At 36.6% G+C, this 72,089-nt stretch overlaps 4 protein-coding genes and 1 pseudogene across 4 annotated transcripts; all 5 read right to left on the reverse strand.

The window, feature by feature from the left end:
- Nucleotides 1–20,820: 20,820 nt before the first annotated feature.
- On the reverse strand, nt 20,821–28,186 carry LOC106374163 (geranylgeranyl pyrophosphate synthase 10, mitochondrial-like). The gene is made up of 2 exons (XM_022702993.2): nt 27,736–28,186; nt 20,821–21,555 (listed from the first exon to the last, which is right to left on the reverse strand). The coding sequence occupies exons 1-2, from the start codon at nt 28,028–28,030 to the stop codon at nt 20,879–20,881; spliced, it is 972 nt and encodes a 323-aa protein (XP_022558714.1). The 5' UTR covers nt 28,031–28,186; the 3' UTR covers nt 20,821–20,878.
- Nucleotides 28,187–28,510: 324 nt separating this feature from the next.
- On the reverse strand, nt 28,511–33,379 carry LOC106375210 (uncharacterized protein At4g04775-like). The gene has a single exon (XM_048744501.1). The coding sequence runs from the start codon at nt 30,740–30,742 to the stop codon at nt 30,179–30,181; it is 564 nt and encodes a 187-aa protein (XP_048600458.1). The 5' UTR covers nt 30,743–33,379; the 3' UTR covers nt 28,511–30,178.
- LOC106374162 (glutathione S-transferase T3-like) lies at nt 30,948–31,851 on the reverse strand. The gene is made up of 2 exons (XM_013814250.1): nt 31,525–31,851; nt 30,948–31,442 (listed from the first exon to the last, which is right to left on the reverse strand). The coding sequence occupies exons 1-2, from the start codon at nt 31,849–31,851 to the stop codon at nt 30,948–30,950; spliced, it is 822 nt and encodes a 273-aa protein (XP_013669704.1).
- A 10,730-nt stretch (nt 33,380–44,109) lies between the features above and the next one.
- Nucleotides 44,110–47,476, reverse strand: LOC106375118 (annotated as a pseudogene).
- A 6,580-nt stretch (nt 47,477–54,056) lies between these two features.
- LOC106374161 lies at nt 54,057–54,392 on the reverse strand. The gene has a single exon (XM_013814249.1). It carries the CDS (start codon nt 54,390–54,392, stop codon nt 54,057–54,059), a length of 336 nt encoding a protein of 111 aa, XP_013669703.1.
- Nucleotides 54,393–72,089: the final 17,697 nt, after the last annotated feature.

The following is a 72,089-nucleotide window of genomic DNA, read 5'->3' on the forward strand; positions in this document are numbered from 1 at the left end:
AAAAATGTATTTTAGTAATTTTGAATGATCTGAACCCTAAACTCTTCTACATATATATTGAGGGTGCGACCAAGAGGAGAGGGAGAGACAATTTTTACGGCGAAGCTCTGTCAAAATAACCGACAACGCAGCCTGCAGTTACTATGAGATATCAGTGCCAAGTTGGGATTTTGGAGAGAAGTTTGCGACCAGATACGAAAGTGTTAGGCAAAGAACTAAAGTTGGATTGATAGATCTCGTTGCAAGGAAGACACAATAACTTTCGGATCTCAATTACGAGGTAATCTCAATTAGTTACTCAATCTACAAGTTGAGAGAAAACCATTACGTTTCTGAAATCGGTTCATATCTGGTTTTTCTGTTTCGCAGAGCCATATTGGGAAGAGATTTCTGGTTGATACAAAAGGAGTTAGGTGACGTTCGTGATATTGTTAGAAAGCTGACGTTACCAGCTTTCTATATTCACTAAGAACGCTTCATTACGAGGTAAACTCTGGAAGTCATTCCATCTTCAATTTGGAGAAAAAACACTGTTTTCTGAATCCAGAAATTTCAAGTCCGAAACCTGTTTTTCCAGTTTCACATAGGGGTTTTGTGAGAAGGTTTTCCGGTGAACCAGAGAGAGTTAGGACGCGAGTAAGGTGTCTCTAGAAAGAATCTAGCTGCAAAGAATATATATCTGTTGACGTTATCTTGTTTAGAGGTAAGAACAAATACTTATTCGCGTTTTTTCCTGGACAAGAATCATCTTGTTCTGTCACAACCAGAAACCCTAATTCGCTTCAAACGCAAATGCAGTTTCAGATCACTAGAACAGAGTGTCAACCCGCTAGTTTCAGAACCCACTTTCAACCTTAAGGCAAAGGTGAGGGTGCGATCTGTGGACTTTTATTATATTAGTCAAGTTGTATTCTTAAATGCTAGGTCTAGGAATTTGGTATGTTTGATTGTATGATGATTAATTGTGATGATAATGTTGATGACGATCTGTTAGTTGATAAATGTTAAAGTTATAAGTGATGAGGTTGTTAAGTAAATATTAAATGTGTAAAGTCGGACTGAGGACGAGGACATGGCGATCCCGTCAAAGCCCGTAAACCGGCTGATGAGCCCAAGGTGGCGTACGACCTTTCGAGGTGACGGCCAGCCTAAGTTTTCATGTTATTATTAATATTGGAAATGGTTATGAGATGACAAATGTTAATGCGATTAATGAATGTGTATTGAAATAAATGATGTGTTATGTTTGTTAATTGCTTAATATGTTGGGTGATGAATGTTCTAGGACTAGTATTTTTGCATGCAAGTTGGTTAATAATGTTAGAAGTCATGTGGACAGAAATGACCATCCTCATTGAATGACTTTTTGTTATTCACCCATTTCCCTATTTCCTTTTCAGTGTATGCAGGTGTTTCTTGTTGTTCAAGTTAGGGCACAAGAGTAGGATTTGAGGGATGGGCATTACAATTTGGTATCAGAGCCTAGGTTAAAGGCCACTCCGGTTCTGACCCGGAGGGTCATAATAGAAAGGGAAAGGGGTAGAGTATTCTTGAAATGTTCTAAATAAGTTAAAAAAAAAAAAAATCTTTTTTGGAGATTTCATCAAATTTAATTAGTAATAAGTATCAAATCTTTAAGACACTTATGCATGCAAGAAAAAAAAAATTAGGTTACCATTAGATTAAATGTCATAGTAGATTCATTATGATCTCGATGACCCAAAAAAGAAAAGCTGTTAGCAAAGAGAAATGAAGCTTACCTAGCCATAGCGCCATGAAATGTGGTGAAGTAGATGCACATTATTCCAGTTGCACTAAAATACCAGGACGTTTCCGAACTATTCAAAGACCACCACAATCAAGGAGAGATGCTTTCACCATTGAGATAGAGTCAAGGGTTACTCCAGTGTCTAAAGCGGCCAATCGCTTAGCTCGCGTAAAGCTGACGAAGTTGAAAAAGAAGTTAGAGGATTTAATAGGCAAAGGGTTCATCTGACCAAGTAGTTCGCCATGGGAGCACCAGTTCTACTTGTGAAGAAAAATGCTGGAAATTTTAAAACTTTGATTCTCGGAGACTGAATAAGGTCATATTTAAAACCAAGTACCCGTACCATATGTTGAAGAACTGTTGGACCAACTACAAGGAGAATTTTTGTTTTCAAATATTGATTTAGTTTCTGGCTATCATCAAATATCTGTAGCATAGGAGGATGTGAGGAAGACAACTTTTCGAACACGTTATGGACATTATGAGTTCGTAGTGATGCCTTTTGGGCTAACTAATGCGCCAGCAGCCTTTATGAAATTGATGAACAACGTGTTTCGGGAGTATTTGGATAATTGTGTAATTGTGTTCATTGATGATATCTTGGTTTACTCGAGGAGTGAAGAAAAGCACGAGTGGCATCTGCGCGTGGTGATGAATAAGTTGCGAGAACAGTAGTTATTTTCTAAGTTGAGCAATTGTAATTTTTGTAGAAGGAAGATAGGATTTTTGGGGCATATAGTTTCAGAAGGAGTGGTTGTGGATCCTGTAAAGGTAACATCAGTCAGTAATTGACATACGCCAAAAAGTGCCATAGAGGAAAGGAAATAAAATTTGAATGGTTTGGGCAGTGTGTGGAGAGCTTAAAGAAGCTCATGAGCGCCATAAACGTTATGCAGACAAAAGAAGAAAAGATTTGGAGTTTCAAGTTGGAGATGCAGTATACCTGAAAATGAGAACGTTTAGAGGGACTAATGATCTGAGGAAGTTGAAGAAAATCAGACCGCGGTACATGGGACCATAAGTAATAACTGAAAGGATCGGGGCTGTAGCATATCGGTTGGACTTACCCCAGGAGTTGGCAGATTTTCACAATGTCTTTCACATTTCAGTATTGTGCAAGGTGGTAAAGAACCTTAACTGATTATTCCAACAGTACCTAGAGATATCTTGTACTGTAAGGGAACTAAAGTAAAAGAAAGAGTATTTCGAAAATTCATCTTGTTGGCAAAGAGATGGAGTTCAAAAGATGACTTAGTATTTGAGAAACCGGTTAAAGGTCGATTAACCGGATCTCTTTACGAACAAGAGCGAATACCTGCCCCAGCAGTGAAATTCGAGGACGAATTATTTTTAAGTGTGGGAGAATTGTCACAACCCAAACCCAGCAAATTTTAAAACCTTAAATGTAAAGCCCACGTTTAACCCAAAACCCTAAAAAAGGGTATTTTATTAATTTTGAATGATCTGAACCCTAAACTCTTCTACATATATATTGAGGGCACGACCTAGAGGAGAGGGAGAGACAATTTTTACGGCGAAGCTCTGCCAAAATAACCGACAACGCAGCCTTCAGTTACTCTGAGATATCAGTGCCAAGTTGGGATTTTGGAGAGAAGTTTGCGACCAGATACGAAAGTGTTAAGCAAAGAACTAAAGTTGGATTGATAGATCTCATTGCAAGGGAGACATAACAACTTTCGGATCTCAATTACGAGGTAATCTCAGTTAGTTACTCAATCTACAAGTTGAGAGAAAACCATTACGTTTCTGAAATCGGTTCAGATCTGGTTTTTCTGTTTCGCAGAGCCATATTGGGAAGAGATTTCTGGTTGATACAAAAGGAGTTAGGTGACGTTCGTGATATTGTTAGAAAGCTGACGTTACCAGCTTTCTATATTCACTAAGAACGCTTCATTACGAGGTAAACTCTGGAAGTCATTCCATCTTCAATTTGGAGAAAAAACACTGTTTTCTGAATCCAGAAATTTCAAGTCCGAAACCTGTTTTTCCAGTTTCACATAGGGGTTTTGTGAGAAAGTTTTCCGGTGAACCAGAGAGAGTTAGGACGCGAGTAAGGTGTCTCTGGAAAGAATCTAGCTGCAAAGAATATATATCTGTTGACGTTATCTTGTTTAGAGGTAAGAACAAATACTTATTCGCGTTTTTTCCTGGACAAGAATCATCTTGTTCTGTCACAACCAGAAACCCTAATTCGCTTCAAACGCAAATGCAGTTTCAGATCACTAGAACAGAGTGTCAACCCGCTAGTTTCAGAACCCACTTTCAACCTTAAGGCAAAGGTGAGGGTGCGATCTGTGGACTTTTATTATATTAGTCAAGTTGTATTCTTAAATGCTAGGTCTAGGAATTTGGTATGTTTGATTGTATGATGATTAATTGTGATGATAATGTTGATGACGATCTGTTAGTTGATAAATGTTAAAGTTATAAGTGATGAGGTTGTTAAGTAAATATTAAATGTGTAAAGTCGGACTGAGGACGAGGACATGGCGATCCCGTCAAAGCCCGTAAACCGGCTGATGAGCCCAAGGTGGCGTACGACCTTTCGAGGTGACGGCCAGCCTAAGTTTTCATGTTATTATTAATATTGGAAATGGTTATGAGATGACAAATGTTAATGTGATTAATGAATGTGTATTGAAATAAATGATGTGTTATGTTTGTTAATTGCTTAATATGTTGGGTGATGAATGTTCTAGGACTAGTATTTTTGCATGCAAGTTGGTTAATAATGTTAGAAGTCATGTGGACAGAAATGACCATCCTCATTGAATGACTTTTTGTTATTCACCCATTTCCCTATTTCCTTTTCAGTGTATGCAGGTGTTTCTTGTTGTTCAAGTTAGGGCACAAGAGTAGGATTTGAGGGATGGGCATTACAATTTGGTATCAGAGCCTAGGTTAAAGGCCACTCCGGTTCTGATCCGGAGGGTCATAATAGAAAGGGAAAGGGGTAGAGTATTCTTGAAATGTTCTAAATAAGTTAAAAAAAAAAAAAAATCTTTTTTGGAGATTTCATCAAATTTAATTAGTAATAAGTATCAAATCTTTAAGACACTTATGCATGCAAGAAAAAAAAAATTAGGTTACCATTAGATTAAATGTCATAGTAGATTCATTATGATCTCGATGACCCAAGAAGAAAAGCTGTTAGCAAAGAGAAATGAAGCTTACCTAGCCATAGCGCCATGAAATGTGGTGAAGTAGATGCACATTATTCCAGTTGCACTAAAATACCAGGACGTTTCCGAACTATTCAAAGACCACCACAATCAAGGAGAGATGCTTTCACCATTGAGATAGAGTCAAGGGTTACTCCAGTGTCTAAAGCGGCCAATCGCTTAGCTCGCGTAAAGCTGACGAAGTTGAAAAAGAAGTTAGAGGATTTAATAGGCAAAGGGTTCATCTGACCAAGTAGTTCGCCATGGGAGCACCAGTTCTACTTGTGAAGAAAAATGCTGGAAATTTTAAAACTTTGATTCTCGGAGACTGAATAAGGTCATATTTAAAACCAAGTACCCGTACCATATGTTGAAGAACTGTTGGACCAACTACAAGGAGAATTTTTGTTTTCAAATATTGATTTAGTTTCTGGCTATCATCAAATATCTGTAGCAGAGGAGGATGTGAGGAAGACAACTTTTCGAACACGTTATGGACATTATGAGTTCGTAGTGATGCCTTTTGGGCTAACTAATGCGCCAGCAGCCTTTATGAAATTGATGAAAAACGTGTTTCGGGAGTATTTGGATAATTGTGTAATTGTGTTCATTGATGATATCTTGGTTTACTCGAGGAGTGAAGAAAAGCACGAGTGGCATCTGCGCGTGGTGATGAATAAGTTGCGAGAACAGTAGTTATTTGCTAAGTTGAGCAATTGTAATTTTTGTAGAAGGAAGATAGGATTTTTGGGGCATATAGTTTCAGAAGGAGTGGTTGTGGATCCTGTAAAGGTAACATCAGTCAGTAATTGACATACGCCAAAAAGTGCCATAGAGGAAAGGAAATAAAATTTGAATGGTTTGGGCAGTGTGTGGAGAGCTTAAAGAAGCTCATGAGCGCCATAAACGTTATGCAGACAAAAGAAGAAAAGATTTGGAGTTTCAAGTTGGAGATTGATATCTCATGATTTTTATAAGTTTTAGATTCATATTTTAGCTTATTATGATCATTTTAGGTTGCATTTAGGTCTTTGTGTTGTATTTGCATACTCATTTGCATATCATAGGGGTTGGAATGCTTATTTGGAAGTTTGGGGCGAAATTCAAGGGTTATACTGCAAAGTTTGGAAGTTTTGGGTCCACTGTGATGTTAACAAGAACCCAGGGACCAAGGTTGCAAATTCGTAATATTCGCTTGGGCTAAATCGCACATTGGAAACTTTGGGTTTGATTCGCGAGGGCATTTTTGCACATTCCAAAGGCTGGGTCCGTTTTGTAAAGAATCAAAAGGCCAGGGACCTGTCTTGAAAATAATGAAGAAGTCCCCATTGGAGGAGATCGAGAGTTTGGTTTCAACGCGAACGACGGTGAAGCTGATTCCAACCACGGCAAAGCTCAACGACGATGAGACTCGAGCACCTGAGAGCACGGCTTGGACGGAGGAAGCTTGGTCGCGGCTTGGAGGAGACGGTGGCGCAGTCACGGCTTGATCAAGGCGAGGAAGAAGGAGTTCGTGGTGGTTCGCGGTGAAGTGAGACGAGCCGCGACGGAGAGAGATTGGGACACAGCTCGGGAACTCAGCGGGCTCGGACGCGAGTTCAAGGGAGCGAGGTGTTGTGGTCGCTGTATCTCGAACGCAGCTTGGAACGAAGCGTTGGCTGGAGCGAGTGATTGAAGCGACGTGATGAACTCGCTCGGGAAATCCATCATCAAAGACAGCATCACAGCGACTTGCCACAGCGAGGTGCAAAGGTCGCTCGCAGAAGACAAAAACGCGATCTCAAAAATGATTGACCGGTTTATTCCGGTTTGACCCGGTTTAATTCACTAAACCAGCTCGAGTTTGGCATCTCTTATATATAGTTTTAAACCTAAAAACCTAAAAGAATCTCATTTTTCTCTCAAGAACTTGCCTCCCTTTGTAAAAAAAGCTTGAATCTTTATATCATAATCTAAGGAAGTTCTTCATATTATATCTTGTTTCTCCTTCTCATAAACATGGTGAGCCTTGAATCCATCATGGGTTTGAGGTTTCTCATGGAGATTAGAGAGTAGACACTCCTTGGATTCATGGTTAAGGTAGATTAGGGTGATTAAGTGTAGATTTAGGGTGTTTTATTGTAGATCCTTGTATGAACTTGCTTGTTGAGTATTTTTAATGCTTGTTTAGTCTTGATCACTCTAAACCTGATTTCTAAACACTTCTCATCAGACATGATTAGATGAAGTGTTTGAATCAACTCAACTAAGCTCTAGTGAGATTAGCCAAGGACACTTGATGTTAAAATTGCTAGATAGTTATTGAACTTGAACTTAAAGATTGCTTGATTGAATTAAGCCAAAGACATTTGATGTTTAATGATTTCTAAGCAAATGGGCATTTACCTAGACATAGGACTTGTCTAGAATTGTGTTTAGACTTAAGAGATTACTTTGATTGAAAGTTGCCACCTTTAGATTGAACCTTGATCACCTTATATCAATTATCCTTACCATGGATCCATCCTTAGTATTTGATTGAATTCTTGCACTTATTTCTTGACTGGATTTGAGATCACCTTGTTTATATTTCTAGGATATTAGTTTGTTACAAATCATCTATCTTCTTGTTTGCTTAGATTAGGAAGGTTTGTGTATTCTTGGTGTTATAAGTCTCTAGTTCTCTGTGGATTCGATCCTAAAATGCTACAATGACATACCATTCGATTGTGGTATTGTTGGCACATTAGGTTAATTGGTGTGTGCTTAAACGCGTAATCAATTTGGCGCCGTTGCCGGGGAACTAAGTAGATTTGTCATTAAGATTTCAAACTTTCTTGAGATTAAGCTTTATTTTCTTATGCTTTGTTTTGCTTTTGTATAGCTACTAACCTCTTCTTCTAGCTTTTGTTATTTGTAGAGATGGCTTCAAGCTACTCTGAGAAACCACAAGAAGAGGATGAGACATTTGAAGATCGCATTGAAGATCAGCCATATGTGAAGCCACCACCCTTTGATATACGCATACTCACACCAGATCAAAGAGTGGAGTTACACCGGCTTCAGAGAACGAAAGAGTGTTGGGGCAAGCCAATAAGACAACTAGCACAAATGGTCCGGATACACCTTATTAGGGATAGAGCAGAGTTTGAAGGAAGAGATGTTAACCAGTATGAGTTTGATGCTGCTTGTGCCCTTGATGAGGTAATGTATTGGGCTCCACCACTCCAGCTGGAAGGTATAGAAATTTCCACTTTAAAACTTCAACTTGAGGAAATATGCTTGCCTTGTGGTGAGAATAATGTCTCTGGTCTTAATTCTCTTGTGCTCATAAATGAATGTCTTGATCTGATATGTGAAACTAGGAAACTAGATGAATTGAGAGTAGAAAAGCTTGCTAAAGATCACATTGAAATTTGCTTTGTCAAGAACTATATTTGTGCTTCATTTGATCTTGAGTCCAACTTTTTGCTGCTTGAGAATTCTAGACCTCTTCTTGAACTTGCTGATTTAGGGGATGAACTTGATGTGGATAAGCTCTTGCTTGAGATAGAAAACCCCCATGCTGAAAACTATCATGAGAATGTGAACATTGTGAATTATTTGATTGATGGAGATAGAGTTGACTACTTTGTTAAAACCTCGTTTGAACCTGTAGTTGATTTTGTGTTTCCACCTATTGCTTTTGATTCTCATGATCATCTGAACCTCAAGAAGCATTTCATAACTCATATCATATCTTTAGTGAAGCTCTTTGAGGAAAAATCTGTCTATTTTCTATGGACAGTAGTGTGTTTCTTTGCACACTTGGTTTCTTGTTCTTGTAGGAGAAAGACCAAAGGTGCATTGGCTCAGCCTTTTGATACTTATGATTAGCAAGCACACAAAGTCAAGCTAGAGACTTAAAACAAGCTCACTTGGGAGGAAGTCCCATGTCTATCCCTATATATATTATTGTTTTACTTGTGTGGTTTTTCTTTTGTGTGTTTAATAAATGTGTTTAAAATTTTTAGGTGATTCTCCTCTTAATCAAAGAGAAAGATGGCCATCCTGCAAAGCTACAAGTGATAAAATTATTCAACTCCTTCTAGCAACTCCAAGCTAAGTGTCTCTACAACCATTGTAAATATATAGTCTTCTTGTTTGTTTCTTCTAGACCTCTTCTTTCACCTTGCTCTCACACAAGAGACTGTGTGAAGTAAGTGTGGGGGGGAGAGTCTACTTATCTCACATGTTTTCTGTTTTGTTTGCTTGTCATAAGCATTGCATATCCATTTGCATAGAAAATCCATAAAAAAAAAAAATACATTTGCATCTTTAGGTTTGAGTCTAGATCATATATAATGCATAGGTAAAATCCCTATGCAGGACTCATGCAATGAACTCATTGTTGATACCCTTTTGAATCATAATAAGTAGCTTGAGCTTCTTCTGAATTTCTTGTAGACTTCGAGCCTTGAAAACTCCTCTTAAGACTCATTGAATCTTACTCTTTGAAACCAACTCCGATCTTAATTGACTAAAATGAACTTAATGCTTCTTGCTTATGGTCTCTTGAGTACTAAATCATGGCTTTACACACACTTGAGCTTGTATAAACCATTTTACCAATCTTTTTGACAACTCAAGTGGTAGTCCATACCCTAAACCCTTCCCTTCTTTCAAACCATCATTAATTGTTGAGTGAGGTCTTTTTGTGAAAGCTTGTCATGTGCAAAATCTTGAGAGTATTAGGAGCGACATTGATTTGTTCTCATCTCTTGCTAGCATAAGGACCTCTTTTGGGCTAGAATCTAGGATGGTGGTTGGAATGATGTGCTTTAATTATTTTGATCTTGAGGATTGAATTGGGAAAGATTATGTAAAGGAAATAAATCAAAAAAAAAAAAAAAAAAAAAGTGTCTAAAATAAATAAATATATATATATATAGCTCAGATTGTGTCAATAAAAACCCCAAAAAGAAAAGAAAAAAAAAAGAGAAAAGAGTGTTCATTGGGTAAGAGATAAAAATGGGTGTACATTTGGGATTTGAGATGAAGAAAAGAAAGGGTAGAACTTAAAAATTGTCTAGGAAAAGGGTACAATGATGAGAACCGATTTATGTATGCATTAATTGCTCCTTTTCTTAGATAAATTTTGCATAATGATCAAACTCCTATTCTTGAGTGTAAGTCACCATAGCAAAATGTATTTGGACCCTTCTCATTCTTCACATTAAGCCATTTTTTTTCTCACCAAACCAAATGATTTGGACCAATTGTCAATTTGCGAGAATTCAGTTATGATATTTCTTATTGAATGTGAGAGTTGGTTGATTTGAGGATTCATGATACTGAGTTAAAATATCAAAGGAATTGATAGGCCGAGAGAAGTTAGAGCTAATAAAAAAAAAATTGCTCTTGCTATTTGGTATGATTTTGTAAGGATATCACAACGATGGCATTGAAGAGTTTCTTAAGGTCATGAATTTCCATTTGTGTATTGAAACATCACTTCCCATGTTTTTGAAAAGTTTACTTGAGGACAAGTAAAGGACTAGTGTGGGGGAGTTGATATCTCATGATTTTTATAAGTTTTAGATTCATATTTTAGCTTATTATGATCATTTTAGGTTGCATTTAGGTCTTTGTGTTGTATTTGCATACTCATTTGCATATCATAGGGGTTGGAATGCTTATTTGGAAGTTTGGGGCGAAATTCAAGGGTTATACTGCAAAGTTTGGAAGTTTTGGGTCCACTGTGATGTTAACAAGAACCCAGGGACCAAGGTTGCAAATTCGTAATATTCGCTTGGGCTAAATCGCACATTGGAAACTTTGGGTTTGATTCGCGAGGGCATTTTTGCACATTCCAAAGGCTGGGTCCGTTTTGTAAAGAATCAAAAGGCCAGGGACCTGTCTTGAAAATAATGAAGAAGTCCCCATTGGAGGAGATCGAGAGTTTGGTTTCAACGCGAACGACGGTGAAGCTGATTCCAACCACGGCAAAGCTCGACGACGATGAGACTCGAGCACCTGAGAGCACGGCTTGGACGGAGGAAGCTTGGTCGCGGCTTGGAGGAGACGGTGGCGCAGTCACGGCTTGATCAAGGCGAGGAAGAAGGAGTTCGTGGTGGTTCGCGGTGAAGTGAGACGAGCCGCGACGGAGAGAGATTGGGACACAGCTCGGGAACTCAGCGGGCTCGGACGCGAGTTCAAGGGAGCGAGGTGTTGTGGTCGCTGTATCTCGAACGCAGCTTGGAACGAAGCGTTGGCTGGAGCGAGTGATTGAAGCGACGTGATGAACTCGCTCGGGAAATCCATCATCAAAGACAGCATCACAGCGACTTGCCACAGCGAGGTGCAAAGGTCGCTCGCAGAAGACAAAAACGCGATCTCAAAAATGATTGACCGGTTTATTCCGGTTTGACCCGGTTTAATTCACTAAACCAGCTCGAGTTTGGCATCTCTTATATATAGTTTTAAACCTAAAAACCTAAAAGAATCTCATTTTTCTCTCAAGAACTTGCCTCCCTTTGTAAAAAAAAGCTTGAATCTTTATATCATAATCTAAGGAAGTTCTTCATATTATATCTTGTTTCTCCTTCTCATAAACATGGTGAGCCTTGAATCCATCATGGGTTTGAGGTTTCTCATGGAGATTAGAGAGTAGACACTCCTTGGATTCATGGTTAAGGTAGATTAGGGTGATTAAGTGTAGATTTAGGGTGTTTTATTGTAGATCCTTGTATGAACTTGCTTGTTGAGTATTTTTAATGCTTGTTTAGTCTTGATCACTCTAAACCTGATTTCTAAACACTTCTCATCAGACATGATTAGATGAAGTGTTTGAATCAACTCAACTAAGCTCTAGTGAGATTAGCCAAGGACACTTGATGTTAAAATTGCTAGATAGTTATTGAACTTGAACTTAAAGATTGCTTGATTGAATTAAGCCAAAGACATTTGATGTTTAATGATTTCTAAGCAAATGGGCATTTACCTAGACATAGGACTTGTCTAGAATTGTGTTTAGACTTAAGAGATTACTTTGATTGAAAGTTGCCACCTTTAGATTGAACCTTGATCACCTTATATCAATTATCCTTACCATGGATCCATCCTTAGTATTTGATTGAATTCTTGCACTTATTTCTTGACTGGATTTGAGATCACCTTGTTTATATTTCTAGGATATTAGTTTGTTACAAATCATCTATCTTCTTGTTTGCTTAGATTAGGAAGGTTTGTGTATTCTTGGTGTTATAAGTCTCTAGTTCTCTGTGGATTCGATCCTAAAATGCTACAATGACATACCATTCGATTGTGGTATTGTTGGCACATTAGGTTAATTGGTGTGTGCTTAAACGCGTAATCAATTTGGCGCCGTTGCCGGGGAGGCAAGTTTCAATTGAGTCATGCATTGCACACCTATTTGCATTAAAAAAAAAAAAAAAAAAAATTCATTTAGTTTGCATCATTTGCACCACGAGGAGAGTCTAGAGCATATAGGTTGCATTCACTTGCATTGGGAGCAATGATTTTAAATGCCTTGTAAAGAACACTACGTTGCACCTGAGTAGCCATGCACCTCTCGAAAAGACTTGTATGTTTCGAGCCTTGAAAACTCTTCTTGAAACTTGTTGATTGTAGATACTCAGTCTTTGAAGCCAACTACAACCTTATTTGAACTGAATGAACTTAATGCTTCTTGCTTAGGGTCTCTTGTGTACTGAGTCATGGCTATACACACTTGAGTTGTCACATCTTTTACGCCATTCTTTTTGACAAACTCTAGTGGTAGACCACTCCCAAAACCTTTCCTTCCTTTTAAGCTTTCATTGTTTGATGAGTGAGGCCTTCTTCGGAAAGTTTTACATGTGCATAATGTTGAGAGTATCGGGAACGACAATGCTTGATCTTCATTTTTGCTGGATTGGACACTCTATTGTCTAGCTATAGGTGAGAGGGTGAGCGTTGTAATCATGATTTGGGAGAAATAAAAAGGATAGATTCTTGTGCTCAAGTGAATTGATTTATTGGGATAAGTAGAGAACCTCCAGCTCTAGTTTTGAAAAGTCTTGGCCCCCAACCTAAAAAAAAAATAATAAAAAAAAAAAAAAAAAAAAAAAAAGAGAAGAAAAAGGGGGCTAGCAAAGTTGTTAGGAGCTGAGAGACATTTTGAGGTTGTGAAAAATCCCTTATAAATTTCAAGTAAAAAGAGCTGATGTTTTTAGAATCTTTTGGTGAGAGGTGTGAGTTGGGTTTGACATTTGAGAGTGAATGTGTAACTTATATGTTTGGGAAAAGGGTAGAACAATGGAGATTGAGCATTGTATGCATGAGTTGGTCCCTTTCTTAGATATATTATGTGCAATGTCAAGGCTACTTGTTTTGAGAGTAAACCACCTTAAAGATCATATGTTTTGAACCTCTTGAATCACTAGAATAAAAGCCTTCCCTTACCCAACCAAATGACTTGGACCAACTGACCATTTGCAAGAATTCACTTGATATCTTATGCTTAATGAATGTGAGAGTTGGCAGATCTGAATGTGTGGATGCTTGATGATGAGTGTAGGGACAAAAGGAGTTGAGATAGGCCTAGAGAAGCTAGAGTGTAATAAGAGAGTGTGCTAATTGTGTTTGCTAGTGGTGTTTCTTTTGGTTATGAGCTCCCACCTTCAACCTCTCTCCCTATGAGTTCTAGAAAGTTCACTTGTGGACAAGTAAAGAACAAGTTTGGGGGAGTTGATATCTTGCATATTTCTATTGTTTTATCCATTCATCCATGTGCATTTTGATCATATAGATTAGGATTTAGCCATGTTTAGGTTGCATTTTGCATACATGAGTCCTTATCAGGTATTGGAGTACCACATGGAGTTCTTGGAGACACTTGGAGGCATTTGGAGCTCAAAAAGGAGTGTTTAGAGTGGTCATTCGGCGAGCAAGGCATGGGAGCGACCAGTACGGAGCGACACCTCGACGTCGCTCTGATCTCCCTATCAGAGCGACCTTACTAGAGCGACAGGGAAGAGTCGCTCGCGTATTGATCGCCCGGAGCGACCAGTCTGGAGCGACACCTTGACGTCGCTCTGATCTCCCTATCAGAGCGACCTTACTAGAGCGACAGGGAAGAGTCGCTCGCGTATTGATCACCCGGAGACAACGAATCCGGAGCGACCTCTCGCAGCGACACAGCGAGGTCGCTCCCGAATCCGGAGAGTGAAAGATGAACACGGATGAAAGCCTTAAAGATCTCTTCTGAAGCTAAAAATTTGTGGAGACACTGGAAATTGAGTTAGCTTTCCAATGGAAGTGGTTTCAAGTCATTTGAAGCTGTATTGGACAAGTTATGATCGATTTACTATAGGTGTATCAATCCTTGCCGGGGACCACTTGAAAGTTGATGGGATCAACCAACTTCCCACTATCTTCCACCCACCTTTCCTTTGCACGATTTTTCTTACTTTTCTGTATAATATTTGCTTTCTTATTATCAAAAGAGTGGGCAAGAAACATCAGAATCCAACTTTGTAATAATTTAACTTGTCAAAACTCTCTCTCTTTGAAATACCATTGTTCTTAGTGTTCTTGAGCTGTTCTTCAGTTGTTCATCATCTGTTCTTGAGTTTTAATTTCGTTTTGCTTGTTTAAATCCTTGTTTATCTTTATTATCTGTTGTATTGCTTTGAACTTGAACTTAAAGATTGCTTGATTGAATTAAGCCAAAGACATTTGATGTTTAATGATTTCTAAGCAAATGGGCATTTACCTAGACATAGGACTTGTCTAGAATTGTGTTTAGACTTAAGAGATTACTTTGATTGAAAGTTGCCACCTTTAGATTGAACCTTGATCACCTTATATCAATTATCCTTACCATGGATCCATCCTTAGTATTTGATTGAATTCTTGCACTTATTTCTTGACTGGATTTGAGATCACCTTGTTTATATTTCTAGGATATTAGTTTGTTACAAATCATCTATCTTCTTGTTTGCTTAGATTAGGAAGGTTTGTGTATTCTTGGTGTTATAAGTCTCTAGTTCTCTGTGGATTCGATCCTAAAATGCTACAATGACATACCATTCGATTGTGGTATTGTTGGCACATTAGGTTAATTGGTGTGTGCTTAAACGCGTAATCAGAGATGCAGTATACCTGAAAATGAGAACGTTTAGAGGGACTAATGATCTGAGGAAGTTGAAGAAAATCAGACCGCGGTACATGGGACCATAAGTAATAACTGAAAGGATCGGGGCTGTAGCATATCGGTTGGACTTACCCCAGGAGTTGGCAGATTTTCACAATGTCTTTCACATTTCAGTATTGTGCAAGGTGGTAAAGAACCTTAACTGATTATTCCAACAGTACCTAGAGATATCTTGTACTGTAAGGGAACTAAAGTAAAAGAAAGAGTATTTCGAAAATTCATCTTGTTGGCAAAGAGATGGAGTTCAAAAGATGACTTAGTATTTGAGAAACCGGTTAAAGGTCGATTAACCGGATCTCTTTACGAACAAGAGCGAATACCTGCCCCAGCAGTGAAATTCGAGGACGAATTATTTTTAAGTGTGGGAGAATTGTCACAACCCAAACCCAGCAAATTTTAAAACCTTAAATGTAAAGCCCACGTTTAACCCAAAACCCTAAAAAAGGGTATTTTATTAATTTTGAATGATCTGAACCCTAAACTCTTCTACATATATATTGAGGGCACGACCTAGAGGAGAGGGAGAGACAATTTTTACGGCGAAGCTCTGCCAAAATAACCGACAACGCAGCCTTCAGTTACTCTGAGATATCAGTGCCAAGTTGGGATTTTGGAGAGAAGTTTGCGACCAGATACGAAAGTGTTAAGCAAAGAACTAAAGTTGGATTGATAGATCTCATTGCAAGGGAGACATAACAACTTTCGGATCTCAATTACGAGGTAATCTCAGTTAGTTACTCAATCTACAAGTTGAGAGAAAACCATTACGTTTCTGAAATCGGTTCAGATCTGGTTTTTCTGTTTCGCAGAGCCATATTGGGAAGAGATTTCTGGTTGATACAAAAGGAGTTAGGTGACGTTCGTGATATCGTTAGAAAGCTGACGTTACCAGCTTTCTATATTCACTAAGAACGCTTCATTACGAGGTAAACTCTGGAAGTCATTCCATCTTCAATTTGGAGAAAAAACACTGTTTTCTGAATCCAGAAATTTCAAGTCCGAAACCTGTTTTTCCAGTTTCACATAGGGGTTTTGTGAGAAAGTTTTCCGGTGAACCAGAGAGAGTTAGGACGCGAGTAAGGTGTCTCTGGAAAGAATCTAGCTGCAAAGAATATATATCTGTTGACGTTATCTTGTTTAGAGGTAAGAACAAATACTTATTCGCGTTTTTTCCTGGACAAGAATCATCTTGTTCTGTCACAACCAGAAACCCTAATTCGCTTCAAACGCAAATGCAGTTTCAGATCACTAGAACAGAGTGTCAACCCGCTAGTTTCAGAACCCACTTTCAACCTTAAGGCAAAGGTGAGGGTGCGATCTGTGGACTTTTATTATATTAGTCAAGTTGTATTCTTAAATGCTAGGTCTAGGAATTTGGTATGTTTGATTGTATGATGATTAATTGTGATGATAATGTTGATGACGATCTGTTAGTTGATAAATGTTAAAGTTATAAGTGATGAGGTTGTTAAGTAAATATTAAATGTGTAAAGTCGGACTGAGGACGAGGACATGGCGATCCCGTCAAAGCCCGTAAACCGGCTGATGAGCCCAAGGTGGCGTACGACCTTTCGAGGTGACGGCCAGCCTAAGTTTTCATGTTATTATTAATATTGGAAATGGTTATGAGATGACAAATGTTAATGTGATTAATGAATGTATATTGAAATAAATGATGTGTTATGTTTGTTAATTGCTTAATATGTTGGGTGATGAATGTTCTAGGACTAGTATTTTCACATGCAAGTTGGTTAATAATGTTAGGAGTCATGTGGGCAGAAATGACCATCCTCACTGAATGACTGTGTGTTATTCACCTCTTTCCTTCTTTTCTTTTCGGTGTATGCATGTGTTTCTTTTTGTTCAAGTTAGTGCACAAGAATAGAATTCGGGGGACGGGCATTACATAGAGGACCTTTCAAAATTTCATGCCAAATGAATACTACAAACTGATGTACTTTACATTGAACATGGAGACACGAAAGAACAATATTTTCAACACGAAAAACAAAAGACAAGGGAAAATCTTAGACAACAGAAATAGAAGAACCGCACGACTTAATCAGTTAATCACATGGAAAGGGAAGGTCACTGGGCTATATTACGTATTATATATACTACTATTTACATTCATTTGTATCAATATTTTCGAGCATTAGTAATTTATTTTATTAAGCATCAGCAATTTGCCACATTAGTTCTGCCTAATAACAATGTAATCAGCGACAGATAGCAAAGGAGCCACGTTATATGAATCAAATGCATGAAGATGTTCACGTGCTTCTCTATTTAACTCCTCAGTATATTCTCTCGACTTCTCCACTCCCATCGTACACTAATCAGCAGTGCAATGTGGCAGTAGGAGTCTCCAAAAGTTGACGTGAAGAGACAGATCGACAGAGATAAGAGTGTAATATAAACAAGAGCTTCTCGATTTTGTTCTTGTTTTCTTTTAGATTGAAAATTTGATAACATGTTTATGGTAAAAGGGTTTAAATTAATAAATCATAAACGTGTTATTGTTCTGCCATTGTCAATTTTTTGGCAAGGGCTGTTTCACTTGTGACGACATCCACATGCACAGTCGTCCACTTTCATTGTCATCCTGACAACGACATGCACTTTAATTGATGAGGGTCTGATCTGTTTTAACTCCTTTTCTGGTAAAAAAATGTTAAAGAAAAAGACATTACTTTGTATTCTTCCCACTTTGGGCAATTGAGAATGCTCTATGCTATCACTCAATCATGTGTACTACTAAAAGTAGTTTGCATGTGCAGCAATGGTTTCTTGCTGCATAATACTTAAATATTATAACAGTAGAAGAGAGGAAGAGAAAACACCGAGAATTGTATGGTCTTTGAAAATTTTATTAGAGACTAAACTTACATGTGTCATCTTTTGATTAATTGTTGTTTTTCATATTTAAATTTTAGTTACAAAATAAATTTATATTAATATTAAATGGTTGAGGTATTCTCGAAATAAACTATACCACTAATGATGCTCTTAGGTAAGCATTTAGAAACTTTGTAAGCTGTTTGGTGATATACTCCTCCACATTTTTGTACCAAAAGATTAAGCCCTAGACATAAATACAGTATTTTAATATTTCTCCAAAAAGTACAGTACTCTTATAAAATTATTTAGTTTCCTTTATGAAAGTTATTTTAAGGTCTTTATAAACATATAGTTTGTTTTTGGACAAATATGTAACATATAGTTTATAAGGTACTAGTTGTTATTAAATAGCGATAATCTTTTATAAATACTCTATTTTTTAATATCGTACAATATTAGTTTTTGAGAAAGGGTTTTCAAATTAAAAAAAAAAACATTTACAAGATAAGCTAAAATATATATAGCTTTGTAGAGAGAAAAAGCTTACATGAACATATTTCATGATAGATAACATCTCGTATAATGTAGAGATGCGTTCTCACATATTTCAATGGTCTTAAATCGTTTTGATCTTGTGGATTTCAAAAACTTGATAGATGATAGATCATCCAACATTTACAAACCTATTTTGATTATAATATGAACCAAAACGTGTAAACGGAAGCTAAATAGATTAATCATCTATATATTAATCTTGGAGCATTACAACATGTTTTCGTAGCCACGTGTCATCATGATAATGATTATTAGATTTGTTAGAAAAATAAGTTGGTACATATAAATATATAATATATTTTTTATTAAACTAACTATCAAGTTAATTATTAGTGTACAAAAGAATATTTTTTCTTTCCTTAAATAAAAGCTACGAAATTACCTAATATGATTAACATATATGTGACAATTAACGATTATGAATAATACATATATGATAACAATTTTTCTAACCTCGCTATTTTTTGTTTAATTTTATACTATTAAAAGACATTAAACAATCATTTTAAGCATATATAAAAAAATTTAGATTTTTTCTTATATGTTATATTTTTAATTTTTAAAAACGACTATAAATTACTAAAAATGGTAAAAATCTCACATTGAAAATTTTGTGATCAATGGTTTAACTTTTTTTTGTTCAAGCAAGATACAAATGATCATATATCATAAGGGTGGGCGTTTGGATACATGTTCGGGTTCGTATCTGGTATTTCAGTATAAAGGTATAAAACCCGTCCAGGTATTTCTACAGTTCGAGTCGGGTTCGGGTACATTATGTTCGGGTTCAGATATTTTGGGTTGGGTTCGGATATTTAAATTTTGAAGAAAAAAATATAAATAAATTATTCATTGTTTAAGTTTTTTTTGTATTTAAAATATATTTTAACTGCTGACAAAAAAAATATATATTAACTTAATTGGTTTTCTAATTTTTAAAATATTAAATTATTAATAGGTTTGGAGACAAGACTTTAAAAATAGAAAGACACTAATTTAGTTGTTGTTTTAAAATTTTAGATGCAACTTTTGTTAATGCTAGAAACAAGAGATTGATATGTATTTTAAGTGAGTAGCAAATGATTTTGTCCATAATTATATGTATATTATCTAATTTTGAGCAATAAGCATCATTAATATAAATATTTTGAATAAAATGAGAGAAGTAAATTAGAAATATATGGTTAAGTATACTAATATTTGGTTATCTTCGGATATCCATTCAGGTTCGGATATTACCCATTTGGATTCAGATATTACTCGAACTGGTGAAATAAATAATTTTTTTGTTGTTGTTCTAATTAGATGATTTTTATACCGAGCTGGTGTATATATATACTAGACAGACATTTATATTTCGAGTCTTCACTTATATTCTATAACAGTTAATATATTAGATTTGAACACTAACATGTTAATATAGTTTGCCGGTGTTTTTTTTTCAAAATTTTGATTCTTAGATATGTATATGGAATGAAACTAATTTTTACAGATGTTCATTTTTTTTAATTGACACTTATGTAATTTACTGAATTTATAAAAGAAATTAAAAAAGAAACTTAACTCATATCAATGAAACAAAGACGATAATGAAAGCACAATTTTATAGAGATTGAAAATGAAATCATTTATGGAGAGTCAATAGTAAACAAATCGAGAGCAGAAAACTTAATCTCCTTTCGTCATTATACAATCGATGTTGCCTATTTGATTTTTGTGATTTGCGTCAACTGCAAAAATTAATTTCCTTTTGTGTATATGAAGTCTTTAAAATAATTAAAATGAGAGGTAATTCGTTAACTTTTCAACAACGATGATATATTTAAGAGATCAACATTTGTCTTCGTCATTTTATAATCGATAAAGATTGTAGTGTTGCAAAATGTTAAAAAACTCATTTAATAAACAAACATTATTATAAGAACTCATTCTGTGCATGCACGCGGGTTATCATCTAGTATTTCATTATTAATCATTATTCCTTACACTTTTTCTCTTTACTTTTAGTTTATAGTTTCATATAGCTTTTTTATCAAGTTTCATCAGTTTAGCATGTGCACATAGATACTTTCAAAATTCCATGCCAAATGAGCAATACAAACTAACTGACGGACATTATCCGACATTTGAAACATAGAGAAATTACAAAAGAACAATATGTTTCAAGACGAAAAACAAAAGGACAAGGGGAAATCTTAGACAGCATTATAAACAGAAGCACCGAATGACTGAATGAATAAGTGAAGGCCACTGGGCTATTACGTATTATACTTTCATTGTATCAAGACTTTCGAGCATTTTAGTAATTTATTTTATTTTATTATAAAGCAATTTAAGCATCAGCAATTTGCCACATTAGTTTTGTCTATTGACAATGTAATCAGCTAGAGATAGCAAAGGAGCCACCTTAGCTGAATCGAATGCATGAAGATGTTCACGTGCTTCTCTATTTAACTCATCAGCATATTCTCTCGACTTCTCCACTCCCATCACTTTAGGATAGGTTAACTTTGAGGCGATCAAATCTTTACCGGCTGTTTTCCCTAACTCATCTGACGATTTAGTCACATCTAGCACATCATCGACCACTTGGAACATCAGGCCAACACATCTCGCGTATTTTCTAAGCCTCTCGATCTCTCCGTCAGACCCACCTCCCATTATGGCTCCCGTAACCGTTGCTGCTTCAAGCAACGCCGCCGTTTTGTGAATATGTATAAACTCAAGATGTTCCAACCGGGCTCCGTCCTCTTCTAAGCTCATCCCTTCTCCGGAAAGATCTGCCGCTTGACCCGCGACAAGCCCTTCCGTTCCTACTGCCTTGGCCATCTCCACTACGGCCCGAAGAACCCTCTCTGGAGAAACGCCTAACGAAGTTGATGTCGCCATCTTCTCAACGGCCAAAGCTATGAGCGCATCCCTGGTCAAGACGGCTATATCTTCGCCAAAAACTTTATGATTGGTGGGTTTTCCGCGGCGGAGACTGTCATCATCCATACAAGGGAGATCGTCTTGGATGAGAGACGACGCGTCACTACAAGAAAACATCAAGGATTCTGAGGGAAATAATCGTCGGAATTTCGTCGGAATATCGTTATTCCGACGCAATTCCGACGAAATACGTCGTCGGAAATAATTCCTCGGAATTTCTTTTTTCCTCTGAAATCCCTCGGAATTTTCCGACGGAATTCCGAGGAAATAAATTTCCGAGGAAATTCCGAGGATCCCTTGTTTGTCGGAAAAGTCCTCGGAATATACCGAGGTAGAACTTCGTCGGGATAATTCCTCGGAAGTTCATCGATCGATGCGTGTTTGGACATATATACATCGATCGATAGGAGTATACCGACGGACTTTTTCCTCGGTTTATTCCGAGGAACTATTCCCTCGGTATATTCCGAGGGATCCGTTCCTCGGAATTTTCCGAGGGAGTTGTCCCTCGGAAAATTCCGAGGGAAATGTCCCTCGCTATATTTTTTAAAAAAAACGGATCGATCGATGCGTTTTTGAACAAAAACGCATCGATCGATGTAGTGAAAAATATAATTAATTTCCTCGAAATGTAAAAAATATTAATTTTTTTGAAAAAATAAAATTTCTGAAATTTAAATTCGAAAATATGAAATTAAAAGTAAAATTGAAATCATACTAATTAATATTCAAAGTTTCACAAATAAAAATAAAACATTCCGAGATTGGGGAAAAAAAAAACTACGGGTCTGGCACGTCCGGGAACACCTCGTTCGGGTACATCCTCTGCATCATCTCCATCATTTGCTGGTTCAGCCTCCTCTGTGCCTCATAGCCCGCCTGTTGAGCCGCCATCTGGGTCTCCAACAAAGATATTCGATCATCTTTGTCCTTCAACTGAGCCGTAAGTACTTCTGGATCAACAAAGGGCGGTGGTGCAGAAGAAGGAGGAACCGACCGGGTGCGACGACCCAAACCGAACAAACGTCCCTTCTTCTTTGGAACCGACTGAATAGAAAAAAGCCAAATTTAGAAATTTAAACCAAGAAATAAATGAATTGAACTTTAAAAAAAAAGAACTTACGGATTCAACGATTTCGTTGATTCGACACCGGGACAAGTTGGTCGAAGCCGTCGAAGCGTCATCCTCGGTTTGAAGCTGAGACACTTCGTCTACCACCTGAGTTTGGACCAGGTCGACCACGTCCCTCACAAGACCGTCATCAATCTGGCCGGTCTTCTTGTTGGTATACGCCCTCCTCATTAGGGCGAGATCATCGACCGGCTCGCCATCATTTTCTTCCGCCTTGAAAAAAAACATAAAATTAAAGAAACATTAGAAATTAGAAGAAATGCACAATAAATTTAAATTCTGAAACTCAAATAATTGAAGAAAAAGCGGTTGAACTTACCATGCGATCTCCGAGAGTGGCAATAGATTGAGCACCCAAGTTATGCTTGTAGATGCCCTTCCCTTTACGGTCGCTCCTGCGGTTGGTGGAGTTGGTGGAAGAAGTTTCTTTCGTCTCCTCCTTATCCCAATGCGCACACAACTCCTTCCAGACCGTATCGTTCATCGACTTTGGGACCTTTTAATTAAAAAAAAAAGAAAAAGTTTAATAAATTAAAAAATAGTTTAATAAATTAAAAAATTGTTTAATAAATTAAATCGAACCTTATTGATTTCCCACTTCTTCTTCCACTCGTGGATCTGCTTCCCATAGTTGTCCATTACTTTATGGACGAAGTGGTGATAGATAAAGAGCGTCTCATCGGAATTCCAGTTGAACTCTTGCTGAAAAAAAAACACAATTAGTAGAAAATTTATATTAAAGATTAAAAATATAAGTAAAAAATTAGAATACTTACCGCAAACTGACGAAACCACAGAACCTGCTTGTCGGTTGGGAAGTGAGTGAAAGTCGGATGTCCACTGTCGAGGGCCGAGTACATCATACGGTTGATCCATGCGCTGATCCCGTTCCCGGATCGGTTGAACCTTATTAAAAGAACAAACGGTTAATAATGAATCCAAATTTAAAGAAAAAAAACGTTTAATTACCATGTTTGACCCCGTCCATGTGGATACGGAGTGAGATACGGAAGATGGTCACGACCGGGCTGTTGAACCAACTCCGCAACCCTCATCACTCCCGGAGGACCCGGAGGAACAGGAGCGGATGCAGCAGCGAGAGCGAGAGGAGCATGAGCGGGTGCAGCAGAGGGAGATGTATGGTTGGAGCTGTGGGGCGAAGGGGAATCCTGAAAATGGCTGGAATCCCGAGACTGGCTCCCCGTACCACCACGACCACGACGCTGTCGAGGCCGGGTCTGATCATCATGAGACCTGTAAATTAAAAAATATATATTTAATAAATACAGAAATATATAAATTAATTTTTTTATTAAAAAAAAATCCCAAATAATTTAATCACAGAAAAAGATTTATATATATTAAATTTGTTTAATAAATATATAAAAATAGTTCTAATAAACAAAAATAGTTTTAATAAATAAAAATTGTTTAATAATTAAAATGTTTTGTAAAATCCAAAAAATCGAATTTATATAGAAATTTTTTTTTGTAAAATCCAAAAAATCGAATTTATATAGAAAAATCGTTTTGTAAAATACAAAAATCGATTTTATATACAAAAATTGATTTTATAAATACAAAAAATAAAAAATTATAAAAAAATTCTAAATCAATTCAACAAAACAAATTATTCAACCAAATCACAATTCTAAACCTATTATACAACCAAATCACAATCCTAACCAATCACCCTAACAAAAATCTATCAAAACTACACAAAAACCTAACAAATAGAACCTAAGAGAGTGGGATAGGGTCCTTACATGATTTGTGTAAGAGAAGAGGGAGATCGCCGGAGATATCGTCGGATTTCAGGGGGAAATCGCCGGAGAGAAAGAGAGGAGTCGCGCAGAGGAAGAACAGAGAAATGGGGAAGAAGAAGGGGCTCGTGGTTATAAAACCTAGGGTCCGACGGACATTATCCGTCGGAATTCCGTCGGAATTCTAATTTCAATTTTCGCGAAATATTTGCCCGGTAAAATGAAAATATTCCGAGGAAATTCCGACAGATAGTAAAATATCCGTCGGAATTTCCTCGGAATATTCCGAGGAAATACCGAGGAACTAGTGTTTGGGGTTTCAAAACATCAATTTTTTTTGCCGTATTTCATTTCTTATACAATTGTAATGCATACCATTGAGGATTCTTTGTATACATGAGCATAAACCATGAAATAACAAATTTCAAAACTAATGGAAAGTATTCCCTTTACCGTTCGTTAAAAGGTATAAGTGTTTCTCTTATGTTGCGAGATTTCGTTCATACAATCGGAAAAGTGTTAATTATACGGTAAGGAACAAATTTTTGACTTCATAATGAACGTAAGACACTTAATAAGGGTTATATAGGTGTTATTCAAACGGCAAAACGTTGTTTTCGGTTTAAAAACCCTATTTCCTCGGAATTTCCTCGGATTATTCCGAGGGAACTCCGACGAAACCCTCTTCTTCCTCGAAATTTCCTCGGAATATTCCGAGGAAATTCTGACGAACTAGTGTTTGGGGTTTCAAAACGTAATTTTTTTTAAAAAAACGCATCGATCGATGCGTTTTTGAACAAAAACAAATCGATCGATTACTAAGATGGCCCGGGCCGTAAGATTGTGATCGATCGATGAGAGTATTCCATCGATCTATCGACAATCTGAATTGTTCCTCGGAATTTCCTCGGAAAATCTTGTATGTTTTTTTAAAAATGCATCGATCGATGCGTTATAGAACAAAAACGCATCGATCGATTACTAGGATGGACCGGGCCGTAAGATTGTGATCGATCGATGAGATTAACCCATCGATCTATCGACAATCTGAATTGTTCCTCGGAATTTCATCGGAAAATCTTGTATGTTTTTTTAAAAATGCATCGATCGATGCGTTATAGAACAAAAACGCATCGATCGATTACTAGGATTTACGGGGCCGTAAGATTGTGATCGATCGATGAGAGTAACCCATCGATCTATCGACAATCTGAATTGTTCCTCGGAATTTCGTCGGAAAATCTTGTATGTTTTTTTAAAAATGCATCGATCGATGCGTTATAGAACACAAACGCATCGATCGATTACTAGGATGGACCGGGCCGTAAGATTGTGATCGATCGATGAGAGTATCCCATCGATCGATCGACAATCTGAATTGTTCCTCGGAATTTCCTCGGAAAATCTTGTATGTTTTTTTAAAAACGCATCGATCGATGCGTTATAGAACAAAAACGCATCGATCGATTACCAAGATGGCCCGGGCCGTAAGAATGTGATCGATCGATGCGTTATAGAAACAAAACGCATCGATCGATGCGTGTTCGGAAAACAGAATTATAAGGCAAAACCCGACCTTTTTTGGATCTAAACCTTAGAACTCTCATCCCCTCCGATTTCCCCTATAATTCGCCCCCCCCTTTCTCTCTCTATAATCATCCGATTTGAACAATTTTGGGCTCTATTCCACTTGATTTTTCGAGCTCTACCTGATTCCTACACTCGTCTTCACCCTAAGACAGGTATGTTTCAGCACCTTGAGCCCATAGTTGTTGCAACTCATATATTAGTGGCTGAAGAAACACATCAAGTGATCTCTTAGGATGCTCTGGTCCGGGAACGAGAATCGAGAGAAACAAAAACTCTCGTCGCAAGCACAAGTTTGGGGGGAGGTTGTATGGTGTAAGAATGACGGGCCATAGAGAATACTGTCTTCCACTCTTGCCAAACGGACTGAAACCATCAGTACATAATCCAAGGTAGACATTTCTTCTCTCATACGCAAAGTCGGGATACTTTGATTGGAAATGCTTCCACGCTTTTGCATCTGAAGGATGTCTGATCTCACCATCTGTTGAGTGCTCCGCATGCCATCTCATTGGTTGCGCTGTGCGTTCAGACAGATACAACCTCTGCAACCTTTCCGTCAAAGGTAAATACCACATCCTTTTATATGGCACTGGAACTCTTCCAATTGTATCTTTATAACGAGGCTTTCCACAAAATTTGCATGTAACCCGCTGTTCATCCACCCTCCAATAAATCATGCAGTTGTCGCTGCATACATCTATTACCTGATACGATAAACCAAGACCAGCTACGAGTTTCTGAACCTCGTAGTATGAACCAGGAGCTACATTATCCTCGGGTAGAATACCTTTTACAAAATCAGCAATCGCATCCACACAGTCTTCAGCCAAATTATAATCTGTTTTAATGCCCATCAATCTTGTAGCAGATGATAAAGCTGAATGACCATCTCTGCAACCTTCGTACAATGGTTGCTTTCCAGCATCCAACATATCATAAAATCTCCTAGCTTCTGCATTGGGTAAATCTTCCCCTCTAAAATGATCATTTACCATCTGCTCAGTACCTACACCATAATCTACATCCGTTCTAATTGGTTCTTCTAATCTAACCGCTGGCTGAGGTTCACTAGTACTACCATGTTCATAATCAGTTTCCCCATGATGATACCAAATTTTGTAACTTCGTGTAAACCCACTCAAATATAGATGAGTCCAAACATCCCACTCTTTAATAACCTTTCTATTTTTACAATTAGAGCAAGGACATCTTAACATACATGTTTTTGCTTCCGGTTGTCGGTGAACTAACCCCATGAATTCAGTTATACCTCGTTGGTATTCTTCCGTAAGCAATCTCGTGTTCGGATCCAAATGAGGTCGATCGATCCAAGAACGAAAATAATTTGAAGAAGACATATTTTTTATGAATCAAATTCGTGTGTAAATAGAGTAAGAGGAAGGATGAAGATATGAAGTGAATGAAGAGGAAGAGGAGTGCTTGTATTTATAGTTTAAATCCTGCCGACAAACCGAGGAAATTCCGACGGAATTCCGACGGACAAAACTAGTTCGTCGGAATTTCCTCGGAATTTTGTAAAATCCCCCAACGGCTATAATATTTCCTCGGAATTCATCGGTTTTTTTCCGAGGAACAGAGTTTTCCTCGGAATTTCCTCGGAATATTCCGACGGACTGTAGTTTCCTCGGAATTCCGTCGGTATATTCCGAGGAAATTCCGAGGAAACCCAATTTTGTGTTTCCTCGGAATTTCCTCGGAAATTCCTCGGTATATTCCGAGGATTTCATTTTCCGTCGGAATGTCCGTCAGAATATCGCTGTTTTCTTGTAGTGCGTGAATCATTTCAACTGCACATGCAGCCGGCATTGCGGTTGACTCTTGGCCGCCTACAAGCACGCACGCAGCCAAGCAGAGCACTGGCCTTACATGTTTTCCGCCCGAGAGAAGCGTGTACCTCATGGCCTCACGGATTTTGACTACCGGCTTGCAGAGAGGAGTGGCCTTGTCAAGTGCTTTATTGACCGAATTAATCTTATTGACCATATAGGACATGAACTCAAAGTTATGGCTGGCGGTCGACGTCAGACGCCGGACGGACGACGTCAACATAAACCGACGGGTCAGCCGCATCTTACACTAAACCGCAGTGCAATGTGGCAGTATGGAATCGCCAAAACTAGAAATGGAGAGAGATAGAAGAGTGTAAACAAGAGCTTCTCGGTTTTTCCTGTTTCGCTTTGGGTTTGTTCCTGTTTTAGATTGAAATGGTTAGAGCATGATTATCAATGGGACTTATTTGAGAGTTCTTAGAGTTTTATATTGTTATTTGTAGATTAGGATTTTAACAGACTTTTAATGAAAATGGTGATTATAGGTGGGACTTTTTGTTGGTCCTTAGGTGATTTTTTTTTTTTTGAAATAATAGTAACATATATAAGATAAAACATATTACCATTTTAAGTTGAATAACTATTAAGAAAAATAAATTTATTCATTTAATAGAAAATTACAAACATTTTATTACATTTCAAAAAAAAAAACTTCCAAACTTCTGAAATAAAAGGAAACAAACAACTTATTCAAATCATTGAAAATGTCCAAATTTAGCCCATATATTTTCAATCATATCATTTTTTAATTGTTCATGGGCTTGTTTATTACGAAGGCTCGTTCGACGATCCATTGTACTGCCGAGATTCGAAGGCATGTTGACGGAATATGTATCCACTTCTTCTCTTTCTTGAAACTCAAATTTGTTAAACTGACTGAATGATGACCGTTCATCTTCGACAATCATATTATGGAGTATGATACATGCTCTCATAATATTTCCTATTTTCTCTTTATCCCATAACTTAGACGGATTTCTGACAAAGGCAAATCTAGCTTGCAGGACTCCGAAGGCACGCTCAACATCTTTTCGAACTGATTCTTGGGTTTGAGCAAATAATGAATGCTTCTGAGTTTGTGGTAGTCGGATAGATTGAATAAAAGTCGTCCATTTCGGATAAATACCATCCGTGAGATAATATGCGTAATGGTATGGATTACCATTAACATAGAAGATTACTTGTGGCGCGATGCCGTTAATAACGTCATCAAAAACAGGTGATCGATCTAGAATATTAAGATCGTTCATAGTACCTGGAGCTCCAAAAAACGCGTGTCATATCCAGAGTTCATAGGAAGCTACGGCCTCCAACACAATTGTTGGTTTTCCGGTTCCTCGTGAATACATTCCTTTCCAAGCGGTGGGGCAATTCTTCCACTCCCAATGCATACAGTCGATGCTTCCAATCATCCCCGGAAATCCACATTCTTCTCCGATATGTAGTAGTCTTTCTAGATCCTCCGGTGTGGGCCGTCTTAGGTATTCATCGCCAAACAAGGTGATTATTCCCGCGGCAAAATTGTGCAAACATTTTCGAGCTGTTGTTTCACCAATTCGGACATATTCGTCTACTGTATCAGCCGCACCACCGTATGCCAATTGTCGAATTGCTGCGGTACATTTTTGGAGCGGAGTTAGACTCGACCGTCCGGTTGCATCTTCTGATTGTTGAAAATACGGTATTTCTGTGGAGAGACGATGCACAATACGCTGGAACAAAGATTTGTTCATTCGAAACCGTCGCCGGAATAAACTGCGAGAGTATGTTGGATTCTCGCTAAAATAATCATTCCAAAGGTGGTTGTGGCATTCTTCCCGGTTTCTCTCTATCACAATACGTTTTTTTCTCTCTTTTTGTTCTGGAATAGGAGCATAGTTATTAAAAAAATCTTCAAAAGGGGTATCAAGATCAATATCATCATCATCATCTTTGTGGTAATGATAATGGGATGAAGATGCCATTATAAATATATCGAGAAGGGAGAAATAGTGTAATTGTTAAGGAAATAAGGAGAGGAAAGATTTATGTATTTGTAAACACAAGAGAAGCTCATATTTATAGAAATGAATTTGAGAAAGAAACAAGACCCGTGTGAAAGTCCGTGAGGTTGTGATTTAGATGTGTGATACTTTTTCTTTGGTTGGTGATGAAAGAAACAAAGACTTTTGATGGAGGATGTATTCACGGGTTATTAAGAAAAGCGTGTTGGAGATACATGTGATTGATTCGTTTTCATTGGTTGGTGATGAAAGAAACAATTATACTTTCTTGTTTGGTTGATAATAGAATACGATATCACATTAAAATTACAAAACACATGAGTAAATCCTTGCTCAGTTCCACTTAAAAAACACATGAGTAACACCTACAACAAGAACCATAAAACCTACATACGAGCAGCTAGTCCAATGCCTATTAGCACTAAGACAACAACCATAACACAAGCAATTCTGAATAACCTAGATGTATTTCTCGCTAAGTCACAACCAATTCTCTCAACCCTTAACAACTTCTGCTCTAAATCAAACTGCAGATCCTTAAACTCGCGCATATGGGTGTCGTCGTCACTTAGAAACGAAATGTAATCTACCTTATCAGAAAGCTGAGCATACTGTGTACCTAAGGCTTTGATCTCCTCTGTAACCACGACATCCCACCACTTGTATACATGGCAGTCTCCGTCGTCGATGTTGTCACAGGTGTAGAACATTCTCCCCGGGTCATTTCTTGTGTAAGAAGTAGCTAAAAGCGGCTCGCGGCCACAGTAGCATTCCTTGGGGAAGCCAAACTCCACTTCAGGCTGCAGAGGGTACTGATTCTGCGCGGCTTCGATCTCTGCTTGGTCTAGCATGATATTCATTTCTGTCGAGCTGTTTTCACTGTCTGCTGAGTTCCGTAAACCATAATCCTCCGAATCAGACGGCTGCGTGTAGCTATAATCCAAACCCATAACCTGTTAATAATAAAAACGGCACACGTAAGTTTTGTATGTCACATAACCTCAAGCATACATTATGACAGTGAACAAAGTAAATAAACTCCCATGATTTAAAACAAGGAATATTATTTCATAAACCACAGAAGCAAGTTGTTGAAACAGCAAATTAAAAAAACAACAAGTTCAAACATCAAATTTAAAACATCAAATGCTTAGTTTAAAAATACAAGGCAAGGAGTTTATTCTTCACGACTTCTTCACTCTCACTAAGTGGTTCCTTCTTAGCTAGGAGAGTATCAAGAATCGCGAGCTTGGATAGCTTCTCCATCTGTGCCAAATCTTCCATCTTCAGATCCCACATGCTCTTATAATCTCCATAAGCCTTTCCTTTACCACTGTTCCTGCTTGCTTTTGCCGCCTTAATACCTGCGGGCCGCATCTCTTGGTCACCAACATTGTTGTCTGTAGCTTGCGAAAAGGACTCAGTTGCCTTTCTTTTTTGTGCAGCAGTGTTGAGACTCAACCATTTCTGCTCATGCCTCAAGATACACCACGCATGCTCCAGTTTAAACTTTGTGTTGTGGTGGGAGTGGAAGATCTGATGAGCCGACTTTAGAACATCGTTTTCATTCTGTCCACTACTGATTTGTCTCTCAGCAGTAGCGTATGCTGCAGCGAACTTGTTGGTCTGATCATTGATCTTTGACCACCGCTACTTCCAATGGGTATGAGAGTTCGCATCACCACCCTCACCAACATTATGACTTGCTTCGTAGTAATCTCCTACCCGTTGCCAGAAGGTTCGTTCCTCCCTTTTGGTCGTTTCCAACTACAGCGTCCTTAGAAGTATTAAGCAAGGCGCTTATTAGGACCTCGTCATCAGATGGGGTCCATGTCTTTCTCCCCCGACGGTCCACTGGTGTGTCTGAACCTACAGCAGGAGCCTCAGTTTGTTGGGAACCAAAAGAAGGGATTTGTGAGGCTCCAATGTTTACAGTAGATGGAAAGGTTTGTTGATTCTGAGAGTTAAGAAGCCCTACGTAACTACGATACTGGCTATATGGATTCGTTGAATCCATATCAGGATTCGTTGAATCCATATCAGGTTTCCTTGAAGCCATACCAAGTAATAGGAGAGAAAGAAGAGTATGGAGAAAAAGAAGAGTATGGAGATAATTAGCAAAGCTGACATAAGGTTGGGATTTAATAGCTCACATTTGATGGAGGAATAATAACTCACAACCACCTAACCATTATCTACCTAAGTCTAATCAAGAGTTATTACCATCTAACAAGTACAAAGCTATGTGAAGCGTTCTCGGTTACATTTTCATTAAATTATTAAGAGATTTCGTTACACAATCAGAGATGGCAATGCAGTTTAGTTACAAATCAATATAACTACGAACACATCGTTTTAACTAGGCATTTAAGTAACAACTATTCACAATCAATCATGGCAATGCAAAAGAGTATTTGGTTTCCTTCATTTTACCATTAATACTTACGGTTCCCTGACATGACAAGTAACCATAACCTACAATTGTCAATGCAAAAGAGTATTTGCTAAGACAATAACAACTACTCTAATTGGAAATGAATCTACAGAGGTTCGTCGGCCATATTACAATAAGAACTACTCTTTCATCAACAATTTTATAATGATTCATCAAAATTCATCGGCCAATCCAAGAAAGTACAACTAACAATGGCTATAATCTCCTTCAATCATGCAATAACAACAAACAACAACAACAACCAGACAACGACATAAACCTCTAACGCATTCTTGTTTAGGGTAGAGAAAGACATACCTTTCTGATTCTAATCGGCGGAGAAGCTTTCGGTCGGACAATAGATCGGTCTCGAGATCGCGAAATAATCGATCGGCTCTTCAAATCAGGGGAGGATCGCCGTCTACCTCTATCGCCGTCGAGAGAGTTTCGTGAGAGAAGGAGAGAAAGAGAGAGAGTTGTGATGAGACGAAACCGTGTGTTGCCCTACACCGCACTTCTCCAATCCTTTTTCGCCACGTATGACGAAGGACGAGCCCAGGAAGAGCCCACAAACTTCTTATTATGGGACTTTTGGACACAATCCTTAACAATTAACTCCCTTTTTCATTTTTTTGGCCTAAATTAATAAGGACGTCCCCGATACTGATGCTCTTATACCATATTTATGGTAAAATGGTTTAATTATTATAAATCAATTTATTGTTCTGCCTTGTTCAAATTATTGGCAAGGGCTGTTCGACTTGTGACAACTACTGATCATCCACTTGCACTGTCATCTTGACAAGAGCATGGACTTTTATAAATGTGGGACCCGGTCTGTATGACTCTATCATCTCCATTTTTAGCAAAACAAATGTTAAAGAAAAAAGCAGAGCCCTTACTTTTCTTCCTTTTTATGATGTCGCGTATTTCAATGCGGAATTGACAATACGGCAAGTTAATCACGATTCAACTTTACATTGAAAAACGCACTCTAATAAAAATACAAAAAGCAAATACGCAATTTTTTTAGATACATGCAAAGTTAAAAAAACGCACTTCATAATGAAAAAAGAGTTAAAAGATAAGATACACCTGGCACAAGATGATGAAAACACTGCAATAGAAGAATTGGAGGAATCGAGAAGGCAGCTGATTTTAGCATTTCGAGAAAAAAAATACTTTTTGAGAACAAAAAAGCAGAGATCAATGGCATAGACATGGGGACAGGAACACAAAATTTCATCATGTCATTACAAAACAACGAATAGCCCAGAATCAGATAATTAGTATCAAAGACAGACATGGGAAGCTGGTAGAGAGTGAAATCGAGGTGGAGAACATAGTTGTTCAATACTTTCGAGATCTCTTCTCTACCTCTTCACCGACACAGGTGGACACCTTCCTTCGTTTTATCTCGGAAAAAGTGTCCAGTACCGACAATAGATTACTTTTAGAGGAACCGTCGGAACAGGAAATTAGAGAGCTCTCTTTGATATCAATCCGGATAAAGCACCCGGTCCAGATGGTATGACAAGTAAATTATTTCAGAAATTCTGGCGGGAGATGCGGCAAGACATTATTAGACTTGTCCGGGATTTATTTGCGACGGGTAGCTTCGACCCATTATTGAACCAGACGAATATCTGTCTCATCCCGAAAAAGAAGAAACCTCGGGAAATGACCGAGTTCAGACCTATTAGTCTTTGTAATGTTAGTTACAAGATTATATCTAAGCTTCTATGCAAGAGACTCAAGAGAGTTATCATGCCCTTGATTCAGAGATACAATCTGCCTTTGTGGCAAAACGTTTGATTACTGACAACATTATGATAGCACAAGAAAACTTTCACGCCCTACGGACGAACAAACGATGTAGGGAAGACTTCATGGCTATTAAAACAGATATTAGCAAATCTTACGATAGAGTGGAGTGGAGCTTCCTAGCCGCTTTGATGATAAAGATGGGCTTTGATGAAAGACTGGTTGACCTCATTATGTGTTGTGTCACGTCAGTCACATATCAAGTCTTAGTCAATAGACAACCGAGAGGGTGAATCTTATCTAGGAGAGGGTTAAGACAAGGAGACCCGCCTCTCCCCCTTTTTGTTTATCTTATGCACGGAGGCATTGATCTCACTTTTAAATGGGGCAGAAGTGGAGAAGAAGATTATAGGTCTTCGTGTTGCTAGGGCAAGCCCAAGGATCTCTCATCTCCTTTTTGTCGATGACAGTCTATTCTTATATAAGGCAGAATTAAGCCAATGCAAGGAGAACATGGACATTCTAGACATATATGGGAAAGCATCAGGACAACGACTAAATGCATCCAAATCATCGATTTTTTTGGAAATCGAGTGGAGTATTCTCGGAAGCAAGATATAAAAGATGTCTTAAGTTTCTCTTCAGAAGGCGGCATGGGGATGTACCTTGGATTACCAGAACAAATCGGTGGCTCGAAGATGAAAGTGTTCTCTTTTGTACAAGATCGGTTCAATGGGCGAGTCAACACTTGGTCATCGAGACTCCTTTCAAAAGGAGGAAAATAAGTTCAAGTTAAATCTGTGGCTCAAGCAGTTCTGACATTTGTGATGTCGTGTTACTTGCTTCCACAAGGCATTATTGATAAATTAAAGAGTACAACGTCTAATTTTTGGTAAAGTGCAAAACAGAATAGCAGAGGTTTACATTTGATAGCATGGGATGAGATCTGTACCCCAAAGATTCGGAGGGACTAGGTTTTCGAGATCTTCATGACTTCAATATAGCGCTTCTTGCAAAACAATTGTAGAGACTAATTCATTATCCAAAATCCTTACTATCACATGTTATAAAAGGGAGATACTATAATCACACCTCTCCATTAGAAGATCGGCGTACATACTCACCATCGTATGGATGGCGTAGTATTATGGCAGCAAAACTTCTACTCATATCGGGTCTACGGAAAACAATTAGTACAGGTCAAGATACGAGGGTTTTGAGTGAGTCTTGGGTTCCAGATGAAGTGGCTCGACCACCTAGACCTACTGACCACATTGTATACAGACTACACCAACTCCTTGTTCAGTCCTTTATTAAGAATGATACCAAGGAGTGGGATACACAACTTTTACGGGATTTTTTTCACCTATATGATATCCCTTTGATTCTTGGGCTGAAACCCTCTCCCACTCGTGCTCCGGATGGATATGTTTGGAATCACACGAAATCAGGAGGTTATTCTGTTAAAACAGGCTATGACCTACTCTGATTGACCAAGTTGAGTCTTTCACAAGAAAAGGTTATAGAACCAAGTATCACAGGCCTACAGAGCCATGTGTGGAAGATAAAGGCTCCGAGCAAGATGAAGCATTTTTTGTGGCTGGCTATCTTGGGATGTGTAGCGACAGCAGATAGGCTCATGTATAGACACCTGGGCAGCGATAGAAGTTGTCCTAGATGTGTTGGCCCAGTGGAGTCGATTAATTATCATTTTTTGAATGCCCCCCAACCATTCAGGTTTGGGCTTTATCAGACTATTTGTCCCTTTCGGGTTACTTCCCGAGTACATCCATATATCAAAAAATGAACTTCCTATTTTGGAAGAGAAAAGAGGTGGCTCCTCTAAGACCACAATTCGATACCTCCCCATGGATCTGTTGGTACATTTGGAAGGCGAGGAACGATAAACTCTTTAATGGGAAAGACGTATCCCCATTTGACACTCTACAACACGCAACTCTTGAGGCAAAATGTTGGAGAAAAGCTAACGAGCAGGAGGAAGCAAATGAGGATCACGACGATCCCCCTACTACAAAGGTTGAGACAGTGCCCCCTTGGATGCCTCGAATCCCTACATGTCAAATTGATGGATCATAGATCTATAATGGCAGTGTTAGTGGCTAAAGATGGATTCTTAAGGATCAAATGGGCTCAGAATACTTCGGATTACGGGCGTGTCCTAGGAGCCTCTCAGCTTTGCATGCTGAGGTGGAAGGTTTACTTTGGGCAACCTCTTGTATGAGAGACAAAAGGATAACCTCGGTACGGTTCGAGCCGGACTGCTCGGACTTACGGAAATGACTACAAACCCGATGGATTGGCCAGCCTTCACAACAGATATCGAGGCGTTCCAGAGGCTACAGGAGGACTTCGAGGATGCGAGTCTGTCTTATATTCCTCAGAGTCAGAATGGTCGGACAGACGCGTTAGCAAAATATGCAAGGACCAGAGGTCATGCTTTTTCTCATATAGATCAGACCCGGACAGAAGGAGATGTTTCTCGGAGAATCGGCTTGTATGTTCTCCACTTGATCTAGCCTAGATGGGTAGACGACAAAAAATTATTTTTTATCTCCCCGTAAAAGACAGTGGTACAATAGAAAACCGCACTTTGTTAATCTTTTTCTTAAAGCACCGCAATATGAATATTTTCCATTTTAATGATAAAAGCTATTATACACAACTATTTACTGAAACATCAACACCAAAATTTCTCTAAATTGTAAACTTTACACAGTCAAACACTAAATACAATAAAATATTAAATTTTAGTTATTATAATTTATACTTATCAATTTTAGTTATACGTCCATTTTATTTTGAGAAATTTCATATGATGATTTTAACAAAAAAAAAAAAGAAATTTCATATGATGATCTTAAAAAGTTTTTATTACAAATATCGGTATCAAGAACAAAAATGGTCAAAAATGGTTTCACTAAAGGGTTAATAAATATTTGTACTCCGAGGATAAATTAATATAGATTTAGGGTTTTTATTTGAGGGGTGTGATTTTCGAGGTTAAGTTTAAGATTTTATTAAATAAATAAACACTAATTTTAAAAATAGTTTAAATAAAAAAATTTAGATTTCAAAATAAATTTTTGAAAAAAAAGAATCTGAATTTTATTTTGAAAAGACAATTACAAAGTTTTGAATTCAAAAACGTATTTTTCAAACATATATTTATTTTACATTGTTTTCCTATCAAAACACACTACTTTTTATCAAAATCGCACCCTTTTTTATAAAATCCGCACTTGTCCCCGGAAACCACATGAAACGCAGTTGGATAGTACCGCTACCGCACTTTAATTCAGCACCGCTTATATTATCAAAACCACTGTTATTATTCGGATCCTATATATCCCATGATTGGTCCGGTACTCAGGGAAATCATATCTAGTACTACAAAATGCATTTTTTCTCAAAGATAATCGCGCTGTTTTACTCGAGTTTCGAATACTTTCTGGTCATGATAATTAGATCAACTTACCGAACAATGATATTAATTATATTGATCGTAATCTAAATCCATACTTTTCACATAACTGTTATTTTGTTTCAGAAAAACATATGGGACATATTCCAGAAAAAATGTTGTAACACATTCCCGAATTTTGCTTACCACTTAATCACAATCATGCGGGCTACTCTTCTTACTTTGGGAAATTGGTCTTCATCACCCAATCATATGTAGTACCAAACCAAAGTAGTAACGTAAGCATGTAGAAACGTTGCAATTAAAAAAAAAATGGTAAATCATTCTCCGGAGAGAGAATGTGAAAAACCCGGTGGCCATGCGTGTGGAAATCTGGTGTGGTGCGGATTCAAAATCGGATCCATTGGGGATCTACAGAATGCCTTAACCACCCGACCACAGACGTGTGGTTAAACGTTTCAATTAAAAGCTCCTTCACCGGAGGTTTCTTGCCCAAAAAGGACAAAATATGAAAATATGTATCTCAAACAAGATACTCTAGGAACGAACCTCTTTGGATACGACAAATACACATATCATGTTTTTTATGATTAATTTTATTTTAATAATTAAAACTTAAATACAATAATAGTAGATATAAGAGATAATAATATATTATTGTTAAGTAGGGTTGGACACGAATCAAATATCTATTTTTTTTGAGGAATTTGTGATATGATTGATTTCGTTTGGATAATCAATTATATGATCTCATATATTCGATGTCTTGCTATCGAAATTTTTTATATTCTTAATAGTATATTCAATTCGATCCGTACAAATAAAATAATTTGTATACATAATTTTTAAATGTATGTATATATATGCATTTAATGGATCAGATCTGATATCCGTTTATAAAATATTAGTATTTATGATTTTTTTTTAATTAATATGCATATTATTATTTAGTTTACTTTTTTGAGCTACAAATATCCAATTTTTTAATTCGAAATTGAATCAAAATTTATGAATATTTGATCAATTTTAATAGGAATTGAACCACTTAGTTAAAATTCACAAAATTAAAATGATGAAATCTTTTTCAATGCTAAAACTGAATACAAGTGTTTATAATTAAAAATTTATGTGAATTTTAAATTATTTTTAGTTACTTATTCTTTTATGTATTACATATATATATTCTATTACCATATATCCTTCTCGTATCCGTATCTATAAATTTTAGTTTGCAGTTTTCCACCTTCGTTCTCATCCCCTTTTGCAATACCAGTACTCGTAGACCGTATCAATGCAACTTAGGAAAGAGTCATTAGAACATGACAAACCCCAATTTCTTAGTCGGAGTTCTTAACTCATGATTTGACATTTTTTTTATTTATTTTTTATATTTTTTGGCTAAAATACGGCTCTTATATCTTTTATTTAAGAGACGATTTGTAACTTTTTTTTATTAAAATTTAAAAAAAACTAAAAAAAATCTATTAACCGAACCTTAAAGACCCCAGTTAAGAAACTGTGGTTAGTCATGACCTTAAAGTTTTATCCATAGCAACGGACACCATAAACGGCGGACAAGACTCTCAAACACACGTTTTAATTATCAGTAATTACCGAAGAAAATACGAAGATGAACCCTATAATCGAAAAGGTTTGTACTCTTTTTCTGGAAAAGAATCACTAAAGAGGATTGAATAGTAAAATAAAAACGTGGTGTATTCAACCAAACGTGTTTTAACTACCAGCTAAATAAGAAAAGTTAAGACACACTGCCAATAAAATTTTAACTCATACCCACATGGGGGCTGCTGAGAGCATTTTATCTACCATTTCAAATTAAACTCACAACTAAAGATATTGTAACGTGGAAATATCTACCATTTACCATTTCAAATTAAACTCACAACTAAAGATATTGAAATAAAGAAGCTTATTTGGAAGCTACCGACGATACCAAAGATTCATATGTTTTGGTGGCGGGCGGTGTCTGGGGCTCTAGCTGTTGCGGAACGCCTTACAGCTCATGGTATGCATGTGGAACAAACATGTAAGTTGTGTAATCAAGATGTGGAGACAATACAACACGTTCTCCTCCACTGCAGTAAAGCACAAGAACTTTGGAGAGAGTTCCGTTTACCTCTGGATTATGTCTTTCAAGACGTTTCTTTGATTGAACTCTTTGGTAGCTGCTTGAAGTTCATGGAAGCGAGTACTTGTAATCAGGAACGGCGACAAGCAATCCCCTGGATCCTCTGGACGATATGGAAGAACAGAAACAGCTTGTTATATGCGGAGACACAAGAATCGCCATCCCTGTTGGTTCAGAGAACGCTAGAGGAAGCAGCTTTATGGAATAAACTGAACAAGGCGGAGAGTAATGGAGGGCAGGTGCAGGCTGATATGGGCATGCCAAAGTACTGGTTTCCGCCAACACAAGGTATGATAAAATGCAACCTTCATGCTAGCTGGAGAAGTGATAAACAATTCATAGGAGTAGCTTGGATCACACGAAATCATCGAGGAGATGTGTGTATGCATGCAAGAGACGCACTCGTACCTACCTCGGACAAACTGGCGGCTGAAATGGAGTGTCTATTGTGGGTACTTCGAAGCCTAAGGGATCTGCGAATAGAAGAGGCCAGTATTGGAACTGAATCTCAAAAGCTGATAGATGCAATAAAAACTCCTGCTCATTGGCCAAGATATAGGTGCTTACTTCGACAGATAGAGACAGTTTGCTTGGAGTTTACTGTTATCGAGTTTAAAGTAGAGTCACGTGAGTCTAATAAGGTGGCAAGAAAGATATCTACAAGTGTTCTCCGTGATAGACGACTACGTTCGTACCTTGCCTTGGGAGGACCGGCGTGGCTTCATGATCTCATCCAGACTGAGGTTATTGGTGAACTTTGAAATCCTTCCCTTAGGATGAGTTAACCTTGGCCTTCATTGTCAGTGATGCTTATGTTTTTTATTTGTTTTCTTTAACCAGTTCTACTGGTCTGCCATGTTTGCAAACTTGAGCTAAGTTCTCATGTTCTTTGAGTTAAAAAAAAAAAAAGATATTGTAACGTGGAAATACCTACCATTTCAAATTAAACTCACACATTTAGGGTGTGACTGTATAGTCATTCTAGAGTAAATATTTTAGAGTAAAACTATTTTACTCTGAATTCAGCTAAAAAGTTCTCAATCAGGTAAACTATTATTATTGCTCTTTTAGGGGGTGATTGGTAGTTGCTGTAGGTGCTCTCCACAGCCTTATTTATGTCTAAAGCACCAAATTCAGAGCAATCAATCTTTAAATTTTTTTTTTGAAGCCACAGCTCCAGAAATAACATACAGCTGTACAAGTGCTCTGCAGAGCCAAATATCCAAAGCAAATTTTTAGTGCTTTCATAAAATTCTACAGCAATAAAATTTAAAGCCACAACAAAAAATCTACAGATTTTTTTCTACAGCAAAAATTTTAAAACTACAGTCATTACCAGTCGGACCCTTACTCTCTGTACTGTTGATTTAGTGACAAAAACACTCTGAAAGTTACTCTTGAATTTACAAGAGAAATGCATTTTTGGCTGGTTTTTGTTTCTCTTTCCTCTTTCCAGTTTTTAGCATTTACTCTACTTTTCACTTTTTTATTTCCTTTCTATTACTCCAAAGTTTACCAATCATAACCTCATTTATACTACTGAGATTTTGAGAAAATACTGTAACGTGACCGAATATTTGAAACAATAATTGGAGAGAGAGAACGATGATAGTGTAAAGAGTTGCATTGTTTTCCATCTTTGGTTTGGATTGATCCTTTAATGTTGGAATGTTGACGCCATTTTTTTTTGGTCAAACAACCGGTGCATTTATTAAAAGAAAATATTACATTGTAGGACACTTATTGAGTTTTTATTTCATCATAGGTCACTTGTTGCTACTAATACACTTTTTTTTTTTTTTTGTACTTTCTCTACCAAAGCCTCTAGTACAATATCTCTTTTACCCTTTCTTCCAAGTTTTTATTCCCTTCTAACTAAAACAACCGACTAAAAAAATTACTTCATCTCATTTTCTTAATTTTGAAATCTTCTCGTACCCATCATCATCAGTGGTAAAGGGAGTAAAGAAAAAAATCTTTATAAAAGAAAAGAAAAAAAAAACAAAATTCCCAAATCGGATGATACTTCTCCAATTTCGACTAATTCTAACCCAGAAAATCCTCATATTTGTGAAAAATTGTCTTCATTCTCTCTTTATTTTCCCAATTTATTTTGGGAATGTCTAAGGTTATGCAATTTCTTGTAAAAGATGGCTCCTTTCTGTACCAATTCCAAGGTTAGGCTGTGAAATTTTGGGGTTTTTTTGTTAAATTCTGACAAGCTTGTCTTTTTTATTTTATTTTGCAGGCCTTGCAAATCTATCAGTTACATGTTAAATTTTGATACATAACTTGATTTTGTATAGCTGATGTGCCTATGTTGTTTCCTTTTACTGTTTTTTTTTTCTTTCAAGTCACAAAAATGATTTGATAGTGTTGTTGTGGAGTCTTCATATATGTCCTTACTCTTTATCTTTCTCACGTTTTTATGAGTCTTTTTAATGGAGAACTGAAGCTGCTGAGTTAGTAGTCATTAATTATCCCAATTGAGGCTGATTTGCAGAACATGTTAGTCACTTTATTAGTGTCTCTCTGATATTTGTCTGTGATCAGTTTCGAACACATTACCATTCCCTTTATGTGTCTTGTCGCATAACATATTCTGATATATATCATATAGTTATGGCGTTTGTATTCTCCGGGAAGGACGTTCCTTCTTTCTGTAACTTTTGATTTGAACAGATTGTGGAGGTGATGATCCAGAGCTCAAACAGGAAATGAAGAAGCAATTTGTGGACACTGGCTAAGGAGTTGAAGCTGCAAGAAGCAGTTGGAGATGAGCATAGCCGTCATATGAACGTTACCCTTGCAGAAGCTAGAGTTGCATCTTCTCTATCATTGCGGGGATACAATGCTATCCAACTTTACTTACATGGTTTATATGCTCATCTCGGAAACTAACTTCTCCTGCTCCCCCTAGGTTACGTTTGTATAGGTCTAATATTTCGGGCATACTCATCTGGTGGACACTTCAACTCTCCACGTTGACACTAGTCTGCATCTCTTGTGCTTTTTACATGTTCTTGTTCTGTTTTTAATTTGCTTTGAGATGTATAAATGAATACTTTATACATTTGCAATATCATATTTGCTGGGCGTTTTTAACAATTTTCCACCGCATAGGCTATCCTTATGTACATTACATTAAGACTATACATGTGTACATCTATTTTGTATTGTACACCTAAGTGATTGTGTACAAATTTCTCGAACACTTGTTAGGACAAAGCAAGTGATTGTGTATATCCATGTGTACACAATCTCATAGTGTACATGTGTACACATATATACATTTTTAACATTTGAACAACATTGTACAGCCGTTGCATAAAATGTCACAATTGGCATTCAAATTTACAATTGCTTACAAACACTCAACCGTATTTGGTCATCTTCTAATAACCAAAAACAGGCACGCCATTGTGAATCTTTTAAATGGGTTATAGATCTGTGAATCTCCAGTCATTAAAATGTCCACATGTACACATATCTTCTTGTGGACATTCCAGCATATCATACACATGGACGCCACTTCTCATGTCCAGTCATTAAAAGAATTCATCTTTTAAGTGAGTTCATAGCAAAAACGAACCAACAAACCATGGTAAGGATTCATCTTCGAACAAAAGTAGTAACCTATGATTCAATACTCTTCAGTTAGTTGGAGTTAAAACAAAAAATCAGAACATCTGATTTATAATAAAAAAATTTCTTTATGGTGAAAAAGTATATTTTATAGTCACAGCTCAACTGAATCAAGACTTTGATTTTTAACAAATGCTCAAACATCGGAAGTTCAATTTTTTTTGGTTCACTTGTTATCAGATGAGATGAGCTGGATAACTCACAAATTAGGGAAAAAAGAGTTTTTCTAAAGGATCTAACTTCAATCGGTGTTTTGTAGGTAGACATTATGCAACTTATGATTAGAGGGGAAGGTGTTGGGTGCTGATTGTGAACCGGCCCACCATGAAAAAGAGTTTCGAAACGGATTTTGAGGAAACTTCGACCCCAACCGTCGGAAGCCAGCATCTTCTCTGTCGTCATAGTCATCTCTTTTCACGGTTAGGACATAAGGTCTGGGACAAAGAAGGATTGACCCGTGAAGAGAAGAATAGAGAGAAGATGAGACCGGACGTGAGATCGGACTTGAGAAGAAACGAGAAACTGAATTTAACTTGATTCACGCACAACAACAACAACAACAAGGGAAAGCTTTAGTTGAGGGCAGTTTAGTATTTTTAGCACCAAAAAGTACTCTAGTAGCACAAAGTATTTTAAAGTGTAATAAAATGTTGAAAAGTGTCCTATTGTATTAATAACTCTTATTAAAATAAACATACACTCAAATGGATGAGAGATGATTGTCTGCTAGAGCCAAAACTGACTTAGCCACATAATCAGCCTCAAAGTTTTCAAAGTGAGGAATAAACATAAAACAGATAGTTTCAAAAATAGAGCTAAAATGATAGATGTTAAACAAAATCCCAAATAGCGCTGGCCTTGATTCCTTAGCGTTCACCATTGAGATGAGAACTTTGGAGTCGGAAAGCATCGTAAGTGACTGAATATTTGACGACGCAGCCTTCGTGACTTCAGAACGGACAGCAAATGGCTTCTGCCATTAATACTGAAGAGATAGAATGTTTGGTGAAGTTGATGATTGGTAGCGGCGGTGAGATGTTTCCTTTGAAGATGCCCCCGATTCCGCACGTTTCTGTGGTTGGGTTCCACGCCGCGTCTGCCCAGCAGGAAGGTCCCGAGATTTGACGAGGGCCGACATCCACCTATTGGGCTGCTTGCCACTCCTTTTCAACTGAGATTGACTTGTGGAACCGCCGCGTTTCCCGGTTCTTTTCTTTTAGTGCTTCTATAGCTGAGAAAGATCTATCATCAAAACCCAGTTTATTACGTGTCTTCCACAAATTCCACAGGATCCATGGCCACAAAGGCACCGAGAGGCCCACATGGGGCAGAGTTATCATCTTGCGACCATCAATGGTATGGTAGCAAGCTAGGAGGAGTTAGGTTCTGGTTTGAACGCCAGGGAAACAGAGTCCCAGACCGTTACAGCAAATGGACAAGCCATGAAGACATGGAGATTGTCTTCACATAATATAATTTTCATTCTTTATATTATTTCGTTTGATAATCAACAAATCAAATTATATGGTTTTTTTTAAGGTAACTAATTGATTATCATGATTTCTTATGAATCTTTTAATTAGTTAATTTAATTCCATATACATACTGCTGGATTATTGGAAACTAACATTAATTAGTTTTATACTTTCCTTTTTGAACATAGTTAAAATAAATAAAAAATTAAAATTCATCGACAATCGACTAGGTCAGTTTTGTCTGTTGACAATGTATTCAGCAAGAGCAACAAACGAGCCACCTTGTCTGAATCAAACCCTTGAAGATGTTCACACGCTTCTCCATTCAACTTTTCCACATATTCCTTCGACTTCTCCACTCCCATCACTCTCGGATGTGTCAGCTTCCCGGTCATCAAATCTTTACCAGCGGTCTTCTCTAGTTCCTCCGACGACTTCGTTACAACAAGCACATCATCCACCACCTGATACATCAACCCAACGCATCTCGCATATCTTCGAAGTCTCTTGATCTCTTCATCAGACCCACCTCCCATTATACATCCCATGACCGCCGCCGCTTCAAGTAACGCCGCCGTTTTATGAATGTGTGTAAACTCAAGATACTCCAATCTTTTATCGTTTTCCTCCAAAACCATCCTTTCTCCGGCCACATCCGCCGCTTGACCCGCCACTAGACCGTCCGTTCCAACGGCTTTCATCATCTCCATAACAGCTCTCGAAACCCTCGACGGAGAAACGTTTTCTGACGTGGCGGCCACCGTGTGTGTAACGGCGAGAGCTATAAACGCGTCTGCGGTTAAGATTGCAATGTCTTTGCCGTGTATCTTGTGGTTAGTGGGTTTTCCTCGACCGAGGCTTTCGTCGTCCATACAAGGAAGATCGTCTTGGATAAGCGACAATGCATGGATCATTTCGACGGCACAAGCTACGGGCATAGCGGTTGACTCATGGCCTCCTACGACCTCACAAGCTGCGAGACATAGCACCGGCCTGACGCGTTTGCTGTTAGAGAGCAGAAAGTATCTCATTGCCTCGCGAATCTTATGTACAAATGGGTTGGTGCAGAGTGGAACGGCGTCGTTTAGTGCCTTGTTGATTGAGTTAGCCTTATTAGCCATATAGTAGATGAAATCAAAGCTCTCAGTTGAGTTTGGGGCAGTCAAGAAACTTCGATATTGAAACCTCGATAAAGATGCAAGTGCAACCGTAAACGCAGTTTGACGCATTCTCTAATCTTTAAAGTAAGAAGCGAATAGAGGAGAAATATATGAAGATTTGAGAGTGAAACACAAGAGGTCCTATTAACAAAGAAAAAACACACGCACAAAAAGATACTTAAGTTTCCAACTCTATGTGTGGTTTGCTTTCTGTATATGTATATGTATAAGAGCACCTTCAATGGTGTTCTCGGTGGCTCGGAATCATAGGTAAACTTTTTAGAATTTTTATTATTATTTTTTTGTCCGTTTAAAAAAAAAAATTAAAACGGAACCAATCGCGGGTCGCCACGTGTCGTGGGACCCGCGAATAGTGTAAGGATTCACTAACAATCAGTCCTTAATTAAGGGTTATAAGAGCAAGATTACTGGTGGGACTTTTATTTGAGTCCTTAGATTTTTTAATTATTATTGGTAAGTTAAGGACAATGTTAAGAGACTTTAAGCAAAGTGATAATTATTGGTAGGACATTTTGTAAAATTTTGAAACAAGGAAAAAGTATTGAGGAAGACACGATGGCGACGACGACGACCGTAAGTTGGGTAGACGACAATTCCACCGCCGGCGTCGGAGATGGATTTAGTATGAGGGGATGATTGGTGGAGAGTGTTGGAGTGGAAGCGATGAAGGGATCAGGTGGCACGACGACCGGTACGGATTAGGCGGTGGTGCTCCGATATCTCCTCCTCATCGGATTCGTGTCCGGTCCCGTAGCATTAGTCATCATCATTGTCATCATCGTCAACGCCGTTCACCGAATCATCGATGCGAAATCTTCAATACCGTTACCTGAGCTAGCGATCTCATAACACCACGTGCCCCTTAAGGACGTCGTCGAAAAGTTCTTAATTAACCCACGTCCTTAACTTTTTCCCTAATTTTGATTTATTTTTTTGGTCATTGTTACTAAGCAACTCCATTAAGAATCACCGATAATGATGTCCTAAGAACATGATTATTGGAGGTTTTTAGAATGAGGTTCTTAACAGAATATAAGAACCCGTCTCTTAACTTTTAACTAAAAAAGTTAAGAACCGGCTCTTAAAACTTTTATTTGAGAACCGGTTCTTAGTTTTTTTAGTTAAAAGTTAAGAAACGGGTTCCTATATTACGTTAAGAACTCCACCCTAAGAACCTCCCAATTGGAGGTGCTCTAAGTACCCAATCCTTAACAAAATGTGAGCCCCACCAAATATCTTAATATTATTTTGCTAAAGATTCTAGTCTAAAATCTTTCATTGCAGGTGTTCTAAGACCATCATTATCGGTGAAACCTTTTTTGGGTTTCTAAATTTTTTTTTTTTTTTTTGCTTGATTTAAAAAAAAAATAAAATTAAAAAGGTAACCAATCGCGGGCCGCCACGTGTCGGTGGGACCCACGAACAGTTGAAAAACCCCACCACGATCGTTTCTTCTTTCATGCCTTTTGCAACCGGTTATTGTCATTTTGTGGGACCCAAACCATTAAAACCTTCTTTGTAACCTCTTTTGTAACCTACGGTAATTGTGCCCTAAGAGCATCTCCAACCCACCTTTATATTTGCTTCTATAATAGCATTTAGAGATAAAATCACTTCAACCCTACTCTATTTCTTCCTCTAAAATAGAGATTGCTATTTTAACCTCTATATTTAGAGGAAGAAATAGCATTCTTCTATAATAGAGGCATATTTTTTATTCAAAAAATGATTCTTTAATTTTTTACTTTAACAATTATAACCGAAATAAATATTTTTAGTGAAAATGTACTGTTTATATAAATATATAATCATACTTTTATTTACATAATAGTTTCTATAAAAATATTAAGTGTAAATAATATCATAATTTTATGAATGTTAAACTAAATTGGGTTGGTTTTCAACTTTCACAAATAAAATGTACTATTTGTAAATCTAAAAAAGAATATATCAAGAATATTTTTTTTAGAGGAAGAAATAGATGAATACATTGGAGACAAATCCATCTATATTATAGAGTTTTCCTATTTTAGAAGAAAAAATAGGGAAATACATTGGAGTTGGTCTAAGTATAATGTATTGTGGGCTTGCAGTGACTTACATTAAGTGACGCCAAAAGACATTGAACTTTGTAATCTTAACGTGCTCGTCGTCGAATCAAGTCACGTTAATTTCTCGAAATTTTATAGGAATATAATATGTTGAACGTACCTGATGTCAAAGCTAGTTAAGATATAGTTTTCTACTTACTAGTGGTTTTTAATTAAGAACGTTTGCTACATGTTAAGATTCCCAATATCTATTTTATTAAATTAGAATTACTTTGAACTTTTGTTTGGCAACATAGATAGCAGTTAAAAAAATATAGTGTTGTTTGGAAACATGGATAACAATATATTAAAGAAAAAAATAATGGGTTTATGTTATCAAAAAAAATTGGAAATTCATTATATTATGATAACTATATATATATATATGTGTCAGCTTTAAAATATACGAAAATGGTTGGCCCAATCTAATTACCTAAAAACATCTTTATCTAAAATAATCTTAAAACAAAATTTAAATTATATATATATATATATATATTTCAAATCAAAATATTAATTTAAAACTGATTTATATAAAAAAAATTGATTCAAAAATATACATATATTCGAAAATTGATTTTACTAAAATGTTTTTTTATAACCATTATAAAACATTTTTAAATATATTTAAGAAAAATACAATACAAAGCAATTTCAAATACAAACGTAAATTATGATTTTTATATTTCATATTAAGTTTTAAAAATATAATATATATGATTATTTATATGATGGTACGTATAAAATACTATTAATTATATGATTACTGATATGATGGTAGGTAAAAACATGATTAATTATATGATGACACATATTTTTTTTATCAACTTCGTTGGAATGAAAATGAATCAATAGTCCATACAAAAGATATAGCTCACGCTAAAAAGAGACAACACAATCCAAATACTCAACATATATAAGGTCTACGAGCAGTTCGAAGAGGCTTCTCTCAAGATTCTCTGATGTAGCCAGACTGGACCACCTAAAGCCAGATACGAATTGAAATGGCCATCACAAAGGACACTCCTAGCAATCTCTCTTGCTATCTGATTCGATAAGATAGATTCTGTTTCAAAAACCATTGATTGAAACATCAAGCATAACTCTTGTATCTCTCGAAGAAAAATGCGAAACAGAGGCCAATCATTCGGCCGCTTAACAGCCTCACCAACATCTTTAAAATCTGAACCAATCATTATTTCCGTATACCCCAAGTCTTTCATACTACGTAGTGTCCAGATCAGACATTTGAGCTCCGACGTGAGCCTATTAGGTGAAGAGGTGATGGCGTCTCTAGCATGATGAAGAACGTTACCTTGGTGATTTCTAATAATATAAGCCACACCACAATGGAGCTTATCATTACGCCAATTCGAATGTAAATTACACTTGACCACACCAAAAAAAGGGCGCTTCCCATCTCTTCTTCTCTCCATTCAGGCCAAGATTGTCTACAGGTTCCTGTCCCAAGTTTACCTCATTCCAAAGGCGGGTTTCTTCAAAAGCTTGTTGAATGTGGAAGATTAGTGATTCTTGTGTATCAGCATACAGAATCAAATTTCGGTTCTTCCATATAGCCCAAAGAATCCACGGGATAGATCTTCTCTGTCTTTCAGGAATAGAGTCAGAAGACATCATACGCAAATACGCAGACATAAGCTCAACCAAATACATAGAATTGAAGTTAGATAGAGGTTGGAAACCAGCTAAAGCCCAAGCTTCCTGTGCAACATCACACTTGAACAGAACGTGTTCAATGGATTCACCATCTTTCAGACACAACTTACATCGAGAATCAAAATGCATTCCTCTAGTGTTCAATCTTTCTGCGACAGCTAAGGCTCCCGAGGTCGCTCGCCACAAGAAGTTACGTATTTTTGGAACTGTTGGGACTTTCCAAATGCTTCGTTTCAGTTCTAGAGCTTCAGGCTGCATTGATGCATCTTGTAATGCCATCGCTTCCTTCACTTTAGAAGCGAGCTCATATCCACTCTTCACAGTATAAGCTCCATTCTTTGAAAAAGCCCAAATCTCACGATCAACAGCATTACCTACTTGCATCTTTAGAATGCGCTGCATTTCATTCTCAGGGAAAAGATGGCTCAAAATATTGCGATCCCAGTGACCATCCCCATCCATTAGAGCTGAGACTTTAAGGTTGACTGCAATATCTTGAAGTTTGTTGATAGGCCTGTGCGGTACGTCCTCCATGATCCAGTTCTGCGACCAGACATATGTTGTTTTGCCGTCTCCGATAGACTTGATTAAACCCCATTTCAACAAATCCCTCCCAAAGATGATGCTACGCTAAGCATACGATGGCCTTTACCCTTTGCCACATTCTAATATGTCTGACTTTGCAAAATATCTCCCTTTATATATTCTGGCCAGCAGACTTGTGGGTTCATTCAGTAATCTCCGAGCTTGTTTGGCTAGTAGAACTTGATTAAAATCCTCTATATCTCTGAAACCCAAACCACCATTCTCTTTCGAAATGCATAATTTCTTCCAAGATATCCAATGAAGCTTCCTCTTCTCATCATTATCATCCCACCAGAAACTCGCCATTGCACTCATAATCTTCTGACAATGGTGTTTAGTTAATCGGAAGCACGATATTGCATACACAGGAAGCGCCATGGCTATAGATTTTAGGAGAATCTCTTTACCCCCCATATGAGAGTTTCTTGGCGAACCAGCCCTTGAGTCTCTTGCTCATTTTTTCGCCGATGAAGGCTAAGAGTTTCTGTTTGGAGCCACTGAAACACTCTGGAAGGCCTAAGTATTTCCCATCCCCACCCTCTTTATCAATATCTAAGAACGCAGCCAAGACACGCTTCATGTAAGGGTCTATCCCAGCTCCAAATGTGATAGCAGATTTCTGAAAGTTAATCATTTGTCCGGATGAATCACCATACAACTTCAGTCTGCGCAGAAACTCCCCACATTCCGTCAGAGTAGACTTGCAGAGGAAGAAACTGTCATCAGCAAAAAGTAGGTGTTGTACTGATGGACATTCAAAAGCGATTTTCATTCCTGATATAACACCACTTAGCTCTGCTTGGTTCATTGTGTGAACTAAAGCTTCTGCACACAGGATGAAGAGAAAAGGCGAAAGTGGATCACCTTGTCTAATGCCTCTTCTTGGAGTAATGTGACCATAAGACTGCCCATTGAGTAACACAGAGTATGAAACTGATCTAACACAACCCATAATCCAAGCAATCCATTGCGAGTGAAAGCCCATCTTGTGAAAAAGAGCTTCCAAGAAGTCCCATTCAACTCTGTCATACGCCTTAGACATGTCAGTTTTGATGGCAATGAACTCTGATTTATAGGCATGATTTGTTTTCAAACCATGTACCATCTTATGGGCAATCAGAAAGTTATCTGAGATGAGTCTACCCTCTACAAATGCCCCTTGCGTAGGTGAGACAATACACGATAAAACCACCTTCAGCCGATCACAAAGAATCTTGGAAACAATTTTGTAAACCACTGAGCACAGACTGATGGGCCTTAAGTCCTTCATCTGGTTTGGATTCGGGACTTTAGGTAGTAGACACAGCTCTGTAAAGTTCCAATCCACAGGGACTTGGCCTGATTCAAAAAACCCTCGGACCTCCTGGATGACTCTAGTCCCCATAATGCTCCAGAAATTCTTAAAGAAATAACCAGTCATGCCATCCATTCCAGGGGTGCTATCACTCTTCAACGCTTTAACCGCTTTTGTAATTTCAGTATCCGAGATCAGTCTGATAAGATCTCTATTCATACGATCAGTTACTCTTGGAGCCATACCTTGCAGAAGTTCTGTCGCATCTACACTCCCAGACGACTGAAAGAGATCATTAAAATAAGCGACCGCCACTGCTCCCATCTCTTCTTCATCAAAACGTTCAACACCTGCTCCATCTAGTAAAAAATGGACTTTATTCTTCATTCTTCTGGATTCCACCCAGCCATGGAATACCTTTGTATTCTTGTCACCAACCTTAAGCCAAGAATTCTTGCTTTTCTGTTTCCAAAACTCTTCTTCCTCATCGTACGCTTTCTCCAACTCCGTACGTAACGTTGGAAGAATGTTAAGGTTTGGTGAAACCTTACTCTCCTCTATCTCCAAGGTTCTCCGAAGGCGCTTGATGTTAACATTAGAATTAATGTTGGCCTCTCTCTTCCATCTCGAAAGCTCCTGTCTACATGCTCTAATTCTCTTTGAGACAGAAACTTGATCGTCTAAAGAATTTCGGCACCAACCTCGACGAATTGCCTCAGCCACTCCTGGTTTCTTGCACCAGCGTTTATCAAACATGAAACGCCCAGTTCTACGCTGTGCAAAGCTCGCCAGCCTTGTAAAAAATGGTCTGTGGTCTGATCCTGCCTTCTCCAGATATAATGTGTGTTTTAGGATATAACCAGAACCATTCAGCGTTACCAAACGCCCTATCAAGTCTTCATTGTACCCACACCTTCTCTTTTAGCCCATTCCTCTTGATCTCCCTCACTCCTCCCCATGATAGACGATTCCCTGAGCTTGGAGTCTCTTTCAGTCTACAATCCCTGGCCATAGCTCTGAAATCGTAGAAAGAACTCTCTCGTCTCTGTTGGCCCCCAACTTTCTCAGTATTATTCATAATCTCATTAAAATCACCAACGAGAAACCATCCCCCAGACCTCGTCAGTCCTATGTCCACAAGCTTGTTCCATACCGCTGCTCTCCTTTGAAGCACAGGGTCCCAATACACAAAAGACATATAGAACAACACTCCACCACACCTTATCTCAGCATCGATCAAACGAGCTGACGCAGACAAAATCTTCACATCATACTTCTTCTTCCAAAACAAAGCTAATCCTCCGCTAAGCCCCACTGGATCCACCAAATGAAAATGGTCATAACCCAACGAACTTTGGAGTTTAAGAACACAGCTACAAGAGTTTTTAGTCTCTAGGAGAAACAGAAAATCCGGGAAAAGCTCACGACACATCTCCTCAAGGCGTCGAACTGTCAGGTTGCTCCTCAATCCCCGACAGTTCCAACTGAGCGTCGTCATTGAGAACTGGATGGTTTCTGGTGAACCATCGAACCATTGTTGTGTCGCAAAACTTTTGATGAGACCTCTCCTTCCTCCTATGTCTTTCGTTTACTTGCACCATCTTCCTTATCCCATTGAGACCCTTCTTTACTAGCCATGTTGTTTCTACGCTTGTCTTATTTCCTCCGAACCCAAGACGACTTGCTTCTTTGCGAACCTCTGCTTCTATTGCTTCTAGCCTCGGTATTAACACCACCTGAGCCCACCACAAAACCTACATTCTCCAGTAATGAAGTTCCAAGAGCTCCATCACCTCCTTGTAGAGGTAGCGTAAAACCTTCACCCTGAAATCCCATGTGTCTTGATCTATGATCAACCCTCTGACCCTCACTAGTTCCTATCATTTCTCTCGATAGATTTTTATCTGGCAAATAGGACCCTACATTGTTTCTTTCAGAAGCTAAACCATGTGAGGAAGATTCAGCTTCATCTGCCAAAGATTTCTCCTGAACTCTGCTGAAATCAAAGATCCTTCCTCTGCTTCTATTCATCTCCACCGAGAGTGTCGGGGCCCGTTCCAAGTGAAGACATGATCTCTGCGCGATGGGATCATTAGATAGATCATCAAGTGTTTTCTTCATACGAGCTTCTCTGATATTCCTTTCATCAGGATCCGTGCAGTTCATGTAGATACGCATTTGTTCGAAAACTTCAGGTGCAACAACTGTAGCGAGGGGTTCAAAACCCGGCGGAATTGCTGGAGCCAGAAGAGGCATAATTTTATCAGCAAGGTTGGTATGATGTTGTCTGATGCCATCTGACTGCACTTTTGCAGTGGAGGCTACACCCTTTCCTTTGTTCCGTACTCCTTGAAGAAGAGAGCATTTGATCTTCTCATGAGATAAGCGAAGACAATGAAAACACTTCTTTCTGACATGTTCATAAGCCATATCAACATACTCAATTCTTCCCCCTGGCAATGTCACCGACTTTTTATCCCGCATAGGTAAGTTCAGATCGAGAGTAACTTGAACTCTCACATAGTCATTCAATAAAGGCTTAGTGGATCAAATTCAATGATCTCCACATGCCCTATTCCATCAGCAATGGTATCAATCGTCTTCAAGGTAAGGTAATTGGCCAGGAGGTTATATAGCCGTACCCATACCAAGGCTGATTGCAGATAATTAGGAGGAGGAACTTCTACCCACCGTTCCATAGCCATACCCCAATCATCAAAGGTCCATAAACCTTGTTTGAGCACCATCTGGATATCAGTCTCTAACTCGAAGATAAACTGAAACCTCTCTTTCGTTAGAGCCAAGCCTCTAGCTCGATCATAGACCTTCCAAATCTTGGGCATAGTCTTTAACATTCTACCCATATTCTGACATTCCGGGTTAAGCAGACGACCAAGTATGCTTCATCCTCCACTTTTAATCGCACAGTAATCATCATCCTCAGGGATAATGATTGATTTATCCTCACCCAGAGACATCCCTTTCATAACTTCTGCCAAATTCTCCTCCATTAGAAGCAAGAAAAAAATTCCTTTGCTGTTCGGCTGCGAAGAACGATGGTAAAAGAATAGAATTAAAGGCGGCGATGTATAGAACCCTAGATAAACATATATCTTTTTTGACGATTTGAAGAAAAAAGGGATATTTCCGAAAGATCTCCATCGATTTCCAAATATTTTTTGGAAATTTTGAATGTTAATCCAAAAGGCAGCAAGAATATTCTCCTTCTGAAGGTTTGCTCTCCTCTTATTGGCTGATACCAAATCACCCTTTCGAGAGAGAAAAATCAACATTTTTTTCACACTTCATAGACTTGAACTCATGATGATGACACATATATGATATTTAATAGTGACATGAAAAAATAAATAGCAACATATTTTTGCAATATTATATCTTCTATCTTATTAAAATAGAAGTACCGTTGGGAATGTTTGGAAACAAGAATAACATAATTGAAAAGAAATATAATGTTGTTTGAAAATATGGATAGCAGTATATTAAAAACAAAATAAGCATATGTTATTAAAAAAGTTGAAGTCCATTATATTTTTATAAATTAAATGGTTGGACCAGATTTAAAATATACGAAATTAACTCAATCTAATTATTTTTTTTGTACAACTGGTCCAATCTAATTAACTAAAAACATATTTTGTCTAAATTAATCATTAAACAAAATTCAAAACAAAAATTGATTCCAAAATATACATGTATTCAAAATATAACCATTATAAAATTGTTTTCAATATATATAAAAATACAATACAAAGGAACTAATAGATTGAGTAAACCTTCTTTCTAATTTTTTTATGGACCACCGAAATAAAATTAGATATACAATACAAGAAATAGCTATAATATTTGAGTTACAATATCAAATAAACAATGAAATAAAAAAATTAATATATAAATGTATTAGTATTCCTTTATTCGTATTACAAATACAATAATAGTCAAGCAATAATATATAATGGGACCATAATTTTTAAAATCCAACAATTATCAATTAGTTATGAATTTATAATGTTCTTACAAATTAAATCAAACACCCGTACGGATACACAGATCAAGATCTAGTTATTTATTAATTGACAAGTCGCCTGGTTGATATTATTATCAATTGACAAAATGGCATCCCAAAAAGTTTCGGATAATATTTGATGTGGTTTTTTTTTTTTGTCAGAGATATTTGATGTGGTTAACATATTGAATAATGATATCACGCATTCAGATAAGATCGAACGCTCGCCAGAGATAGGCCTACAGTATATCTAACGCTTGAAAAAATGGGAATACATTTGTTAAACTGAATTGTACTCTTGCAAATGTTTACGTTTGCATGTGCTACTTAACATGTGGAAAATACATTTGTTAAATTAATGCTCTAACAAATGTTTACGTTTGCATGTGCTACTTAATATGTGATGTTTTTTTCTAAAACACATCGAGAAATTAGAAAGGCAAACTAATATAAGCCAACATCTCACAAAGTGAATGTTTTAACTTGGGATAAAACTGAGTTTTTTATTTATTTTCTTTCATTGGGTCTCCAAAACACGGATACTGTGTTTTATTGACATGATTTATGAACAACAAAAATTCTAAAACCGCGAGGTTTCTTGTTTTTTTCTCTCGCTGTTTCACTGATGAACTAAAAACAGTCTTAGGAGGAGGAGGCTCTCTGTCTTTCTTGGGTTGTGTCTCGGTTCCGTCTGATGGAGCCTCAAGGCCCTCAAATTTCTTGGGAGGTGGCTTCAAATTACCATAGTCCACTCCCAATATTTGAATGCCCGTCTTCGTTAACATCTTCATGAGAAAACCTTCTTCAATGTTCCCACACATATATACCATCTGACATGGTGCATCTGAGTATCCCATCTGTCTTGGTGCATCTATGGTAAATGATACACCTGACATCGAACCCACAATTCAAAAAAATCAAACCAAACCAAACCATTGTCTAAAAATATTAGAGAAAACTTCCTAACCTTGGATGGTCACCTATAATTTTCTTATACAAACTTCTTTCTAACATGTCTATCTCGAATCTAAATCTCTGCAAAAAACAAATTGTTTTTCTTTTTGTAAACTATAACAATTAAAAAGCCTGGATACATAAATTTGATAACCTCAAGTACACACTATCAAAATTAAAGGCCATAAACGTCTATATATACGAATATAATTTACAATATGATAAATTTAAAATGTTAAGATTATTGTTTGTACTCGACAATTCCACCTTGACACTATAAAATTCATATGAAGATCAGCTATGATTATAACATATTTTATAATTGATTTGCATATAGTAAAGATCCAGATATTGATACTGAAGTTTCCAACCATCTAGACATTGTAAGATGTATACTTTGGAAAAAAAATTACTTGGTCGTCGGGATATATATCTCGAATTTTTTTTTGGTTGAAATATATCTCGAAATTATTCATATGATCATCGTCTATGGTTAGAAGATACTAATAATTTTATGTTCATCATTGTATGTTCGTGAGATCAGCTATTGTGTAACTACACTTTGACAATGATTTTGAAATGAAGATCCTTTATAATCATGAAGTGTATAATTTTCTATATATCGTGAGGACATTTGTTGCAATAGGGATTCTTTGTGTATTATTGTTTACGTTGATATGTATCAATTGATCGTAGTCTATGGTTAGATCATCGATCATCTTATTTTTATATATTATACGGTCGAGATCAATATACATTTGTGAAGTATTTGTCTTATACAATTATACTAGGTGATACCCGCGCCCTGCGCGGAGTGAATAGATTAAAATATATTGTAGTTTTTAGTTTATATATATTCGAATGTAAAAATGCTGGTCACATATATGACATGTTATACGATGACATATTGAACTAAATTGATTATGTTTATATAAGGTTAATTACAATTTTTTAAAAGACTTGTGATATTGGTTAGGTGTAATCGAAGTTTAGTTCGCGGAAGTAAATACTTTATATAAACTTAGTTATGAATTTAAAATTAAAAGAAAAATAGACAATGGAATTATTGCTTTCATAAGATAAAACGAACATATGTAATATAATAATAAAATATGAAAGACATAACTTATAAGGAAAAGTCGCTAACAAACTGAAAAAACCACAACTGTTGTGAAAAGTATTTTCAGAATTCTTCGTTTGCAATCATATAAATAGCAATAACAAATAATATAAACCTACCAAACTACCCAGTTATAAATCGGAACTCATTGAACATAATGTATTACATTTTTCTGAAAGCATCGATTTCTGGAACATCATTGGGCTCAAACACAACTTTGGAAAACCCATCAATGTTAGTCACGTTCTTGAATCAACCTTATCATGATAAACACATAATTTGAGCAAAATATACAGATAATATCAGCTCCACCGCTTTAAAAAAAAAATTATTAGAGTACATTACCTACTCCCCAATTAATTTGTTATTTTTAGTCTATATATATTCGAAGGTAAAAATGCGTGTCACATATATAACATGTTATACAATGACAGATTGAACTAAATTGATAATGTTTATATAAGGTTAATTACAATTTTTTAAGAGACTTGTGTTATTGGTTAGGTGTAATCGAAGTTTAGTTTGTGGAAGTAAAGACTTTATATAAACTTAGTTATGAATTTAAGATAAAAACAAAAATAGACAATGGAATTATTGCTTTCATAAGATAAAACGAAACATAGGTAAATTAACAATAAAATATGAAAGGCATAACTTATAAGGAAAAGTCTCTAAAAAACTGAAAAAACCACAACTGCTGTGAAAAGTATCTTCAGAACTTTTCGTTTGCAATCATATAAAGAGCAATAACAAAGACTATAAACCTACCAAACTACACAATTATAAATCGGAACTCATTGAACATATTATATTACATTTTTCTGAAAGCAACGATTTCTGGAACATCATTGGGCTCAAACAAAACTTTGGAAAATCCATCAATGTTAGTCACATTCTTGAATCAACCTTATCATGATAAACAAAATAATTTGAGCAAAATATACAGATAATATCAGCTCCACCGTTTTAAAAAAAAAAATTTATTACAATACATTACCTACTCTCCAATTAATTTGCCAAAACTATAAAACACAAAGTACAACGTTTGCATCTGTCGAATTTCATAAATCTTGGAAAACGTGAGCAAGTGTTCCATAAGGAACACACTTAATGAGGACGTTACTGTAAGCAGTGAAAAGAAAAGGAATTTCAACACATATGATGTCTACAAAATTTGTCAATTGTATTTATAAATGTCGAATACTTACTCCATTGTTCCCATCACATAGGTTTTATCATATATTTTTCAAGAAATCCTACTCCTACTAAAGCCCTGTAAATATTTGCTTGATATGAGAAAATCATTTACTCATGTTTAGACAGTCCTCCTTAAAATATTAATAGATTCACGGTAACTTGGTAACTTTCAAATTAGAATAAATTAGACAGAATATAAAACATACCAATAGAAAACTTAAGATGGGCTAAGCCACAAAAGACGTGAATAAAGTTTGGAAAACAATAAAAGTTGGACTTGAGGATTGGATCGATCTTCAAAATGACAGAGAAGTTATTGAGGTTAATATAATATCGGTTATTTGTTAACCGAATACGCTCTGTTGTAGGATTTAAACTGAAATTTTTAATTTCATAGCAGTGACCTTCGTCCAGAGGCATTTCGGTTGAAGAATCCAAATCTCCAAAAAATTGGCTTGCATGGTATTTCCCTGTTTGAGACACATAAAAATGCGTTAGTAATAACTAAAGAATTTAACATAATGTTGTGAAACTTAGGATTTAAAACTGTAAGTTTCTGTATTTTATTAATTATAAAGTGTTCCCTTTATATAGGAGTTTATATAGGAGATTACAAGATAGATAAAAGGAAAGATTATAAATCATACACATAAAGGAAAAGGGAAATCCTAATCATACAAGGAAAAGGAAATTGAGTTTCCTTTTCTCCTAAACCATTTAGCCGCCTCTCTCTCTCTCTCTCTCTAAGTCTCGCGGCCGCCTCTCTCTCTCTAGGGTTGGGCCATCTCTCTCTTTAAGCGTATGGGCCGGTTATGGACCGGGCCGGTTATGGACATTCATCAATTGATTTATAACACTCCCCCTTGGATGCCATAACCATACATGGATTGTAATACTCTTAATGTTGCCTCATTAAAACCTTATCAGAAAAACCCAGTGGGACAAAACCATGATGAAAGAAAAAGAGTACAACACGTACTACTCCCCCTGATGTGAACCTCAGTGGAGGTCTTTCAGCCTACGCATCCCAATCTGATGCGTGAGTTTCCTGAACGTGCAAGTCGGGAGTGACTTAGTGAATAGGTCAGCTAAATTATCGATGGACCTTACTTGGACGACTAGGACTTCGCCGGCTTTCTGAAGCTCGTGCGTGAAAAAGAACTTAGGTAATATGTGCTTCGTCCTGTCTCCTTTGATGTAGCCGTCCTTGAGCTGAGCAATGCATGCAGCATTGTCCTCATACATCACGGTTGGCTCTTTGTATTCAGACATCCCGCAATCAGCTCGGACATGTTGGGTCATCGACCTCAACCAAATACACTCGCGGCTGGCCTCATGAATGGCCAAGATTTCCGAGTGATTAGATGATGTGGCCGCGATGGTTTGTTTCATGGAACGCCATGAAATGGCCGTACCTCCATGTGTAAAGACAGATCCTGTCTGTGATCGAGCATGATGTGAATCAGATAAATAACCAGCATCAGCAAACCCAACTAAACCATCTTTGTTATGGTTCGTATAATATAGACCCAAGTCTTTCGTTCCTTGCAGGTAACGAAGAACATGTTTTATCCCGTTCCAGTGCCTTTGGGTCGGACAAGAGCTAAACCTAGATAGTAGGTTCACGGCAAAGGCTATATCAGGCCGTGTGTGAGTTACCAAGTACATTAAAGCTCTTATGGCACTGAGATATGGCATTTCGGGACCTAGGACATCTTCATCGTCCATTTTGGGACGAAATGGATCAGTGTCCAGACCGAGAGATCTCACGACCATGGGACTGGTCAGAGGATGGCAATCGGCCATATTAAACCTCTTGAGTACCTTTTCTGTATATGCCATTTGATGCACAAGGATACCATCATTTCTGTACTCAAGTTGTAATCCCAAACATAATTTTGTTTTCCCGAGATCTTTCATCTCGAATTCTTTCTTAATGTATTCAACCGTTTGGGAAATTTCTCCAGAGGTTCCTAGGATATTCAGATCATCAACGTACACTGCTATGATCACGAATCCTTTATTTTCGAATTTCTTAATGAAAATAGATGGACTGATAGGGTCATTTCTATATCCCTCTTTCACTAGGTACTCACTTAGTCTGTTGTATCACATCCGTCCGGATTGTTTTAGTCCATAAAGAGATTTATTCAACTTAATACAATGTTGTTCTCGAGAACTCTCTTTGTTTTTCAATTCGATACCTTCTGGTACTTTCATGTAAATTTCATTATCCAGTGGACCATATAGGTATGCCATTACAACATCCATTAACCGTAAATCTAAACCTTCTCTCACGGCCAGACTTATTAAAAATATGAAGGTCATAGCATCCACCACAGGGGAGTACGTCTCCTCATAGTCTATTCCTGGTCTTTGTGAGAATCCTTGTGAAACAAGTCAGGATTTATACCTCACGACTTTACCATTCTCATTTCTTTTCCTCACAAAAACCCATTTGTATCCCACTGGTTTGATATCATGAGGTGTCCGGATTATTTGGCCAAATACACCTCTTTTTCTCAATGATTCTAACTCCACGTTTATGGCTTCTTTCCATTTAAGCCAATATGGTGGCTGCATGCATTCATATATAGACGTGGGTTCATGATCCTCATTATCCATAAGTTCAAGTGCTACTTCATAAGCAAATATATCATCCATGTCGACATGTTTCCTGTTCCATTGTTTTCTAGACAAGACATAGTTTATTGAGATCTCATTATTATCTGCACCATCAGTACCATGAATCTTGGCGTCCCAAGAATCATTTTTTGGCACATCAGGGCCGGCCACGTAAGTGGCATCAGGTCCGGCCATGTCTAAAGCCGTAGGGTTGGACGCGGCCACATCACGGGCTGGATCGGCCGCAGCCATGTATGGTGTCTTATGAACCCCGGTTTCATTTTCTGCACCTTTCTTTGTTTTCCGAGGATTCTTATCTTTGGAACCTATTGGTCTACCACCTTTCACACGTTGTCTAGACTCTGTAGCAACTTGATTGTGTCCCTCTTGAACATCAATTCTTATTGGTGCAGTAGCAGCTGGTACGTATGACTTAGTCACATTTTTCGGGTCAGCAAAGGAATCTAGCAATTGATTAGATAGCTTTTGTAAATGAATGATCTTTTGAACTTCTAGATCCCATTCTTGAGTTCGAGGATCTTGCCAAGATATGGATGTTTGATTCCATGAGATTTCTTTTACCATTTTACTGCTATCTCCCCCCAATGTTGGAAGTTCGGATTCATTGAAATGACAATCCACGTATCTGGCCTTAAACAAATCACCCGTAGTTGGCTCAAGATACTTTAAAATCGTGGGGGAATCAAATCCAACATATATTCTCATCCTCCTTTGAGGTCCCATCTTTGTTCTCTGTGGTGGAGCTATTGGAACATAAATGGCACAGCCAAAAGTCTTAACATGGGAAATGTCTGGCCCGTGACCCGTGAGTAATTGTGATGGGGAATATTTGTGTTCACTAGATGGCCTGATGCGTATGAGCTCGGCCGCGTGAAGGACGGCATGTCCCCACGCTGAGACCGGAAGTCTCGACCTCATGAGTAATGGTCGAGCTATGAGATGTATGCGTTTTACAAATGATTTGACCAGGCCGTTCTGTATATGTACATGTGCCACCGAGTGTTCCACACTTACCCCCATCGACATACAGTAATCATTAAACGCTTGTGAAGTGAACTTACCAGCATTATCTAGGCGTATAGTCTTTAAAGAAAAATCTGGAAAATAAGCTCGTAATCTAATTATCTGAGCAAGTAACCTGGCAAATGCCAAGTTTCTGGTCGACAGGAGACAAACATGCGACCATCTAGTGGACGCATCAATGAGGACCATGAAATATCGAAATGTCCCACAAAGTGGGTGAATTGGTCCACAAATGTCTCCTTGAATTCTTTCCAGAAAGTTTATAGTCTCCTTAGTGACTTTAACTGGTGATGGCCTAGAAATGAGTTTCCCTTGGAAACAAGCAACACACGATAGGTGCTTAGGGATAATTCATTTCTCTTTAAGGGAATGGCCGTTTGAGTTCAGGATCAGTTTACGCATCATGGACGAACCGGGATGGCCTAGCCGGTCGTGCCATAGAGTGAAATTGTCGATTGCCTCTTTATTAAAAATGGCATTGGCCTCGAATACTGACTTTAGCATGGTAAAGACCAGTAGATAGTGCGGGTATGGATTCTAAGACTTTCTTATGACCTTGGGAGAGATCAATGATCTGGAGGAACTCTTTGTGTCTTTTGCCCTTGGTTTCAATATGATAGCCATTCAATCGAATGTCTTTAAAGCTTAATAGACTTCTCTTAGAGTTGGGTGAATACAAGGCATCTGATATCTCAAGATGTGTACCCATAGGCAACAGGATGTTAGCCTGGCTGTGACCCTCTCTGAGACTAGCTATTCCCGCAATGGTGGAGATGTTGGCGTTTTTCAGAGTTAGGTTTATGAAGTATCTCTTGTCTTTTTAAATCGTGTGGCTTGATCCACTGTCCACACCGAGTACATCCTTGTTCTCGTTCATTTCTAAAACAAGATTCAAAAGGATGCTACTTAGAGACTTCATTTATAAAAACCATCTCATTTATTATTAAGTTTCAAAACATGTTTAAAGAAATGACAACATGGAAATGAAAAACACCAAATCAAAGAACACCAAAATTTAGATTACAAATGTTGAAATCAATCTTCAGTCTTTAAGACAATCTGAAGTTTCATAATCCATAAGATCGTCCTTCTCATGATCGAAGTCACGTTCATCATCTTGATAAGTCATATGGGCTTCAGGATTCTTCCCTTTCAAACTCTCTTGATAGAGATCAACTAGAGGTCTTAGCCCAATGATTTCCCATTCCACACCTATGACACACTGATTTGCTTGAGTTGGTCGAGTGTTGAGGTTTGAATGAAGATCCACGGCCGCGACCATGACCTCTTCCAAATGAGCCACAGTCACGCCCATGGTCTCTACCATGTTGATTCCCTCGCCTGCGGTTAAAGGAGCTTCGGCCACGTCCACGTCTGTTTCTATTTCCACGACCACGGCCATTATGGCCATTTCTTTGGACGTGATGGGATTCTTTATTGTCCTCTGTGTGTGCTTCAGGTAGTGGAGCCGATCTAAGAGGTCTCATCTGACTGTTTCTCATTAGTAATTCATTGTTCTGCTCAGCGAGCAAGAGACAAGAAATAAGATCAGCATAGGTTTTGAAACCTTTCTCATGGTACTGTTGTTGTAACAATACATTGCTTGTGTGGAAAGTGGAAAAGGTTTTCTCAAGCATATCCTGATCCGTAATACTTTCACCACACAGTTTCATTTTAGAAATGATCTTAAACAGTGCAGAGTTATACTCGTCCACAGACTTATAGTCTTGGATCCTGAGATTCGTCCAATCAAACCGAGCTTTTGGTAATATCACCGTTCTCTGGTGATCATATCTCGATTTCAATTCAGTCCAAAGATCTAGTGGATTCTCAATGGTTAGATATTGATCCTTGAGACTCTCAGCTAGATGATGACGAATGATCAAGATGGCTCTGTAACGATCCTTTTCATTGGCATTATTGTTCTCGGTGATACATTCACCGAGACCCTTGAATTTCAGGATGATCTTAGCATCAAGCGCCGACTGAAGGTAATTATCTCCAGATAGATTTAGGGCAGCAAAATCCAGGTTATTGATTTTCGACATCTGAAATCATGGATTAATATTTTAGATCTTTTGGGAATTGTTTCAATGTTTAAACGAATAGGTTTTAAGTTCAAACAATTAATCAAATCACACGGCCAAGATCTATGCCTCACGGCCAAGTTAAGCCTCACGGCTATGGATGCAATCGGTTTAACTCTTATGCATTTAGTTTAACATGTAATTGCAATCCTAACATGGTTTCTATCAGTTCATACGAGATGCAAACAAAACAAGAAACCTCTCGGCCAAGAAACAGAACAAGCCACACGGCTATTTGGTCTGATTTCAATACCATTCCTAGAATAAGTTCTAAGTGCAATTGCAATCAATCAATATGATCAGATTATTATGGTATCATTGCAACAAGGCCACACGGCCATGAGTATGATCAGATCTAGAACAATTAACCTAGAATGCAACAAGGCCACACGGCCACAATTCAGATTCAATTTCAAAAATAATCTAGACTAGGGTTTCGATTTGATTAACAAGAAATTTCAAATTCAGGATGATCAATTCAATTTCAATCAATCAATAAGTTTTAATCAATCAATATTTTTCAAATTAGGGTTTAGGGATTTTCGAAAATTTGATCTTTGATCAAAGGGATTTGATTTGAGATTCAAAACCTTTAAGGTTCTGATTTTAATTGATCAATGGATCAATCTCGTTTTTAGGGTTTGGGGATCGAACTTATAGAGCTTTGATTTACTCATCGAACTTTTAGAGCTTCGATTTACTCATCTAGGATTTTGATCTATTGTCCTATGGCTTTATCTTAGAGATTATATTTAAGGGTTTCATTCTTTACAATCAACAAGATTCGATTCATGTTCTTAGAATTCGAATTACCTTAGGTTAGTAGATTGTAGAAACCGGACCACCAAGAGAGAACCTCGAGCTGGACGCGAGCTGGAACGGACGCTAGCTGGCTGCTTCCTATCGGGTCGCAAACGGTGCTGAGGTTGCGAGCGGCTGATCGGGGAACTCGAGCTGTTGCAGTCGGGATCGCGAGCGGCTCTGATGTGAACGGGAAGCTGAGGTCGTCTAGGATCAGGAACGCCTTGGGGCTGGAGCTGATCAGGTGGACACGAGCTGGAACGCCTTGCAGGAACAAGAGACGCGATCAGGGATAGGGTTAGATGCGATCGCCGGTTAGGTTTAGGTTTAAAGTTTTATCGATTAGGTTTTAGGCTCAGGGTGTTAAAATTTCATGCTGATAACGTGTTGTGAAACTTAGGATTTAGAACCGTAAGTTTCTGTATTTTATTAATCATAAAGTGTTCCCTTTATATAGGGGATTACAAGATAGATAAAAGGAAAGATTACAAATCATAAACATAAAGGAAAAGGGAAATCCTAATCAAGGAAAAGGAAATTGAGTTTTCTTTTCTCCTAAACCATGTAGCCGCCTCTCTCTCTCTCTAAGTCTCGCGGCCGCCTCTCTCTCTCTAGGGTTGGGCCATCCTTCTCTTTAAGCGTATGGACCGGTTATGGACCGGGCCGGTTATGGACATTCATCAATTGTTTTATAACACATAACGGATACATGTAAGTTTTAACAATAAAAACAGCTCACTGTCTCATCTCCTACTATCAGTTCGGTTTTCTGAAACCTCGATCCAACTTCTATCTTTCCCTTGCAGATAACCTTAACCCGGACTGGAAGTAAAGGTTTAAAAGACTCAATTCTCCCAAAATGACTACCCACAGCAAAGCAAAGCAATGCAAGAACAATGAAATCGAATATATGAGTTGATGTGTAACTGGTAAATATATAATATACCTCGACGTGAATCATTAGTATTCAAGCCATTTTTACAAATTTAGAGAGTAATTGGCCATAATTATATATTGACTTTAGGGCTGTTCAATATGGCAAAACCGAACCGTACCGAACCGAACCGAACCGAAATAGATAATATGGTTTGGATTTGGTATATACCATACAAACCGAATGGATATGATTTTAAAAAAACCGTAGGATTTGGATATGGTTCGGTATATAACCGATAAAACCGAATAAACCGAATAAAACCGATCAAAAAATAGAAACATGTAAATATGTATATATTTTATAACAACGTATGAAAATCATAAGTTAATTTTTTTGCTAATAACTATTACCATATTTTTTACAGTAATAAAATAGTCCTGATTTGTAAAACACTTGAACTATAATTAAATAACAATTCATCGCAAACATGCTTCTTATTTTCTTAGTCTTCTTTTGATCTTTTTGCTTTAATTTAGCATTGACTAAATTGAAATAAAGATTATAAATTTGATGATAACAATTAGTGGAAATTCTTCACAATTTTTGTATTATCTATAGACGAATAGAGTTTCGTGTTTAATAGAAGAAACATGACTTTGATAAACGCTAAATATGAAAGAATATAATAACTTATTTTTTGTGCTTCGTGTATCTGTTTTATTTTTTGTTTTTTATTTTTATTATCAAAATTTTGAGATTTGATTTTAATTATAGATTTGATTATTTTATTAGATGATAGAAACATTTTTTATTTTTGTTCTTTTATTCAAACTTATAATATTTTTTAATAAATGAATGTGTTGACAACAAGACTCTAAAATTCATATAATATGATCCCAAAATAAAGAATTATGTTTTTTGGTATAAAACCGAATAAACCGAAAACCGGCGGTATATAAACCGAACCGAACCGAAGTAAATATGGATTTAGAATGGTAGTTATATTTTACTAACCGAAATACCCAAAAACCGAAAAAAACGAACCGAAACCGAACCGATATCCGGATTAAACACCCCTAATTGACTTCCTCATTTATATTTCGTAATTGATACAATCAGCATTAAGGTGATCCGATATTAAGGCTCATATATTGTTCTCAATTTCTTTTGCAAGCAAATAATAGATTTCTTTCCTTTCAACCAATACGGGTAATAGAAGTTCTGCATTCATACTATAATTATTGCTCATGTTTTGAAGATTTCCAAAAAATCAACATCGATAACCAAAAATACGAATGAGCCGTATTACTGAATAAATAGATAGCAAGTAAATATAGGAAATTCCATATTATTGATCTTTTCTAATACTTACTTTCTAAATATTAGAAAATTCCCAATTTATTTACTTTCTAAATATAATGGTCGAGGTTTGAAACCATGTACAACTACAATTAATAAGATACCTTTTACCAATCTTTAGGATACGTAAATCTCGTGGATTCAACTAATTTGAACTTGCATGATTGTTTAGATATTAGAAAGATAAAAGTCATATTCACAAATATTACATGTTATATAACGAAAGATTGAACGAAGTTGTGCATGTTTATATAAAGTAAGCATTGATTTATCAAAAAAAAAATTGTTATTGGTTAGGTGTATTAAAATATAGTTCGTGGAAATAAATCTATAAGAATAAGCAAAGACTTAAATAAAATTAAGTATAAATTTAAGATAAAAGGAAACATAAACAATATAATTATTGTTTTCATAATATAAATGATGAACTAGGTGGTAACTTGCACCTTGCGCAGGGTGAATAGACTAAAAGAAATTAAAACTTTTATTATGCCACAATAATTGAATCAATCAAAATATTTTACTTCACGAGATTAGTGGCATGGATTATTCGCGAAATTTGCCCAGGCTACGAAACTAATTTTATCTGCCAATTTTAAAAGTATGGAAAGTACTATAATTAAGAAATCATCATATAGTAAACAGTATTGACATTGAAAATTAAGCTGATCGAATATAAAAAAAATTGACTTTTCTGACGTGTTGATTCCTTAATTTTAGAGTCTTGATGCTTAAGTTAAGGGATTAAATGGTATTTGTAAGTTTGTATCGTCCAATCAGTCAAAAGATAGATTCAATCGGCGTCATAATACATTATCAATGCTTATATCAAATCAATTAGGGGTTATATGACTAATATTCATATACAAATGACATTATATAAATATAAACCATAAATGTAACATACCAAAACAATAATGAGGAACATGAATGCTTTTTTAAATATATATATTTATATATATATATATATATATATATATAACAAAATTAATTCCAAGTAAACGGTTATAAAATTTAATATTTTTGAGCGCTTGTAACACACACAAAAATTATAAAAGAACATTATGTAACATACCAAAACAATAGATTAGTGATTACGTTCCAGAACGTTTTTAGTGGTTGCTTTGCATGATCGAGTCAACAATATATATATACATATATTGGTACGATCAAAAAGAAATTTAGTGCTAAATATGAAACAAACTGAGATTCTAGTCAACAAAATTAAATTCAAAACCAATCAGTGACGCTAAAAAATATTAATATATGTTTTGGTTTCAACGGTAAATTTTCATTACCAAATTCGGCCAATATTAATGAGTACATATATAACCAGAATTAGTGTCATATTTAACTTCATATTTCCTAATTTGAAATATTCATATGGCAATCATACATTGTCATGAGTGAATAAAAAAATTATTACTTTTAATTAATAGATATTATAAAATCAAAAGTCACAAATATTAGATATAATGAACTATGGAACGAAAATTTGCATGTTTATACAATGTAAGCTTATTTGTTTTTTTTTTTAAGTTTGTATAATTGGTAGGTACAATTAAGTATATCTTACGGAGAATCAAATCTATAAGAGTGAACAAATACTAATATAAATTTATTATGAATTTTTTTAAAAAAAAACATGATAAACATGAGTTTAGGGTTACCAGCTTTGCAAGCAAATCGCCATAATGATATCAAAATCTCACTATTTAATTTTACGTAACTTGCGCTCCACTACAATTCTAAACTTGCCGTAATTGTAATATTCACTGATAAATCAACGTTGCAAAAAAAAAAAAATATTACATTAATGATTGACATATGTAATTCCATGGTAGTATTCCAAATTTATTTGTGTTTCCAAATTTAAGGAAATAATATTTAAAATCGTCATATTAAATGATTTGGTTTGTTCAAAAAGTATATTAGAATTTAAAACTACATAATTTAGGAAACAATAATTGTCATAACAATTTTACACCTACCAAAAATATAAGACAATTATACAATCAATAACTCTGGAAATGTTTTCTCACCAAATGAATTTCATAGAATCCCATAATATTTATACATTCACGAATACAATTCAATTTGGTTTTATAGACACGAAACCAGTTTATTAAACCGAGCTGGGTGTTTGCTAAAAGTCTCTTTTATAATTTCAACAGATTTCAATTGATATACGATAAAATCTATTAATCTATTAATTCTATTGATATATGATAAAATCTATTAACAAAATAATGGTTTAACTATATGGTTGACTTAATAATTCATCCCGAAGCCACTAAAATCATTTAGAGTAATGTTTGTATCATTAAAGTCAAAATAGCTCCATGACTTCTTATATATTTTATTGGGAATATGAAAAACCGATAATAATTATAAATTTCCATTTTGATTTTAGTGGTTTGTATACATGATGAATGACCAATATATCATGCTGTCTCGATCTTATGTAAAAAAAATGATCATAGAGTATAAAGGTGTTGGAGAGTTCCTCCTCGTACAGGGTCTATGATAAATCATTTTTTTTCTGGGCATAGGACAAACCAATTTCGTGAACGTTCACTATAAAATCGGTTTCTAAATCTAATAATGAGGACACATATAATATATCATAGTAAGTTAAAATATAATGATCAATGGCAAAATATGTAACTAACCTAGTAAGAAAAGTGTCTTTAAATATATGGTGTGAGAGTGATTGTGGTGTTGCCACGTAAGAAATGTTATTTTTGATAATAACACATGAAGTAAAAGTTATTTAATAATAGTGCTTCTCAAATAATAAAAAAGGGATATAAGATAAAACGAAACATATGCGATATAATAATAAAATATAAAAGGAACAAATTCTAAGGAAACAAATCAGTTATGTATGATATATATAGTCATAACTGATAGGGTTTAGGCCACAAGAATTGAGTCAATCAAATATATTCCATAGTGAAATTAAGGGGGAAAATCCCTACAATATCGTGTTTAATTTTTAATTGGTCATAAAAATTGTGTATAAATTAGTACTAACTTTCCTATATTAACCGAAACCAGATTGCGCTAATTGTGTATATCAGTTTCCCAAATTTTGTCTACCGCATAAATTACGGTCAAACGTAAAATTAGCCAAAAATCAAATAAATTAAAGAAAAGAATATTATCGGATCTGATATTAAAAGACGCAATAAAGTCATATGATTTGATTGTATTTCTACATATCGTTTCTCCATCCGAAACAACATATGATTTGTTGTATTTATATATATTAAGAGGAGGATCAAATCATATGTTTCACCATTTACATGTATCCGAAAATACCTTTGACTAAACTTTAAGATACGTAATCAAGCACCTCTTAATATGTCGAAATATTTTAGAAAGAAAGGTTGAAATAATAATTAATTTCTACATTGTAAGAATACAACAAATCATATGTTCCACCATGTACGTGTATCATTAAGTTTGTAACATAGATTATACTATTTAGACGGCAGAAAAAAACTATTTAGACAACCTTGATATCAAAATACCTATTTGACGTGCAAAAAATAGGTGAGGGTTTTGGTTCTTGAGGAAGATAGAGACATTATGTATGTAGACAAAGCAAGGATTATTGTTATCTAGGTGTATATATTTCAAGTATTTATAGTTATATAAGTAAACGTGTCCTTCAACTTCACATATTTCGAAACTATTTATTCAAAACAGTTTCCGAAGGAGATATAATAAAAACACTGGTATATTAACATTTTACTTGGGAAAAAATAAAGATGTATAAATGAAACATGTACTATATGTTCTTGGTAATGTCATGATACGTAATTACTCTAAGTAAAAGAGGGTTATTCAAAAAAAGATGTGAGGTAAATTCTAGTGATGACACATAATTAATGGCAAACTTGTAAAAAAAAAAATTGTTAATCGCACATGAGGATAAAGTTTATTATTAACAGTGCTCTTCAAATAATAAGAAGGAGATCGCAAAACGTGGTTATTTATCTCTATAATCGGTCCAATTGTATGTAGGTAAACTGAAGTGAACACCTTTGGAAAAACAATAACTATGATCATTTGTATTATAGTGAGTGTCCGAATGTATTTTCTATGTATAATAAATATAAATATAAATCATATAAGTGATGGAGAGGCTAATGGCATATCATATAAATAATCTAGTAATAAAAGAGTTTTTAGAATAGAGATGTTAAATGTCTATAATGCTGACACTTAAGCATGGCAATTTTGTTAATAACTTACTAGGTGTTTCCTGCACCATGTGCAGTGATAAATTTTTTAAAATTTAAATTATATTTTAAAATAAAATTTATTAATATTATATATTTTATTATTTTGACCAATGTTTAATATAAATTTGCTTTAATTAAGCATAAAAGTCAGAGAAAAATATTTTTTTTTTATTTTAAATAATATTTAAGAATATATATATGTATATATTTAAAATCATAA

The sequence above is a fragment of the Brassica napus genome, chromosome C1, assembly GCF_020379485.1.
Source record: "Brassica napus cultivar Da-Ae chromosome C1, Da-Ae, whole genome shotgun sequence".
In the NCBI taxonomy this organism is placed as follows: Eukaryota; Viridiplantae; Streptophyta; class Magnoliopsida; order Brassicales; family Brassicaceae; genus Brassica; species Brassica napus.

What these genes read in the sequence shown, in the direction of transcription:
- LOC106374163 (XM_022702993.2), bottom strand. Translation starts at nt 28,030, where the DNA reads ATGCGGCTGACCCGTCGGTTTATGTTGACGTCGTCCGTCCGGCGTCTG. An exon ending in ATGTGCAGTTGAAATGATTC is followed by an intron (nt 21,556 to 27,735) that starts ACGCACTACAAG and finishes TTTCTTGTAGTG; the next exon opens with ACGCGTCGTCTCTCATCCAA.
- LOC106375210 (XM_048744501.1), bottom strand. Translation starts at nt 30,742, where the DNA reads ATGGGTTTGGATTATAGCTACACGCAGCCGTCTGATTCGGAGGATTAT.
- LOC106374162 (XM_013814250.1), bottom strand. Translation starts at nt 31,851, where the DNA reads ATGGCTTCAAGGAAACCTGATATGGATTCAACGAATCCTGATATGGAT. An exon ending in AGGGAGGAACGAACCTTCTG is followed by an intron (nt 31,443 to 31,524) that starts GCAACGGGTAGG and finishes CATTGGAAGTAG; the next exon opens with CGGTGGTCAAAGATCAATGA.
- LOC106374161 (XM_013814249.1), bottom strand. Translation starts at nt 54,392, where the DNA reads ATGGGTAGAATGTTAAAGACTATGCCCAAGATTTGGAAGGTCTATGAT.